The 72,089-nt window shown below is 32.9% G+C and overlaps 2 protein-coding genes across 3 annotated transcripts; both read left to right on the plus strand.

Annotated features, from left to right (window-relative positions):
- Positions 1–845: 845 nt before the first annotated feature.
- Positions 846–19,345, plus strand: LOC137397120 (uncharacterized). The gene is made up of 4 exons (XM_068083406.1): positions 846–1,021; positions 17,037–17,196; positions 18,260–18,452; positions 19,122–19,345. The coding sequence occupies exons 1-4, from the start codon at positions 846–848 to the stop codon at positions 19,343–19,345; spliced, it is 753 nt and encodes a 250-aa protein (XP_067939507.1).
- Positions 19,346–21,630: 2,285 nt separating this feature from the next.
- On the plus strand, positions 21,631–34,115 carry LOC137396937 (uncharacterized). Of its 2 annotated transcripts, XM_068083228.1 has the most exons (3): positions 21,631–21,748; positions 24,192–24,300; positions 33,666–34,115. In XM_068083228.1, the coding sequence occupies exons 1-3, from the start codon at positions 21,653–21,655 to the stop codon at positions 33,797–33,799; spliced, it is 339 nt and encodes a 112-aa protein (XP_067939329.1). In that variant the 5' UTR covers positions 21,631–21,652; the 3' UTR covers positions 33,800–34,115. The 2 variants fall into 2 exon arrangements, 1 of the variants encoding a protein (XP_067939329.1); XR_010978668.1 differs by lacking the exons at positions 21,631–21,748; positions 24,192–24,300 and adding an exon at positions 31,094–31,300.
- Positions 34,116–72,089: the final 37,974 nt, after the last annotated feature.

Genomic DNA, 72,089 nt, shown 5'->3' on the forward strand with positions numbered 1-72,089 from the left:
ATCCACTAATCTTGAGTCATTTTACAAGCGTCATCTCATGAAGATTTTGATGGCTAAGTGAAATATAGTGATAACGTCTATTGGTTCAACAAAATCGACTTTCAAACAGCAAAGTTTTTAAAAGAAATAATTTTGTTAAAGTTTTTTTAAAACCTCACTTACACAAAAAGACTAAAATGATTCTTGGTAGAAACTAAAAACTCCAACAATTCCAAACAAACACAGTTTAGTTATCAAATGAAAATTTTGAGAATATTTTGTCTCAGAATTTGTGCTTATAATCAGCAATTGAAATGGCGAGTATTTGAAAACTTGCAAGATCAGGCTGAATCAGCTTACAAATTACAGGATATTTTTATGTGTTTACTTGGAGCTTTGTGCAAAAAACTTTATTTAAAATATTTGTAGAGTTATTTTTATTAATCTTGGATTCAAAGGAAGCCATTATCTATGATAAGTCAGAAAGGAACACATTGACCGCCACAGTTGATATGACAAGAAAAGTTCAAAGCAACGTTTGAATGACTTACATAACTTTTGGTTTGTGCTTCATGATCTGTTTTAGATACTGTATTCATTCACCAGTTTTTTTTTCAAAATTTATAATTTAAATTCTTCTTCAAATTATTGATGTGTTTACCTTTTTTATCGAAGGATTATTGATGCAGGATTTGATAAACTTGGTTGCCATACAAATATAATCTTTAGACAACTAAGAAGTGCAAAGGGGTGTCACGAAGAACTTTGCAAATATAAATTTATACCATTTGAGATTTTACTAGCTTTGAGACCATGCCAGTTTATATTGTGTTCTGCTATATGAAAGCATATTTATAGTTCTAATAATGGCTAACATGGAAGAGATTGTGCCGCCTGCCATAGAATGTGGTTTCTGTTTGAGACAAGGAGTAGCTCTGCCCAATCCCCGCCAGCTTACCTGCAACCATGTACATTGCCTTGAATGTCTCACTGGCTTCTATGATGAGAATAACATCCTGATATGTCCATGGGAAGACTGCAGGTTAGTTGTTAGTGTTCAACATTTTAATTTTGGTTGAGGTTTGAAGGCTGGCCACATTTGCCTATTCAGTTAGAATTTGCTCTGTGCGCATTTACTTCCTATAAAGGGAGTAAAATATTGTATTTCCTTAAATTATATATATTACTTCAAAAATACACTAAGACAAGCAAGTAGATAAAGTCGGTCTTTCAAAATAAACTGAAAGTTGAATGAGCGCACTAACTGAAAGTTTAAAGCCAGTATCAGCTAAACACAGGCACTTTAGTATAATCACTAAGGATTGTAAGTCGCAATGCCGAAATAAAACTTCAGTCTGGTTGATGCTGTACCACTGTGGCAGGAGCTCCATGCTACACATGAGTTTATCTGTCATAGATTTTGCCACACTACCGTGAAATTTTTTGCAACTTGTGACAGGCTGTCAGTATTGCCGAAGTGGTTCACATTACCTACACTATTGTGAATTAATACCGAAATGTTAGGTAGTGTTGACAGCTGCATTGTTTCCCAGAATATCTACAACGTTGCGTAAATGGCATTGGTCTACGATGACCGTGATCAATGAATAATTTGGGAACAAGGGCTGCTATGACACAGTTTAGCACAGTTAGACACACTTTGAGACAGCGTATACTAGCTTTGAGAGATTGAGTGCAATTATATTGATTTAATGATTTGGTTTCATGCCTGAATGAGAATGCTTTGTGTCGGCTATTGTGAACAATCAAATAGAATGGCGCCACCGTTTTAAATCAACAATAAGCCAAAATTAGAGATATACTCGCTTACTTTTCTAATGAAAAGTAAGCTATTGATCTTTTGTAACAACCGGCGACGAGAAAAATCGTTACTGAATCAGCAGCTATTAGAGATCAATGCATGCGTAGTGATAAGTAATTGATCATTATTGACTAGGTTTAGCCTGAAAGTAAGCAAGGAAATATGTGAGATATGATCATTTATGTACTAAATTCTAAACAATCAAGTATTATCCATGCCATCACTGTTGCTTAGCAGCTAATTATGCCATATGTTTTGCAATGTTATATGTTTTCAGTTAATTGTATGGTTAATTTCTGATTACCATAGAAAACATGTGTTATCTTAACTGAAAATACTCACAAAATAGGTTCTCCTATTGTGCTTGCAACAACGAATCCGTCATTGCACAGTTTTAGATGCATTCTCTCAATATATAAAACCTTTGCAAACATATATCTTTAAGTTTCAAAACAGTGATAATATGTTGCGAAAAAGAAAAATTCCTTTTGAAACTTACAAACTAATTGTAATGTTCTCTACAGTTTCCACTAAATAGCTACTGAAAAAATTTGGTCAGTCATTGTGAATATTAAAGCAATCGAATTGATAAAATTGAAAAAAAAGAAATTTCTGGGATTTGACAATTTATGTATTAAACTATTAAACCATCAAGTACTGTCTATGCCAGTCATGTCAAAAGTCCGGCCTGCAGGTCAAATGCGGCCCAGGGTCGATTTTCATGCGGTCCGCAGCCTCTGTCATAAAATCAATAATGTCTGGCCCGCCTAAAGAATTAACCATTTGAAACCTAATTGCCGATTTACAGCATGCGTAGGGCATGTCAACATGTCTAACGGCTAGAGTTCTGGCATTCACATAGCTTTGGTTACAAAAGCAGTTTTGAAGTAGCAGATTAAACCAATCGGATTAATGCTTGCACAGGAGGTTTGACCAGAAATGTCTTATCCATTTGTAACAGTTTTCAAATATCTTCACTTCACTTGATTTAAAATAAGTTTTAATAGAACGGTATCGCGAAAAAATTGGTACGACTCGTTGGTTGGTAGGTTATAAATGATTGTGATGCAAATAAAGAACTTTATGATACTAAATATAATTTTCTACTGTATTTTTAGTCATGAAATATTGATGATCATGCGCTCAATTGATATGATGCTACTGGTAATGTTTTTACGAGTTTTATTGAAACCGTATGAGGTTTTATATTTTTGGCCCGAATAATGGCGATGCACGTTTTTTCTTTGTTTAATGACATTTGCTGCGAGTTGCTCGACCTTGTTACTAATTTTTTAGCAAGTATCCTTGTATTGTGAGCATGTTTAGTTACATTTAATAGAAGTTTGAAAACATAGGATTGTTGCACAGACTGCTTGGGCTTACTGACACCACTAACCAAAACTACAAGGATTCAAAGGGTTAATAAATTGGGCAGAAGCGCTGTTAACTGTGAGTTAAACATTTAAAAATCCAATCAACATTCATGGTTATGGTCATATTTTAAATAAGCCCTGCAGTTGTTGATATGCATATTGCTTGTTCATTTTTTTGTAATTGTGCTTAAAATTCTATAAATACTAAACTCATTATTTCACATTTAAAATGTGATTTGTACTCAAGAGTACAATAACTTCTGTTCAACTGTTACAAAAGAGTTAGTGTTAAAAAGTGAAGTTAAATGGTTATTAAATTTCAATTATGATGTCAATGCAATTTTGAGGTGCTTGTTTCATAGTCTTTCGGTAAGCAACGCAGAATGTATAGACTCCATAACTTCTCAGTTGCTTACCAACTAATTATGTATACCATATCTGTTGCTACGTAATATGCTCTCACCAGATTGTAATGGTTTTTTTTCTGATTACAATGGTTGACAAATGTTATTTTAACAGCACTTACTTGCCAATTGGGTCGCCTGTATGCGCTTGCAATGAAAAATCTGGAATGCATCTGGAACTGAAAAATCAGTCATTTTTCAGTTCTAGATGCATTTGCTAAGATTTAAAGCTTTTACAGAAATTCAACTTTGGGTTTTAAAACAGTAATAATATATTTGTTTTAAAAATGAAATATTTTTTTCCACCATCACGGGTTAATTTGTAATGATATCAATAACTTTCACTAAAGAACAACTAAAGAATTGGTCAGCTATTGTGATTATTAAAGCAACTAGTTCAGTAAAGAGAAGCGTATAATATGCTGAGGCTGAAACATGCTGTGAGTATAATTGATGCTTCTGTGAATCACAGTGCATACAGGAAGTGTGCATAAAAACTATGCAATTCTTTTAATGTACTTGTAAGTAGGTCCAATTTACCAGTCATATTCAGTTAGCATTAAATCAGTAAACAGATTTCACTTAAATATAACGCTTATTATTATACTGTGTATAATAACTGCTATAGGCCTATATATTGTTTTAGTGAGGCAGGCAAGTCGTTATTCTTAGCTCATAAATTATCTGCTAGGAGTTAGGTGAATACCTGCACACATGCCGGCTTCGTACAAGCACATAACTTATTGAATAAGGACTGCTGGCTATAAAGCAAACATGACGCTAAGAACCTGTGTAATATGATATCAATTCAGTTATTGGAACTGATGGATAGACGAGAATAATTCATATAGTTACTAATTTGATCAATCAATACTTTAATACGACACTTGTGCGCTAACGATATGTGTATAGTTCTATGCAATACTGTAGTAGAAAGACTAGAGTGTGATTTTTGATAAGCGAAAAAGGTTCAGAATATTTACTCATGTCATAGCTAGTAGAAACTAATTTGTCAATATTCACAAGTGGCTGGCGGTTATTATATCCCTCAATGGCAACTAACACGTCTAGACTGAGACTTAGTGGATTGAATAAATCAAGTTATGTTCACGAATTTTAAATATGCATTCAGTACTGCACTTTAGAGTAATTTTGTGTAATCGTTTTACTTTCAACAAAAATATCATTACAATTATTTGCTATTAAAAGGTTCACCATGTTTTACTCTGTTGTGTTGTAAGTGTAAAATATGTGTAAATGTGATTACAAGCTCTTAAGAGCTCAAAAACAAACAATTAATCGCAGCCATTACGAAAACGTTTTAGATTGGAATCTATTTATTTTGATGACGCTGTCAAATATTGGGGTCACTGCTTTGATCACTTTAAGTGGAAGGCCAATAACAAGCTCTTCTAACAATAGCAAAAACTTCTCGTAGCGCTAGATTACGACAATCACTTCGTGTTCTACCAAAAAGCCAGTATCATATAAGGAGGCTCGCTATGTTACAGTTTGGTTTCGGCTTGGTCTAACCATGGAGTCTTAATCTAATAATGTGACCAATACTTTCTGCCATATTGCACGAACGAATTCTGCAACATTTTTTGACTACCACAGGTGACCAGCAGGTTCGTCAGGATTATCAGATATTGATATGCACTCCTTCCAGTTGAGGTTAATTAAAAAAAAAATTACTGTAGGTTTTGAGATATTAGTGCTCAAAGCTACAGCATTACAACGATAATGAAATAGACGTGTAAGGACAATTGTATTGGTTTTATTGAATGCGTGAAGGGTGTTTGTGAAAAAATTTTGACGAATGAAGTTGCATGAATGTGTAAACGGAAGCCATTTTGTTCAAATACACCCCATTTGAGCCTTTTTGTAAAAAGATTCTAATCTACGGCCTTTCCGTTATGGCTGCGATCAACTGTTCATATTTGGGCTTTTGAGAGCTTGTAACCACTTTTCTACATATTTTGCGCCTACAACACAGCGGAGTAATACATGGTGAATCTTTTAATATCAAATAACTGAAATATGAATTTCGTTCCAAGTAAACCTTCAAAGTTATATTTTGTTGTCCAGAGGGCAACTCACTTTTCAACAAACTTCAGCAGGTTTTTCCTATACAATTTTTTGCAAAATTGTCATCAAATCTCATGGCCTATTGCGTTATAGCAGTGGTGTAAAAGCTAAAGCTCAATTTTCAATTAGTTTATCATATATTGCTAACACAAAGTCTGTTCATTTCTTTAGATCCTAGTCTAAAAGTCATTAATTTAGCATAAGTATTATTAACTAAGTAAAAATATTCTTGATGCAAGTAAATAGCTAAAATGGAGTCTGTGTAATATTTACAAAAATCAGGTTAGTTTTGATAAGTGTCAGCTTTTGCACCATATTTCAAGATGTCTGTGTCAATCACTTATTACTTTGAAAATTTTCTGTGATAAAACTTTTTCACTAATCACAAACCCGTTTGTGTTTACCTCATTGATTAGTCCATATAATATTTGTCTTTTTATACAAAGTAATATAAATACTGAAATGCTAGATTTGCAGCAACTGTCCTAGATGTAAATATAAAGCAAAAATCTAGAACAATCAGTCATCATCACTGAAATGGTACACATCGCAGAGGCTGTCATAGAGTCCTGGCAGTCTATCTGCTTATCAGGAAAGTTACATGTATATCGCTGTAACCCTTGCAATGAATGATAGTTGCTTTATGGATGCCATTAGTTTATGATGTGAATAGCCAATGAATAATCATCAAGTAGACAACTCCAACTTATGATAGACTTGTGTGAATGGCTAAAAGGGCAACAGGCTATAAAGTAAACAAAATGCTAAGAGAATCTGTGTAATGATTAAGACTCAGAACTTTCCTAGAAAACTTCACAGCTTTAACTCATTCGCAACCATCGCGAATTGAATAGCAAATTTATACCGTAGCTAGGCTTCCAATGCAAGATATCTCGCCTTGGAAATTTACCCATTAGGTGTACAGCTATTTCTAAGTTATAGAAGAAAGTTTTTGATTAGTTACAAAAATAAAGTGTTTGCCAATCAGAAAAACTTACAGTTATGCCTCAATGATATTTCTGCCAAAAGTTATAACCAAAATACTAAACCCATATCGATGTCTGACTAAACCTGAAATCATCATAAAACTAAAATGTTATTGTTCGCAACCAATTTTTTTCCAACTCCAGAAATCAATATGCAGAGTCAGAAGTGGTAAGACAGTAGAAAACGGCATAACTCAAATTAAAACATTATTTGTAATGTTTCAAAATCTTTATTATTTTAAAATTTTGCCAATTTAAATCGTTATGCTCAAATACAAATGCACTTTCTAAGCAGTAAGTTGTAGTCAGACTACTGAGTCTTACTACTCAAGAACAGAGTTATTGAACATGCTTTTATTATTTGAAACATGTTAATAACAATTTATTTGAGTTATAGTGACATGTAGATTTGCTATGTTTTAGTTTGAAGGATGATACCCGTAAGGAAAAGTTTGAAATTTAAATTTCATTACTTTTACGTTCATGACTAACTGTTATTTATAAAAATATAATTTATAACTGTGTATTCTATATATCCAAACAATAATTTTAGCTAAACTGCTTACATTTTCAACTATTTTATTTCAAAATTCTAAATGATTCAGCAAGTAAAAGTTTTTGAAAATCAAAAATTTTCTAAAACTGCTTATTTGAGACACACGCCTACATGTAAGTAATATGAAGTCTTTATCTGAATTTTAGATTCTTTGAAAGAGGAGACTTGGCTGGTTATTTTAAAAACTGAATGGGTAACCTAACTCAAGTCTGTTTTTTGTGTAGTAGTAAGTTAAATTATAGTCTCACTGATGTGAAAAGTTGCAAGCACTAGTAAATTTATATTTGCAATCACAAGTGAGAAGGATATGCTATACCTTTTCTATTATTTTGTATATAACAGGGACAAGGTAAATACTCTTTAATGTATCAAAACAGAAGTACTAAGCTTTAGTTTGATTTCATGGTTACAATGACAAGTGGAAAGTTATATGCTTATAGTAAAAAATGAATGATGAGAATTTTTTTTTGCATTTGATTCAACAGGTCTAGACAGCGAGCAAAGTGTAAAACTTTAGTAATTTTATTAATTTTTTCCATATAAAAATGCAATACTATACATAGTATTTTTGTTGTAAAAGGGTTCGGAAAGCATACCGGTGATGGGCATAGTTTTTAGCCTGCCTATTAGTAGCACTGCTGATGAAAACAAATATTCTTAGCAAACCTATGATTGTCACTGGCCACCATTTTAGATATTTTTTAAGAAAAGGAAGATGAATTTTTATAAACAATTCAATGCTTGATCGTATATGCTAAAAGTATAGCTTCATACTAATAATACACAATATATGGCACACATATGTAGTGCCAATAATTTAGGCAAGTGAATGAATAGTTAAATTGATTTAAAAATATTATACAAATTCGAGCATTGCATGAATTCATTGCGAGAACAGACAACTCTATATTGTGAAAACATATTTAGAAAAGAAGAAAACTGGTATCAGCTAAATACAACCAAGGCACACAATCACTAAAAGCTGCATGATGTAAAGTAAACACAGTGCTAAGAGTTATAGTGTAAAGATTGAGATTTGTAGCTAAACTCCATGCCTTCCTGCTTGCTATTTGTACAAAGGGTTATATGTACCAATTTGATGCCACTTGCAGAGATCTATTGGATCTATGATATAGTAAGAAAGAAAATAACCAAAACTAAATCAGCAAAAACGTACAAAACAACTCGCAAAACTATTGTGTTATTTTTAACATTTTTCTCAAACTTTTTTTCAATATGCTTAAACTGCTTAGCAATCTTTAAATAAATGAGAACTTGGAACAAAAGCCAAAAATAAAACTGATCATTAAGAAAATGAATACTTACAATCGAATTCTGCAGATGCCATGAAGTCAACATCCTTTGTCACAAAACAAAATTTTTTATCTCTTCATGAATATAATGATTTGTGTGAAAGTTCTTACAAGGCAAACGACTAGCTATTGTCATTCTGTTAAATATTTTGTTGAAATTACAGAAATACTGACAAAATGCTCAAACCATGCACAAAGTAAGTACAAGTACTATCCGTAAGCATTAGGAGCAGCAAGCTATGCAGTAAATGCAGTGCTAAAAGCCCTTGTACAGTGATTAGGATTCCTGGCTTAAAAGAGGGCCCTCATCTCTTTATTGTGATTGAGCAAACATATTGAAATTGTAATGGACAGCAGCCTTTGTTCATATCAAATGTGCTAATAGGAAGGATATTATCACAGGGTTTACTGAATCAGAAAGAACTGAGTCTCAGTTGTTAATTAATACCTTTAACTAGAGTATTTACCCACCCAATAGCTATTCAAAAAGCAGTTTATTTGGATGTGCAAGTGCATGATTATTATTTCCCCTCCATTGTTGAAATTTATAAATTTAGACCACATGCAAGCAGAGCAAATATCAGGAATTTTATCATTTTGTCATGTTATAACTACCTAAGTAATAAAATATTGCATTTTTTTCATTGGAAGTTATGCAGGAACGTTGATAGACGACAGCGTTTTAATATTTGTTAATGTTTGGAAGTTGGCAAAGTTTGCCTTTTAAGATTGTTTGACACAAAGTATGTGTATGAGTGCTCCTCTAAAACATAATCTAAAAATGTTTTCAGATTTGGTTTGGTTTGTTGTTGTTATTTAATTAGCTAGGAGAAAATTACCATCATAAGGTTTGCTAATAACCATTCACAATGCAGTAACTATTTGATAGAAATCTTGTCAATGCTCGCAGAGGTCTTACACCCGGAACCAGTTAATTAAAATAGTTCTACGTATATATTGATGAGAACTGCAATTAAACACACTGCTAAGAGCTATTGTAAGGACCTAATAATTCAATGATTATAGCTCTTAGATAGATGAGCAGGTTTTATGTCTGCCAATGTAAACACACTGTGCTTCTATGACACGCGTGATTTACAAATTTGAGGCACGTAAACAGTTAAAGATAGTTAATTTGGCTTTAGTCACATTAAAAATGGAGATTACTGGTGGCTGTATAAAGTCACGTTTCACTGAAGCAAACGGAACCAAGCCTCATTGTTTAAATAAATCATGCACCAGTGTATTGATGTTCACAATTACAATTAAAAAGTGATGTTTCTGAAATTGACTGTGTTTTTCAGTAACCATAAAACATACATAAACTTTATTTCTAACTTTTGTTGAATGCCAGAACAAAGACTATAAAACTTTGTCAAGTAGTCAATTTATTTCGAAGACAAAGGATAAAGCTGTGATAATCAATATTCACTGTTGAGAAACAATTATTGATGAATAGTTAGTGAACATCGTACAGTTGTTTTTGCTGTTTGAAGAGCAAATCAGTAATTTATAAACCTTCAGTTTTTATTGTGTTTTATTTTTTCAAATTTACCAACCTCTGGCTAACCAAATTAGTCAAAGCAGCAATTGTAAGTACCAAATCATTCAGTTTTCAATTTACTTTACCACAAGTTGTTAACAACTACTCCGAGTTTAAATATTTGTTTAAAACACAGTATACAAATGCCATATTTTCATTATATAGTAGGGGTAACCGGGCACAGTGGACATAGGGGCACAGTGAACACCACTCTTTTTTCAGAGATACAATTAGTTGAGTGTTGTCACACCAGTTATAGTTTATAGGAAATGATGACAGATGTTTGCTTTTATTATTTGGTAATAGATAGCTACAAGAGCAAAATCTCAGGTGAGTAAAATGTAATTTTTCATGGTAAAAGTAATGTATGACTTGCAAGCTAAAAATGAACATATACATTACACTGTGATAGGTATGTATCTCTTAATGTGAATAAAGATAGGCATAAATGTTCTCCTCTTTTTACAATATTCAACATAAACTATGGATGGAAGCTGTGAAAATTTCAGCTCAATTTTTCTCACATGGCAGGGTCGGGGCACAGTGAACAATTTAAAGTGGGGCACAGTGAACATGGTCCACTATACCCCGCTTTATTATCAGTGCTCCTACACCAAAACAAGAGTGATAAAAAGACAATTTTAAGTTAAAATACAAATAGGCTAACTTTGATACGCTTTCCCCTCAAATCTCCAACGCTCCTTGTACCAATAATAATCTTTTCAACCCACTAAGTTTAGTTGCTTCGACTTACTTTTCCTCAAATTTAAGACAGTTTTTAAAAGGCATTTGTTTATACATATTATTTTTAAATAAAAATATCAAGATTGAGACCGCTATTACAAAAGAGAGAGATGGTGTGTACATATAAGAAAATGGCTGATGACCATGAGAAAAATCGAAACCCTGCTGCTGAAATTAGACTGCCGTGAAGATGGTGAGGAAAGCCTAGCAGTGTGCAGGGTCGCTGAGAACCTGAAGATCTTGAGAATTATCATGACTCATTATGTAAATTAGAAAAAAGACAAAGGAACAAAGAATGTTGAGTCCTTTTCCAAAACAACAAATAGAACAGCTTTTACAGTCATCAAGAACTGTTACTGAAATAATACCTTGCTCACTGCTTTAAGGCGTCATCACAGGCTGACAGAGAAACAACTAAGAAAGTTAGCACGGGACTATGCTAAACAAAGCCATTGTAGCTATCCTCTCAGATGGGATGAGAACGAATGTGTTGGGGAAGATTGAATAAGTGGGTACTTGAAAAGACACAGAGAGAGATATTCAGCTGAATACATTGGTTTTTCTTGTCACCCGTTTGCTTGTGCAGTAAATAATAAATATAATTTTATATAACTCACAAGGATAAATAAATTACATTAAAATTACTTTGATTTGAGAACATTATGATGGAATATAAGTGATGTCCAGCGTGCCCCAGGTCATGGACCACTGTACCCCAGCCATGGGGCACAGTGGTCCAAAAATTTCATCTTATGTAACACGCAATATTTTTTACAAGGATTGACATAGAGCCAGAAGGCTTTCAGATATGTTAGCAAACATATTTCTTTTGCTTTCCTATTAATTCAAACTTAATCGATCGAGGATGAACTGAGAAATCTTGAATAAAGTCAAAAACGGCCCACTGTGCCCCCGTTACCCCTACTAGAGGCATGAAAAAACAATTTTAGGAAAAACAGTAGTGATTATCATAATATATTAATTAAATATTGGTTACATTTTAATTAAATATAGGTAACATATTAATTAAGTATTGATAATTTTTCATGAAAGTTGTCAAATTGGTACCAGCTAAATACAAACCTAATGTACATAATTAAGAGCTGCAAGTTATTTAAAAACCCCATGCTAGGAGCCTGCGTGCAATTTTTAGGACTTTTGAATAAACTACAGTAATTGCCTCATGATCATTATTTTAGTCAATCAAATACTGAAGCAGCCTGTTTTACTAGACATTTCAAAAATATTAGAGTAAAGTGACACTCTTTACGGATGTAAATGGAACCAAGTTTCATTTTTATGAAGAATTGCCAAAAATCAAGTATTGAAATAACTGTAATACTAAAATAACTGCTAAACTGAATATTAAAGTAACTAATAATTATTATCTTTTCTTGCTTCTGATAAATTAATTGTAGATGTTGAGGAAGCAGGAAAAAATGTAAGTGTCACGTTACTTTATCACAAATATTTGTATTTAGTCACATGTTTTATTATTGTCTAAATAATAAAGTACTATAACCACTATAATCACTTCTTCATGTCTGAATATGCATATTTTGATTAACCAGATTGTTGCCAGCATATGGATCACAATTTTTTAGCAGACCTGGAGTTTTCACGTGTGAATGTTTCAAATAGATTTTACAGAAAGAAAGAAAGAGGGACTGGCTAATACTTGCCCATATATGTTAGGCGCAAGCAACACATTTTTTTAACAAAACTTTAGGCCTTGTCGCACGATAACATATAGTAATACTTACAATATTTCGCTGGCTCACATTAAACAATCATGACAAAGGTCACATGACAATGGTCACAAGGTCACAAGACAATTTTTATAATCGCGAAATAAATGTGAACTTAAGTCTTGCACGGTCAGGATTCATCTTGATCGCAAAAACAGATAGGAAAATAATGTTGGAATCAATTTTGAAAAGTCTGATTCTGATGACAATTAAATACAACTCCTCACAGGTTCAATAAGAGCTGCAAGCTGCTAAGTCAATAGACTAATAAAAGTTGATGTACCTTGCTTGACAATGTTGGTTTAGAAATGTGCGTAAACTATTCTTTTCATAAAATCTTAGTAGAATTAATATGAAAACTGTTGATATTTTTATCATATGTTCTGAACTATGGAGGCTTGAAGTGATGTGACTGCTAGCAAGTTTCGATATTGAAATCAACACCATTCACTGCTGTTGAAACACTCAGATCAAACAGAAGTGAAATTATGGTGTCTATAGTACCAAAGAGCTTCAACACACTAGCATATATACACTGTAGCAATGATAACAATTAGTGTTGTCATTTTTACACATTATTCTTCTGGTTGCTTTATCCAGGATCATGTTCAGTCAACCAATTTTTGAAAAACCGTGAGTCAGAACACTTAAAACAGAGACAATTACAAATAATAAGGAAGCAACAATTTTACTAATGGAATCTAATAAAATTTTTTGTGAGTTTTCTTTAAAAAACATTCAATATTGTCACTGTAATCAATCTTATACAGAGACTTCGTGAGTGGCTGAAGCACCTATCTAAAGATTAGCTAGTAGTAACTAGTAAAGATACAATCGCCTTTTTGTTTGAACTGGAGCGAACCAAGCGTAGATGTTTTTTTTAATATTGGCAAGGACTAAAGCTTTCACACAAAGGCAGTGTGAAATAAGCATTCTAGGTATAAAAGGCAATCTGCTGATGGTTATTACCCCTCCTTGTTTTACATGTACTTTGACTAATCTAGGCAGCGAGTAGACAGAGCAAGATTTTAAGTTCCCACCAGTTTAGTAAATCTCATATTATTAAACTGTAATAAGAGAAATATTGTGCATATAATCTAACAAAATGCAGAATAGAAAGGATTATAGTTAATTAACCACTTTGGTATGTCACATGCTTGGTTTCAACTAAACGTGTACACACGATGTTGTATATACTAAACATTTTAAAAACAGTGAAGTTTAGTTGTATTTTATCCATTCAGTAAAAAATTCCCCCACATATCGAATACTAGTGGCTTTTCGATTAAAATGTGGATATTCATCACATTTTATCTATGAAATTTGATTTGTAAGTACTGTGACTGTTTTTAACTTTTCTCCCTTGAATAACTGGTACATTTACATATTGATCACTAGTGGCTCAGTAATAATAATACCTTTTGATCTACACAAATATTTTATTTTCCATTTCAACAAAATACTTAATCAGAATAATTCAGGGTGAGGCCAAGCTGCCATCATATGTTTCTTCATGCAAACATAGCCTTTTTAATGTCTTAGGAACTTGGATAGCATTAATGTTCTTTATCATTACACAATTGATAGCTGAAGTATCGTTGATGCACCTAATTCTATGATTTAAATTTTAGATAACGTAAAGAGTTAACATGAAGTTTTTGAATCCTTCTAACTCAGAATTGCATATACCATAAATAAGGCAAGTTGTGAACATTTTCGAATTCGAGATGAATAACGACAATCATGTAGTTAGCTTTCCAAAAAATGCTTTTTCTCGCTCATAATTTGGGAGAGAAAGTACCACATATAATATATTTATAACTGGTACTACGTTTGTCTAGCTCACAATGAGATATTGTTAGGCGTGTTGATAGAGCATAGAGAATAAATAATCAGGTACTCGCTGTATTCAGAATTACTTGAAGTTATTGAATGATATATGTGTTAGAATGTGGATCAAGCTGAATGTCATGAGTTGTAGTCTCGTCTAAAATTATCTTTGAAAATAATCTCTAGCCGTGATGATGCGTAGAAAGACTGAATAGTACCAAAGTAGTAATGGCAAGGTATAATTTTGTTTTGCTAATTTTAAGCAACAGCTTAAGCCAATCCAACTAGTTCTTGAACAAAGCATTAAATTAGAAATTTTCCTACCATTTCAACAGTGTTAAAATATTTTCATCTCTTATCTTTATTACAATAACAAATTTTGTAGGAGCAATATCACATGAAAGAAACGGATACAACTAGTTCACTATAGTATGTCATGAATAATTGTGGAACAAATAGATAAGTTTATGTTACTAACTACAATTTTCCAGTATATTTGTGCTATAAAACAATGATGAAAATGTCATTAATGAATATGATGCTAATGTAAATATTTTACAAGCTTTCAAAAATTAAAAACAAATTTTTGTTTAGTTTGGCGACAAATACTGCCTGAATGTATTACTAGCGTTTTGTCAACTATTATTGTATTATGAGCACATTTTGAAACATTCAACCAAAAAATTTAAAAACTTCGAATTTTTGGACAAGTTGCCTAGGATGACCGACAAGGTATTGACAAGGACGAACAAGATAAATCAAGATACAAACCATTTAAACCAAACAAAGTTGCTGATACTAACCAGCACTAGAATAGTAACTTTGCATTTATTAAAATAAAACATCATGTCTATTTATCCCTTTTGAAGGGCTAAGGAGGTAAGGGCTTGAAAGGATTTCTAGATTAGACAATTTACATGTATATTACTATTCGAAGCCCTTATGGCCTAGGCGTTCCAAAAATGGACTGCTCACTTGGTGGAAGCATCTAGTGCAATTCATTTACTGACATAGCAGCTATATGTATTAGCTGATAAAACTGCAGGAAGTTGATGCGAGTTACAGAGCTACTGCAGTCACCCTATAAACACTTCACAATGCACATTAGAGTTAAAAATGCCAACAAGGTTTTCTCTTTTTGCTGCTTTGACATTCCTTTTTATTTTCGTAAAAGCATTTGCGTAAAAGCATTATCTACCGGCACCATTTGTATTGTCACCAAAGGTAAAACTACAGCCCTAACAGACTAAAAATTGCTGCTGTCTGGCTTCTCTGCTAACCCAGGCCCCTGCCTGGTAGTAAATACAATTTAAATTCAGTACGTGTAGTGTATATATCAAAAATTACTAACAAAATGTTCACATTTGAAAATATAGCTACCTATATAATTGTAGTTTATTTAATGGATATGATCTGCAATGCAATGTAACATTACAAAGTCCTGTGTTCGGTTCATATCGTAGGGAGTTATTACCGTCAATACAGACATATAACATTATTTTTGATTCTAACTTTATTGAATTTAGATTTTTAAACCCACACGTCAAACTAAGTTCTAATACATGTATGTAGATGTTCTTGACTATTTTACTGAGCTTCAATCTTATCATTGCTAAAATTTCATCATCACTAAAATTTGATTACTTATCAGTTACTGGCTCATTTTCACTCTAACTTTTAGCTGACATCATAAAAACATTTTTCAACTTAATTTGGCCAGAAAGCCAAACAATGTTGTTTTTATAATGAAACAATTTTTGTGAGCAGATAAATGTTTAGAACGGGCTGTTCCTGACAAGGAAAGTGTCAGTAACTCTGGGCATTTTTCAAACGAACTGAAGTTTTTCAACTTTTAATTAATATCTCTAAATATATCTAAATGTGCTCATAATACACTTATATTTGGTAAACACTGGTGAACTAGTAGGGCAACTCAGAGCAAATGTCATCAAACAGAATAGAACAGTAGTTCACCATTATTCTGGGTGAAAGCATAAAAGTTCCTCCAATTTTATAAACTTGTAAAAAACTTACAATAGTATTAACCCTTTCACTGCTAACCATGTACGAATTCGGGTATATGCTAAGTGCCAGCAATTTTACCAAAAATTGCTGATGCTGCTTTGTGATATGTAAACAGTATTTTTTCCAATTTCAATCTCTACCTAGAACATTTTTGTTACATATTTTAATTTTCCAACATTTTCACCAACATTGCTATGCACAAATTCAATGGATCTGTAATTTGTGCGATGATAAAGCTATGGGAAGCTAGAAGAAAGTCGCAATAATACGCCTACGGCAGTCGTCCCACGAAAACGAGTTTTTTTTTAAAGCAATCGCAACTCCAACTTTCACACTAAGTTGGAAGGAAAATATTACGGACCACTTTTTACTAGAGGAATGGCAAACTGAAATTTTTTTTATCTATTACAAGCGTTTTGAGAACGTTTTGGATAAATAGAACATTGAAGTCCTCGCAATTTCCATGTACCTAATAAGCACAACAACTGCCTATGTTGAGCTCGGTAAAAATTTTTGTTGAATTGATATGGTGAAATGAAACCTAATAAAAATATGTGTACCAAACTTCTTGTAAGGAATTGTTTTTTCACATGCACATGAATATTTTATGTTTATTATGTTATAGTCAAGTCTGTGAGGTGCCCCTCAACCAGCTGCCAGCCTACGATCTATCCAAGAATAAGCCGAAGTCATGTGATCTCTGCGCAAAGAAAGGACTGGATAACGAGCAAGCATTTTCCTACTGTCCCCTGTGCGATACCATTTATTGTGTAAAGCATCATGAGGTACATATGAATGAGTTGATAGCTTATTTTTTATTCAACATTTCAGCATCAGGCATTGAGGAATAATTAAACTTGTAAGTTATCAAAATTGCCTCACTAATTAACAATTCACTGCTGAATATGGTTATTATGGTTATCTGTAATGGATCTCATTTTGTAGCTGTCTAGCAAATTTTGCTGGTTACATTTCATTTGTTTAGATGTGCTGATCAAGCCAGAGTTTTTATAGTGTGAACTGAAAAAGTATTGCTGCTAATTATCTTTAAAAGTTTAAGTCAGATTTTCTCTGCATCACAAGTGATGAACAACAAGAAAACCATTCACATCATAGTTACCATTTATTTAATATTGTCAAGGTTTGAGCAAACTAGAGCTTTTAAAAATTTTCCTCATTTGTGCTACAAATACTGTTGCTATCTTTGCTACAACTAACCACCAAGACTTACTTCGTTATCATCACAGTCTTAGTAATTTCAGCCATCAGTCTTTTTAAATTGTGGTACTCTTTTAAATTGTAGTTTTGAAGTAATATGTTTTCTGTCAAATTAGGAATATGTGGTTGAAACCAACTGTGGTTGTTTATAGGGTAATGACTTTTTTGTAATTATTTATGATCAACCACAGTCAATAACTGCCTGGTAATTAGATGATATCCATTCTCGATTGATAAGCAACTGTTTTGTTAATCAATTGTTTTCATTCCTCAGTAACTATCAGTAAAAAGAGGTTAGGAAAAGTTATTAAATGGGTTTAGTAAGTCTAAAATATTAACTTGATTAAAAAATCATATTTTTGTAAAAATTAGTTCGTTTTTAGTGCTTTGTATTTGAAAATTACAATTGTGCAATCACATTGAAATACATAGTGAATAGGAATCTGCTAACTCCAGAATTGGGTTGATTACATACACATTTATAGTGTGAACAGTGTTGTTGGTCACCTGAAGTAACTATCAAACTTTTTGAATATCTTTCTCATCGCACCTTCGAATCATTTTTGAACACCCCATTTATCTAGATTTGAGTCACTTTTGACATTTGTTCTGACCCATTTTACATTTTAGTTTCATCAAGAGTACCATGAAGAGATTGGAAAAGCCCATCCAACCATAAACATGGAGCAGTATGAGCTACTGAAGAGTCAGCAAAGCAGAGTCTGCGCTGATCATGGTGACAAGCCAGTCAGTTTGGGATGTGATAAATGTCTGAAGATGATCTGCATTGAATGCGTTCGCAAAGCCAAGTTTTGTGATGATGGTAAACAGTAACGATAATGAAATTATTGTGCGTAGACTATAAGGAGAACTTGGATTATTGTAGCGCAAAGTAAACTCTCTGAATTTGTCTTTAAAATTTTGTAATTATCATTGATTGGAATTAAATAGTTTACCTCATGAACTAACTGTCCCAGTTAGATTATTAACATACATAGAGTAACTTTTATAAGTAATACAATGCAGGGGGCTTTCATTTAAAAATGATTTTATCGAGACACCCTTGCCATGCTACTGGTATTATATACTTTTGATCACTAGATTAGTGACGGGCCATTGATAAAATTGTTTGAACTATTTCACATTCATTTTTATTAGATATAATAATTTTGTTAAAACTTCACCCTCATTTTAATATCTCACACATAAACTATTTTATTAACTGTATTTTATTAACTTTGTAACATAGACATTAAGGATACGGTAATAACTGTAACAATTAATTTTTATACTAGCCACTGCTAGCCATTGACAAGTTTACAACTTAAACTTAAAAACAATTAGTATCACTAAATGTTGTCTTGTTTTTGTCAAGGCTCTATCTCTTTCAAAACCTGCAATTTTAAACCAGAACTATTTGAGTAACAATCAGCTATTTTTTTCTGGTAATTAAAATAGTTGTAAAAGTTTTAATGCGAACTTTTTATTCCAGGAGAGACACATCAGCTGATGTCATTGGAGGACCTTGTTGACCAACTTACTGATGAAATCAACAAGCTAAAGAAAGGTATAATTAAGAAAGAAGAGAGATTGGAACAAATCTTCAAGTTCACCTCTCAAACACTTGCTGAGTATGACAAGGAAACTGCTGAGACAGTGCAAAAGATTCAGCATAAAAGGGATGCGCAGGTTGTAATGACATTGACAAGTCTTTAGCAGAGCATTTTTTAACTCATGCTATCAGTTAACAAGATAATCTTAGTTAAAGCACATAAATTACATAATTTTTTTATTATATATTTCAATACGTCAGAGTCTTGGCTTTCGAATGAGCTTATATTCAATACACAAAAAATAATAGAACTATGAAAAATGATGTGTCAAAAGTACGCCCTGCAAAAAAAAACACTTGGTTCAGGTACTCAAAATGTGGCGTCATAATTTTCATTTAGCCTTAGGTCGTCGATCTCTTTCACTGCCATTGAGGCTGCGTTTTTCTGTGACAATCGGTGCTGTTAAGCCCGGAGAGCGCTAATAATAAACTAAGATTCTAGATAATCAACAATGCCCGTGATCGTGCTAACGCCTCGACCAACACAAACACATGTTCTGGGTTAATTAAATATGCTTAAATAAATGTACTGTCATTAATAAAGGTAATGAAATCACATCGATTAAATAATGACCTGCGGTTGCGTGTCCCTAAAACTAAAGGTCAATCGCACTTTCGCGAGATCACGCAATGCTTGAAATTAATTAGTCTCAGTCGCCACCCTTAACATCGCATTAAAAATAAAGAGCTAGTGCATAATATCATCGGGAAAATATAGTATGGTTCTTGGAGTCTGAGGTACCTATCATAGAAACAATATGTACATAGAGAACTAATGACACTGATTCCTTTGGCATCTTCATTCGTTCTCTGGAGTTGTCCTACCTTCGCCTGCCACTACCGTCATTATCGTCACTTTCGTAGTTGATAAATAAGCGATAAGAACACACAACAACGAATATGGTAATTGTGACGTCACAATTTTCGAGACTGTGCCAGTAAAGTTTTTTTTGCGGTAGAGCTCTGGGGAAATCCTATAAACACCAACCAATGTCTGTCTCACCATGGCGAACAATAGCTCATTCGAAAGCCTGATGTATTGAAATACAATAAAAAAATTGTGTAATTTATGTGCTTTAACCTTTTCACATCCGCAGGCGCATTTATGCATAATCTATGGTCGATATAAAGAAATTTTTGCGATTTCAACCGCTATTGCGTAGTAACCTAATTTCATTATTCATAGAAACATAACCAACGCTCTTTAAGATTTTTATGGTATTGACAATTTTGCCTGAAAAAAAATTTTAGTATGAAATTACGAAGCAATTTAAAATTTTTGTATGGGAGTTTTCAACTTAGAAATAAACATTTTTTTCTGACGTTCTGATTAAGTTTATGATTTTTGTAATTAGACAGATAATTAAAGGAGCAGCGTTGACTCTGATGGTGGTGAAAGTAATAGCTTTGTAAGATTAAGGAACATGGTGGAGGATCATTTTAGCTTCGTACCATTTGTAGCTTTACGTGGCTTTAGCGATGCACAAAGTATGGACACATTGAATTTTCCACATAGCACACTATTTTTTAGCATGTTGGCATAGTAAAATATATAACAAAACTTTTCTAGATAGAGGCGGTTTTGGAAAAAAATTGTATTCATATCATAAAGCAAGCTAAGCAGTTTACGGTAAAATGGCTAGCAGTAGGCCGATAACTAAATTTGTACATAGATGGCACTAAAAGGAGTGAAACGCTAAATTTTTTCAGCGATTCTCAATATTTGGTCACACTAAACTCTATAAAATTCAGTAATAAAACGGTATATAAAAGTTAACACAGATGATTATCAACTTGGATATCAATAGAAGTTCTAAAGGCTCATAAAATTGTTGTAATTTTCTTGTTGTAAATATATTCGATTTTTAAAGTGAAATACATCACAGAAGCTGCATAAAAAGTGATTCTGCATCAGGGCAATATAATTTGACTATTGCTGTTTTATCATTGAAATATTTATTTCTGAGATGTATACAGTCTTTTCACAAGTAGTCTTTCTGTACTAACATTTTCAAAGTTTGTTCATAATTTTTTGCAACATAGAAGTAAGCTGCGCAATAGCTTACCTTGTCAGGTAAGCTATCATAAAAATAATGTTTCCAGGTGTGGCTTAAATGATGTTATAAAATATTAAACTCTCAGTTGTTGAGTTACGCATTTAATACAATGTAATGGACAGGGTAAAACCTTGTAAAAGATTTCCACATTTGCAGATAGTGATGACCAGATATTGTATACTAAAAACACTTTTTCAATGTTGAAAAAAGGTTCTTGCATATAGCAGTTCTAGTGTTTTTAAGACAAACATTGCCATCAGATTGTTTTAATCGTTGAAGATCAAATCTTTGGAGTCTGAGTACAAACAGCTAGAGGATAAATATACAGAGAATAGGCTGATAACCAAAACGCTTATGACTGACTTTCTTGAAGATGAAGTGCTTAAGAAATGGAGCCGAATAAGAAATGCTATGCGCAAAACAGAGTCTAGGATTAGTCACGCTCATCAGGTACAAGGGTGATTTAAAAGTAAAGACATTTCAATCTGGAAGTTTTTATTTGAATCATAACATGGTAGAGTATACAATTTCTCTACACAGGCTGCCTGAATTTAATTCCACTTGTTTTAACGCTTTAATTGCTTTTTCATGCAGCCAGAATATGAAGTGTTTGATCTAGTACGTAGGATGTTTTGCACATGTTTTTTACCCAGCTTTTCTCCTATTTATTTTTAATAATAAAAATGCGATTCTCATGTGAAGCTTTTTTTATGTGACAAAACATATGATAGCCATTAGGAGCTAATTTTGGAGCTACATGTCTGAGAGACTCCCAGTTAATACACATCAATTTTGTTGAGCGATTTTGCCTGTGTGTGGTTGAAGAATGGTTGTTGTAGAATGGTGCCAGTTGACAACATTCCTTTCCATGTGAACTTGAATTAAAGGAAACTGGTGTAACGCATCAATATATGTACTGCTGTTGACAGAACCAGATTAAAACAAGCCAATTTAGAACCCTTCATAAACTTAAATATTTTCAACATAACCTTTTCCCAGAATTGGTCACTTTAAAATTTTTTTGCCATAACAGGCCTCTCAGATCTTTCACTGAAGTTTGACAAAGCTTCAACTAAAGTTTCAAGTTTGCGTTGCAGCGGTTTTTGCATTTCTAGACGTTTTTTTGTTCATACACTTACTTCCATGAAATTTTGACTGTCTGTAATGTATTTCAGCTCTACTCCTTCTATCAGCGTTGAAAATATTATTACAGTCCTCTGTTCTTCCAATTTGCAACTTTATAGAGGGGTCAAATTTGGTCATGTAACTTCAGAAAACAAGGTCGATGTTATGTGTTGTCTTCACTTGCAGTAATAGCTAAGTCATGCAGTTGAATGGTGCCAGAAGCACTATTTTATAGACTAAATAGCAGTTATTAAAATCATTAATGTCTTTGTTTATTGAATCACCTTCACACCATTGTAACTTTGATAAATAATCAACAATTTGACTTGCTTTGTTGATGTGGTATTCTTTACAACTATTGATATTAGAAACCCTTAATAAAAGTGCAATGCTGAACTTTGAAAGCTGTGAATTTAAAATGTGTTCAAGTCACTGTGTTTCCTATATATCTTCATATTGCCTTGTTATGTGTTCATGTTGCTTATGAAATATGAGCTGTCAGTATACTGGTAGTTTTAGCAACACATACCCCCAAAACACACTAACCCTCCTATACACCTATCCAAAACCATACCTTTATGTGACAAAGCAGATGATAGCCTAAACTTGAAGCTGAATGTCTGGGAGACTTCCAATTGATACTTGTGCATATTTTGAGTAACTTTGTCTGTGTGTAGGTTGAATTGTTTTGCTGGAGAATGGTGCCAGTACAGTTGACAACATTCATCTCGTTGTGAACCTGACTTCAAGGAAATTGGTGTAGCGCATCACAGTATGTACTACTCTGAACAGAACCAGAATAAAACAATCAAATTTAGAACCCTTCATAACCCAAAATATTTTTGACATGAACTTTTCCCAAAACATGGTCACCTTTAACTTTTAAGACAAAACAGGCCTGTTAAATTTTTTACTGAAGCTGGACAGGCCTTCGACTAAAGTTTTAAGTTTGCGTCGCAGTGTTTCTTGTATTTTTTAGACATTCATTCTGTTCGTACGTTTACTTTCATGCACTTTTGCCTGTCTGTAATGTATTTCAGCTCTAATCCTACTATCAGCATTAAAAACATTATTGCAGCCTTTTGCACTTCCGATTTGAAACCTTATAGAGGGGGGGGACAAACATTGTCATGTAACTTCAGAAAGCAGACTCGTTGTTAGGTTGTGTCTTTATTTGCAATGATAGCTAAGTCCCACTGTTGAATGGGGCTCAAAGCACTAATCTCTAGTCTAAATAACAGTTTAGTAAAGTCATTAGTGTCTTTGCTTATTGAATCACCCTCGCAGTATTGTAATTTGGGTACGTAATCAAAAATTAGACTTGGAATGATGTAGTAATCTCTACTACTATTGATTTTATAAAGCCCTAATAATAGGGTGATGTTGACTTTCAAGGCAATGAACTTGAATGCGAATAAATCAATGTGTTTCCTGTATAACTGCGTGTTGCTTTGTTATGTGTTCATGTAACTTATAGAATGTGAGCTCTCAGTATATTGGTAGATTTAGCAACACACACACCCACACAAACTTACCCTTTTACACACACATCCACAACTACAACCAATTACACATGCATGCACAACCACACGCACACCGACACCCAAACATGCACACAAATAAAGTGTGTCATTTCAATTGTAGCCTATAAAATGCATAGGGATTATGCAGACAATTTAAACTTTATCTAATTATAATTTCCGTAAGTTTTGTTGCCTTACAATCTATTGTACTTAAAGGCTTCAAATGTTTTATATTATTATTGTAGTGTGATATAGTCTCCAGCTACAGCGACACAAAGAATGAAATACAAAGGTTGATTGATGAAATCATACCATCTGTTGAAGTACCTTCAGTCAGCAAAGTGAGAGGGAAAAGTAAGCCTACTGATAAATATTACAATTGACAGGATGCTCTGTAGATAAATCACATTTAAAATGACAAGGAATTATTTTCTTAGTTTGGATGAGTTTCTTAGTTTCATTCTAACTAGAATGAGTTTACTTTCCACTTGGTGAAATATCATATGCAATAAACTGACCTTCCACATTAGATTCTCGTCACTCTGAGAAAATACTATTAAATAATTTCACCAGCAAAACATTTGTTGAGATCCTTCTAGAATGATATATTTTAACAATTTAATTAACAAGGTGTATTATTCTGTATAATATCAAAATTGTTTGTGAATTATTAAGGTACACTTTTACAACTATTTATTGGTAATTTTAACAGACTGTATGTTTGCGATTTATATGTTATAATTTCAAATTAAGGGTATTCTATGTTCTTGGCAGATATTTTGGTTCCAAAATATTGTGTGCTCTGTCTTTTTCCAGATTCACCATTTGGCAAACATCATCCACCTTGCATCCAAATATTAAGTTTGCTTTAGAAATACATAATTGTAGGCAACCTATTTTATTCCTCTGTAATATTTCATTGAAATCTGGTATGTGAGTAGAAATAATAACAAAAGAAACCTGTCCGCAATCAATAGGTTGTGTGTGAGCTTGGCAAAAACAGTCTTTGTATAATAAAGAATTAATGTCTTTTCTGCAAACTGTAGTACATTTCCGATCCTTCACTTTTTGGTTCTCCATAGCAAACATCACACCTAGACTGTTAAACTTTGCTGTACAATGTGGAAAGTTTGCATTTTTTAGTAAAAAATTAGGTTTTTGAAAAACTATGAAATAAAATTAAGGATATTACATGTTTTGACTGATATTTTAGTTCCAGAAATCATGTGCTTTGTATTTTTTCACATTCACTATTTGGAAGACTTCTTCTGATCTGCATTCAGAAATTGAGTTAGGTTAATAAATACATACACATAGGCAGCCCATAATATACCACTGTGGGATTTTAGCAAAAGTTAGTGTATGGGTAGAAATAATAACAACAGAAATATTTTAGTCGTCAGTAGCCTATGTGTGAGCTTTTCAAAAGAAAATGTATTGTATAGTAAAAAAAACGTTTTTTCTGTAAACTGTAGTGCTCTCCTGTCCTTGATTTTTTGATTCTCTATGATTAAAACTAAGACTATACTGTAAAACCTTGCCTGTAAAAACGTTTTTGCTGAAAAATTTGCATTTGCCAGCAAAAAATTGGAATGACCAGCAGTTGTTTAACTCTTTCGCTAATCTGAGCTGCATATTACAGCTTGGCAAGATATTTGTGTATAGCTAAATGACGTGTACATGCCAAATGTTTTTGCTAAATGAAGCCACATGAATTGGCTTTAGCAAGCCTTGTACAAAGCGTTTCTGATTAGTAAGTAGTTAACATAATATGTTATCTTATCTGTACTCAAACTAAAGCAAAGAATTATCTGCGTGCATTGAGCAAAAAGTATGTTGACATTCCATCAAGAGGGTAGTTTTGTTTTGTAAGAACTTTATTTTTCATCACAATTTCTCCTTAGATATGACCAGCCATGTCAAACATATTACTGCAAAAAGTTTTATTAATTTTGGATCTACAGACTATTTAATTTTTATTAAACAATTATACTACTGAAAGTGGTTATTTGATCTCTATCAGTAATAATAATGACATAAGCTTTATTAATATTGATAATTCGTTCGTCTCAGACATTTTCACAGTCTTTTCAAAAATTGCCAAAAAACTTTTGAGGTCAAGCTGCAACACATAGTATTTTGTAAGACATTATGTGATGTAAAATTTTACACCAAATCTTTGGCACTAAATAGTTTTCATAGACTTTGGAGTTTAAAAGTCATGGCGATCTATAAGCATATTTGTCAAGTATTCTGTTCGAACGAATATGTAATGATGTTCAGGTAAACAAATTGATTTGACATTAAAAGAGCTCATGAATACAAAACAAAATTTTTACTGTGATATTTCAACAAACTAATTTAAAAAAATTAATAGATGTTTCATTTCTTATATTTTAATTTTGTCACATAATTGATTATAACAGCTCTGTAGTAAATGTCTTTCAGACAAATTCTTTAGCGTATGCCGCATTTTTGCTGTTTAACCTTGAACAATTTTGCTTTTGGGAAATGAAAATGAATATTTTTATCGGTTTCGTGGCCAGACATCATTTATGTCATTTTTGATTAATGTTGACACGCCTGTCGTCTAATAATAAAAAAGGTGGTGATAAAGGGTGTCAAGTTTTCAATTTTTTATCAACATATTTATATATGATAAACAATATAAAAAGATTATCTGAGAGAGAGAGCTCTGATGTTGATAATAGTGTATTTATAAATTTTGCTTTTGTGCATACAGTATGAATCCAACTATTTAAAAGCCCAACAAGCAGAGTACCAATGCTTTAAATTTTCTTTAAAAACTGCTAGTTGAACAGTGGCTGGGGAAACTTAACCATCTTAGCCTCTAATGGTTGATGAAACTTGACTGACTCAGATAGTGATAAGCTTCAATCGCTCTACAGTTTTCATCTCACTCAGACCCCTATCTTCATCCACCTGTTGGTACTCCTTTCATGGAATACTTTTTTCCTACTGAACAAAATAAAAGTTATCTGTGAGTATTTAAAATAGCAGTAACTAATGATTGACTACTATAAGTTTACACGTGCAAAGCTGGAAGATATGCAGTAACGATCTAAACCAGATTTATTAAAAAGTGCTGGAGTTGCTCGACTTGGGTCATTTATTGGACTTTGTTGACAAAAAGCTCTGTGAAAACCTCAAAACAATGCAGCTTTCTTTAATCACGAGAATCAAGTCAATAGCTTTCAATATTTCAAAAAACATAGAAATGGTACACATTGAACCTCGTCTTCAGTTTTATACATCTTCTACAGTGTTAGTGAGCCTCCATATTTGAGCAAAGTTACGATTGTCAATACAAGTCTAAGACAGTTATATAACCTTTGACATTTGACCTCTGCCAGCAAGACCATGATTTCTCAAGAGTATATCAGTAGATCAAGAAATCCTGAACGTTGAAAGCTCTACTGTTTAGTCTAATACATTAAAATTAAAAAAGAACATCATCAATATGACTTAAAAAGGCCATCTTGCTGTCCCAAAGGCTGGATCTGCTGGCAAAAAATGTCTATCATATGGCAGACCTCACAGTACATAACGAATAGCCGCCATTTGATGTCTGTACACATTTCTAAAAAGTCATGTTGGTAAAAACACAATCAGTATCGTTTGTAAATGACTGCCTAAGGCGTAAGGATTGTAGCAACTGGCTCTGCTAAAATAATTTTCCACAGCATACCATACTTAAAAATTTTTGTAGGTCCCATGTGAACAATTTATTTAGCTATGTGAGGGGATTATTTTGAACGAAGTTTAAAAATCACACTAATCTAAATTAGATTATCCAGAGGGTTAAAATATCTGAACAATCATGGAGCCAAATAATTTTAAGTAACAATAGGCTAACTTTAACATCGAATAATACACAATTCCGTTGCTCTAAAGCCTAGCTATTTTAGAAGTCACCTTTGGCAATTCCAAAGGTTCATTGGGCAAGAAATATTCATTAAAAACTAAAAAGTCTATATATAATAAAAAGTACACAACTTTTTTTGATCCTCTGGCCTAGTGAGATTTTTCATGGAGCATCAATGTGAATACGATGGCCCCAGTTTCTTTTTGCTGCATTTCGTAAACTATAAAAATAGAAACTACTTGCAAACTCTTCATTATGATTGCTAAACACCTTCAACTGCCAAAATCATCTCAAGTAATAAACTTTAGAAACAGAGGAGAATGTTTAGAAATAAAAATAATTGACTCTATGAGTCATGATTCGTTAGTTTATTTTTCACAAATTTGTAGCTTTGGACTTGGATTGCTCATTGTTTGCATCCTTGCTTGTGCAAGTATGGCTTTATTACATGCGAATTTCTTCATAATATATTGAATTACAGCTGTTTACTTTAAATGATTGTTTGTTTCATAAATCTACAAAATGAGCAGTATATACTGAGATGGTTCTGTGCACCTGTAAAATGAGCAGTAATCCTTAACATGACTACATAAACATGTAAAAGAAGTGATTAACATAAAATACTTACTTTAAACCTTAAAATATACCGTAAATTTTGATATGATCACATTAAAATGAACATTTAAAATAAGTGGTAAGTAGTGATAGAATAATATTAACCTGTAAAATGAGCAGTAGACACTGATATCATTATATGAGCCAGTACATTTAGCAGTAATATCTGGCATAATTACATGAACATGCGAAATAGCAGCATATTCTGACATTTTTGCACAAATCTGTAAAATATGCATTAATCAATGATATGATTATATGAATCCTTAAACAAGCACTAAACCCGAATATGGCTTTATGAATATGCAAAAAACGCAGCAAATACTGATATGTTTGCGTGAACCTGTAAAATAACTATTAAACATCAGTGTGAGTACATGAAATATGCAGTAATGTAAATAAACCTTTTACATTTTCCTTTACCTTTTTGCGTCGGAAACCTTTTACTGCTCCGCATTGAACCAAGCAAATTTACGAGTAGAATTAATTTATATAATTATATGAATAATGCAGTGGCAAGACTTCCCTATCCTCTGCCTTCTCTAGTTTTTCTGCTTCCTTATATATCCCTTCGCAAAACTTGGGGTGTGCTTTTTTCTGTAGTGGCCAGGTGGCTGGCTTAGGCAAGTATGGCGGCATGAAAATCTTTGCGATGTCAACTCAGCTGCCGGCTTGTCCCGTATTTGCGGGCTGGCAGCCGGCGAGTCGTACTTCCGACTGGCTCAATGTCATCATGATCGAGCACAACTTTTTGTGCTCTGGCCTGGTGAGATTGACCCAAGCCACGCTCGGCCTGGCTGTGCTTGCCAGCTGTTTTTTCATCTGCCTGGCCAATTCGCTAGGTCAATCAATTTTGGCTCTTGGCCTGGTCACCTCTAATCACAACATTAACCACATATATTAGTCTATGAGCTTTTGAAACACGTGAAAAGCACTGATATAACTAAACAGAATAATTGAATACATTAATTTTTGGAGAACAGTTTGAATAGCTGATTTAATAAAAAAATTTCCTCGATCACATAAATTATTCTTTTAACATTGAATCTATCATGTGTTTAAACTCTTAAAATTGTAAGCCTACTTTAGAGATTAGACCCCTTGAACTTGTTCAACAGATAATATTTATCTGAGTCATATAATTAGGTCACACACGGGTTACTATTGCTAATAATCTTTGTATGAAATATTATAGTCTTACCTGTGTTATACAGAGTCTTTTACATAAAACTTACATCTGACTAAGGGAAAAATTCTTTCATTTGTACTCATAGTATAACAATCTTATACAAGTATTGAATAAGATAAAATTATTGCTCCCATATACAAAAAATTTAATATCAGTTGGTTAAAACAATCGTGACATTACAACCAGATCTTTTCTGATGAGCGTTAATTATATCATTACCATGTTGTATAGTGCGGGTTATTACTGCTAATAATCTTTAAATAGGATAACATTGTCTTGTATGAGTTACACATTGTCTTTCACATAAAACCTACAGCTGACTGAATGAGATGAAAATTACATTTTACAATTTGAAATTTCCAAAAATATTTTTTATATCAGCTGATTGAAACAATTGTAGCATTGCTACCAAATATCTCCTGGTAAGTGTTAATTGTTTTATTAGCATATTGTGCATTGTCAGGTTTATATGCATGACTCTGTTGATGACAACGTGAGTAGCCTTAAAAAAGAAAAAGAGTGAAAAGTCTAAAGAACAGGTTTTAATTAAATCATCTTGAAGCACTCAAAAACTGTCAACCAATTTTCAGTTTCCCTAAACTGCGCATAAATAACTAGCCAAAAACTAAAATTATTTTTTGTTTTTAGGCAAAAAAATAAATACAATTTGTATTGGTTTATTGTTTGCAAGCATATTTGAGTCAATATATTTTCATTTGCATGTTTGTGCAATTCTTAGATTATTCCTATTTGTTCCTCTTAGAAATCTTTTAATAAACTTTTCTATAAATCTTTAGTGACTGTGCAATGACACTGTTCACTCAACTATCCTATTCAAGTCTGATGTTCCTATCTTTCTGGAGCATTATTGTCGTGCATTCCTGTACAGTAACTTATTGAAATAACTTATATGTCTATATACTGTTTATACTTATTTTCAGGTGGGAGAAGTGAAATAATGCTAGAAGTTGTCTCCACAGATGGTTTTCTAATTGATGAGCAGCTGATGCTTCGACAGTCTAAACCTATTCCAAAGTCCCTCAAACTCCTTCACAAAGTATCTTTACCATCATATCCTTTATCAGTAAGAGTCTGGAACTCTCAAATATTAACTGGAATGGGTGATTGTGCAGTAGCTACTATTGACAACAACTACAAAGTAAAGGGCTCATTCATCACATTCAACAACTGCCCTGCAGCAATGGAGGTTTACAATGACAGACTGTATACAGCAGCGCCTGGCGATCCTTGGACCATCTATGTACATGACCTACAGGGAAAGCAAGTCACTTTCTGGACTCACAATGACTATGGTGACATCTGTACTACCGGACTAGCCATAACTTGTGATAAAGTAGTTGCTCCAGACAGAAAAAACAAGCTTCTCATCGTCTACTCACTATCAGGGAATAAACTCAAAGAAATTTCTTGTCCTCAGCTTAGCCATGATGGTTGTGTCTCACTATGTGTTTCAGGATCAGACCGGGTCGTTGTTTCTCACCATGACTCATCTCAAGTCTGCTTGATAGACATCTCTCAGGGTCAGATGCTCTGGACTTGTAAAGATGTGCCTCATCCACTAGGAGTAGCAAGCTATGAAGCGAACTATGTCCTGGTGGCAGCATCATACAGCAACAGTGTGAGAATCCTGCATGGTTCAACAGGTTGGTTTACTTATAAATGATAGACAGAATATGTGTGATCAGTTGAGCTGACAAATGTGATGTACAATCTAGTAATTGATATATATATATATATATTTGAAAAATTATTGCGAAAAAAGTAAACTTTTAGTATTTGCGTTACAAATTTGTTTCGTGCGGAGCACTCATCAGACACGATTGTACTAAAATGAAAAGCTTTACCGAATCTTTTCGGTAAAGCTTTTCGGTAAAGCTTTTCATTTTAGTACAATCGTGTCTGATGAGTGCTCCGCACGAAACAAATTTGTAACGCAAATACTAAAATTTTACTTTTTTCGCAATAATTTTTCAAATATTTCATACTTCACTAATAATCTTTTAGGTTTTTAGTGTAGAGTTCTCTTTTTATATGCTTTTTCACTTGCTTTTAGTTAATATATATATATAAAATCAATAATGCAGACTATAACTTCAGATAAAACACTTTATTGCTGTTAGTTTCAAGCTTGGTAAAAGCAATCTTCAGATAAAATGTTGGCACCAGTTTTGATTACTTATATACATCTAGAACTACTAAAATTACTAAAACTTCATAGCTGGAAGATTATGGATTCATAGAAGCATTAGGTTTTAAACCTGAACAGTAAAAACTTGCTAGCGTGTCTGCAGGCTAACGAGTTTCTACTAATAACTAGTAATAAAGTGTTTTATCTAAAATTATAGTCTGTTTTATTGATTTAAACTTATTCTGATTTTATCATTGAGCACTCTGCTCAGATCTTACGCTTTTACTTGTGTATATATATATATATATATATATATATATATATACATATATATATACATATATATATATATATATATCTATATATACTCGTAGATATATATTGTTGATGTAAACCCATGTAATGCTACCATGACTACTTCTCATAGTGAAATTAAACACTATACTTATTAATAGAGAGTTTTGATAGTCTACTGGCTATAGACTTAGTATTAGCTTATGATTCAGAGTATTTGTATAATTTTGCATATTTCTCATTCATTAGCCATATATTTTCGATTTGTCTGCACACTCCGTAAACTATCACTAGTCAACAGAATATTATATATCTATTAGAATAACATCCTGTGTTATTATCAGGCTCTATAATTGAACACAAAACCGTGGACACTGCTACTCTTAGTTAAGAAATTATAGGTACATACACTGTAACTGTATTTTAAATGTTGAAACAGAAACTTTAATAATAACTATATATATAATAATGATGGATAGCAGAGGAAAAAACAAAATATTTACAATTTAAAAAGTTTTTCTCAAAATGAACCACTGCAGGCTTCAATATTTTTCATGATGCTGTGGTAAAAATAAAAGCAGTGGTCTTCAAATTATTCTATGAAGAAACAATTAAATAAAATATGAATGATTTTGTTAAAGAAGCATTTGATGACCACTGCTTTCACGTTTTCCATATTGTCATGAAATTTTTTTCATGATTTAAATGAAATTTAAATGATTTGCATTCATTTGCTTTGTCTACGCTTAGTAAGATTTAAACTGATTTTTCAGACTAGTTCACTTCTTCTGTCAGCTTGTTGAGATAGAAATAATTGGGGTTCTATTTATAATATAAAATATTTTTTATAAACCAATTTACATTACTCATTAAATGGACCTCATATTATTGCTTATTAGTCCTTGACAGTCAGACTTGAACTGCAGATCACACTGATAATTTATATCTGGAAGTTATCTTCACTCTGCTATTGACTCTTTAGAGCTGGTATTTGGTATCTTGCCTACATTCCTATAACTGTAAGAGATACCATAGTATTATGTACATGTAATAAGGGTCAGTATCATGCTCATGACCCAGTCAGCTGGTAGTTAGTCTATTTTTATTATGTATGACGGGGCCCTTGAAAGGCAGCGTGTCTAGCAAGGAGAGGCTTGATGTAGTAGTAATTAGACCAGTGCTGTACTTTCAGTTTAGTGTGAACATCACTCAATAAGGTGGAGCATAGCATACTGGGAGTGATAATGTTGAAGTATAAAGCTTGCCATGAATAAAAAAATCGTTCTATTTTCTCAAAAAAGCTGTACAATAATGATTGAAAACTTTTTTAAGGTTTTCAGAGTAAGGAGTAATATTGTAACCTTAAAAATTTAATTGTAAATTTACGACAACAGTTCCATGCAGCCTTCTATGACTCGGTGTTAAATGAATCTAGTTGGGTGGCTTGATAAATTCACAATCAGATTTTTCCTTAGTGGCCTGAAGATTCCAGTGTACATTTTTAAACTAAATGAATTAAATTATTTACTAAAATTAATGAAATCAAGAATCTGCTGTGACTGTTAAGGATACTTATTATATTGTAGGTGAGGTAGTCTCAAAGCTGACAGACGGCGCTATTGAGTGTAGTTGGGTGTATGGCATCGATATTTCTGGAGACAGATTAATTGTAGCTAACTGCAATACCGCGAACATAGCAGTCTTACAGCTACAACCATAGCAGTTGCTCCATCAGTCTGAATTGCTGCCTTTTCTTTCTTATTATAAACTATAAACTTGAAATAAGCTGATATGCTATTGATATGAATTCTGATGTTACTACGCAATGTCATAAAATATGTTGCATGTCAAAGTGACCTTGTGCCACTTTTATTACAATTAACTTGTTTTGATTATTCCTTTATATATCTTTTGTTTTCTAACACTTCCTGTTTCTTACCTTTTAACACATTTAAGACTCAATTATATCATCATCTTATACATTGAAAATAATTTTATGTTACTTTTTCAATACCTGAAACTATTAATACAGCCAATAAAAAGGGATGTTGAGAACAGATCTTCACATTCCAAATCTACGAATTAACTACACCAGTCAGTAGCTGCTCATCCGTATATATTATTTAGACTTTCATGTACTGCTGGTTTTCCCGGAAAGAGTGAGCTGTGTGGTTGGAATAGAAAGAGTTTTGCTTGATTAAACTAAATAAGATATTTATGTAGTTGCACCAGTATTATTCATATCGAATAGTGTCATTACAGACCATAGTTCTTGACATTTTATTTTGAAGGTTTGTTTCTAGCTGTTTGCCAGGTATACTAGAAGACTGCAAGAAGCTCAGCTCATATTAATTTTAGTTTGCTCATTAGTACTAAAACTATATTTAGGTTTAAAACTATTGGTACAGTTTTTACAAAACATGGTTTATGAGAGCTTTTTAATTGTAGTTTTTAGTCAGTAAGCCAGATCTGGAAAAATCTGACCGGCGGCCAGTTGACTGGAACTGCTCTAGTAGCAAATCTCATTCAAGTTTATATTCTCCAAACATTGCCGCTTTGGCTTGGCAGTGTTTCAGCAGCACCAGAAGAAATAAGATCCAGTTTCTAGCTTGATTCTAAAGAGTTGATCATCGTGGCAAACAGTTTTCCTTCTGTTAAATTTCCTTCGGCAACTGCGAATGTTATATTAAAAATGATGGTTCCTGAAATATTTGCTATTATTACTTACTCCCGAACAAATAGGTTACTGATTATCTAAAAGGTAACATGTATGTGCTTGTTTGTTTAACAGTCAGAATTTCATCAATTAAGTTCACAACACAGTATATTTTCTCTTCGATAGTAGAAAATCTAAAGGTGGGTTACAAAAGAAAATATGTGCATTGTATGATTTGACTCATAGAAAGTAATACTTGGTCTCATGTTCATAAGCATGAGAAATCATAAAAATTGAGATTCGATGATTACGGAAAATCAATATTTAATAAAATTTACAAAGTTACCAGAAAAGAGGAAAATAGTTAACAATCAAGAAATTATACAGAATTAATATTTTACTAGGTTGCCAAATGTACTAAAGATGTTATCATGTGTATACTAATTTGCATTCAGTGTTCTATACAGATCAATATTGACCTAAAGTAAATATGCTTCATTCATGTGGAAATTGTCACAAGTTGAAAATAATGGTTACACAAAATGTATTGTGCTTCGTATAGTTTAATCTGAAATACAATACAAATGCTGGAAATTTATAGAAATTGAATATAATATTGATATAATGTTATTTATATTTTATGCATGTCTACATTATTATTATATATTTATTAAACATTTTATGTTTATTATAGTTCTTACTTTATTTTGTAACTGGAAAATGTACAACAACTGCTTTCTATGTGTTCAAAGTTTCTTTGTATGGGACAAATATGGATTTTTCTAAAAGTGGTGTCACACTTTGAAAAACTACATATAATTGTGATAAGATGCACAAATACAATAAAGCTGTGGATTTGAAACTAGAATTTAGAACATAAATGCAAACTTTCTCAGTTACATTATCCTAAGTATTCATCTACATTTACAAGTACTATATAATGTAATTTTTTGAGCCAGGGAAAGTAATACAAATGGTAAATAATTATACCTGATTTTTTAATTTATATTATGAAACAGATTTTTAAAAGTTTGATGAAAAGACAGTCAGAACTTGTACCTAACCAAATAAAAAAACTATTGACCAATTACGATATCATATGATTAAATTATTTGTCAGACAACATATTCTTATTTGTTTTGCAATATGTGACCCGGCCGTCAGAATGTACAATCGTGCGGTAAATGGTTATAAAAACATATTATGTTTGCATAGCTGACAATGCTGGTCAAGCATGTTTAACAAGCTGTTTTAGCCAATGGTTTTTGAGCAGATCATAGTTAAATAAAAACGGTGTGTTTTGCCACAAATATAATAAAAACTCAGCAAAAACTTTTACGTTTTACTGTCAACAGTTGAACTCAACTGTCTTCACTTTATACTTTGCTTTGACAAATCTAATCCTTTAAACCCTGGCTGTTCTTGTCAATGTGTGTCAGTAACCCTGGGCAACTTTTCCAACGATTCAAAGTTTATAAAGTTTTATTAAATATACATGTGTCTAAATATGCTCATAGTACAGTGGTATTTGGCAAAAATTAACCTAGTAAAAAAGGTTGGGCAACCCACAGCAAATGTTATCATACAGGACAAAACAGTACTTCCCAGTTATTCAGGTCAAAACTATACAAGTTCGTACGATTTTGCAAACTTGTAAAAATATTTACAGTGGCATCATATCTATCAAGCACATGCCCATCATCATTTCATGACCAAAAATACAGTGGAAAATTATAGTTAGTATCTTCAAACTCTTTATTTGCATCACAATCATTTATGACCTAGCAACAAAGGAGGCGTATAGATTTTTTTATGATATCGCCCTAATAAAATTTGTTACTATAACATAGGATTTAGATAAAGATATTTGAAAACTGTTACAAAGTGAATTTTCTGGTCTAACATCCTGTGCAAAAATTAATGTAATTGGTTTATGCTGTTGCTTGGAAACATCTTTCTAAACAGAGCCATGTGAATACCGAAAATTCCACCGTTAGGCATTCTGAAATACCCTACCCGATGCCGTAATATCAGCCTGTTGCGGTTAAAGGGTTCAGGAGTTATGACCAGGTAGTCCAATGTATCTTTTCTACCGTGTACACTCTTTTAATAAGTGCCTATTTACCAATAAAAATGCAAACGGAAAAACACTAGAATCTGCTTACAAATTATAGGTCCATATCAGTAAGTTTTGTATACAGTCTTAATTTATTCAGAATATTTAGATACTCAACTATGAACTGTTTATTACTGATATACAAGTCAGCAGTAAGTAAGCTGGCATATACTATCCTCTTTGATCAATGCAGCTGCATTTACCCGGAATACCAATGTTGACGTAAAAAAAATTCTCCTCTTAGGAAATTATGCAATGTTTTATGATAATGTTAAAATTTATATGTTGTAATTTTCTGATGAGTCTATGGGTAGCTAAGTACAGTCAAATTGAGGCTAGTTGGTTAGTAACAAATAATATTGATCAGTTTTAAGAGTAACTATTTTGATGGCTCTCACTAAACTTCCAATACTTTTACTAATTTAATTCAACCATATAATTTTGTGTGAATATGTAGATCTTATGTATGTATCAGGATTTCTGAAAATGAACGCTTGTCACTTAATAAATTAATTGTGATATTGTTTATATAACATATATAGAATAGAAAAAACTATCAGTTAAAAATTAGTTCTCCATAAATAGATTTCATTGTGATTGTTTGAGCAACTTGCCATCAAATATTGAGCATTATGGTTTTAATATTATAAGCATTTTCTTTTGAATTACAAAAATTACTTTTTTTCTACAATTTTCTTTACAGAAACTGCTACCTTAGCTTATCAGAAAATTGAGTTAGTTTCAGGCGTTATATCATTGATTCTGAATAGTCAAGCAAAAGATTTTACCTCTTTCAAATTATGTGGTAATTATGCGGCAAGTTTTAATTGAATTGACATATGTTTGCTGCACCAATAGTGTTTTATAGCAGTTTTACTTAATAGCTATTATGGTATTTTGTACCTAAACCGATCTGAATAAATAATGTTTGTTCAGATGATTCACAGAAATTAGCATTATATCCATTATTGAATCAAAAGGGGTTTATTTCAAATAAAATTTAATCAATACACAATGTAGTTCAACATCTATTTGTTTTTACTAAATGAAGGTTATAAATTATTTTTTACTGATTCTGTTAAATAAAAATTGGCACCTCTTCATGTGATTAGAAGAGTCTTCACACTTCTTTGGATTATTGCAAAATAATATTTGTAACTATTTTAGAGAATGTGAACCATGATTATTCACAAGCAGCAAGTTTAATCTGTGCCGAGAATGTGATATTTCATGTAGTATTGTACTGATTATATTAAGTAAAAAGGTAAGCATTAAATATCATTATATCCTATTTATAACTAATATATTACCTATTAGTTTGATAATAAATTTTAACGATAAATTAAAATTAAATTAAATATAACTATGATTTTATATAATTATTACATAATAAAGAAGAACATGAAATACTGGTTAGATCTTCCATTTAAATTACTATTTTTTAAATAAAATGTCTTACATATTTTACCCTATCTCATTAATCCAACTTAATTATGCCTGCATAACTTTAAAGCTTCTTTCTAAAAATCCACTTATACAGCACATTAAGTAATGTAAATAATTTCTTTTTGAAATAGTTAAAACTTTGAATCATTCCAGGACCTCTCCACTAAAAGCTTAAATCATGCCCAAAACTTTTAAAGCTATAAAGGATGTGAAGGAACTTTTAAAGCTATAAAGGATGTTAAGGAACTTTGAAATTTTGTTAGTATCTCTAACGCAAAAACAAATCATATATGAAGCTCCCTTTCATATCAATTTTAAAAAGGTTATTGGGCTTGACCCGGATTAGAGCGTTAATCAAAAATCCTAACCCTTAGTGATAAAGCCAAAAATAGTGTACCCAAAGTTGGACATGTTGCTACGCTCTCTATTACAACAACAAAAATTTTATAGTCTTTATGCCAGTACTGATTATTTACATCTATGCAACTGAATCTTCAAAAAACATTATTTTGGTGATCAATAAAATGATAAAACAAAAAAATCAGTGCTTTTCTAATAAATGACTATAAAAATATTTGCAAAACTAAATAAAAACAAAGAAATAATGTAAAAAATGGAAATGATATTGAAACAACATGAGTTTACAAAAATATTTCAAGGTTATATATATATTATATTGTGAAATGGAGTAAATTGAGGTGTAATCTCTAATGTAAGTTGAGCTTTTAGGTAAATATTACTTACAGTATTGCTATCAAGTTATTATGGAGGTTTTAGCTGCAAAACTTATTAAATCATGCAATGTGTTCTTATAAAATATTTGCTGCAATGTCAAACTATTACAACAAATTAGGCTACTTTCTGAACAACTTACTTTTACAACTAGTGCACAGTGTTGGGCAAGTTCATTTTTACCGCTCTGTTAAATAAAAAACTGTTGGTATTTTGACTATTTTTCTCAAATATATTAACAATTTAGAATAGCTCCAGATAAACCTACATATGATTAAAACTAAAAAAATTAACAGAAGAGACAACACAATGAAATTCCACTTTAACAAGGATACAAAACTTTTTCATGAATTTGCAACCTTTATGTTTATATTAGGCATGCCTCTTATAAAATTAAAAGTATATAGAAAATATTGGTACAACTGTATTGGTAGACAAGCTTTGCAGGTGCTTTGTTACATGCATTGAAAAAAATGTCCGTGCAGTCATAAATAATAAATTTAAAATACTAATATTCGAATTCAGCAAAAGCAGTAACCATGTTATAATAAGAGGAGAAACTGTAGTTATTTGCGAAACTTACTAAAGTAAAACTACATACGGAACTTATTTAAGTTCCAAAATATGATGAAGTATGATAATAAGTAGATGAGAGTGTTTTCAAATGTAATTCAATACTTCAGTAGTCATGGATAAGTTTACGTAAGGAAGATAATAGGTCTGCCACTTTCACTGGAATTTTTTAGTTTTTTTCACATATTTAAAAAAATGCATAAGATATCGAAGCATATAACATAATTGTTGCATTAACTTAATTTTTTAAAAACTGTAGACTGATTATGTACTTTGATAATCAGCTAAAACTCAACTAAGACTGAATTTATGAAAAACAAAATTAGTTAGCAACTTTAACTCACTTCTTTTTTCTAGAATAGATTTTAGCAGTAAAGAAGACAACTTCAAATACCATTTTAATGGATGTAGCAAAGTACACCATGACATTTTTAAGGTGGCTGTTGAAATTCGTGGTAGGCTTGTACAACTGTTTCTTGAGTAGTATGGATATGTATGACAAAGTAGGAGAGGAGCCAATGACCTTGTTAATTATCTTTTATTTTAGTTGTTACCTTTTTGACAAAAACTAATTTGAATTTATATACATATATATAAAACTCGGTGTATGTTGTCTGTTTTGCGTTGCTCCGTGTAAAGCAATTAAAATCCAGCAATGAAAAGTCTGCTTTGCACCGAATTTAAACAAGTGCGCCAAACATTACACTACACATCCAATTGACTATGATATGACATGAATATGCCTAACAACCAACAATGTGAGGTTGACTTCACATCCGTGTATACGCAGTGTGTACAGGTTTAGGTTGTGTGAAATGAAATTTTTTTCCCGAAGCTGGCAGCTAGCTCTAAAATGATTGCATCCCACATTCTTTGAAGACAAAAAAACTTTGCATATTGACTTAGTTTACAGTTTGTAAGTACAGTTTGTATTTCTTTATTTTTTAGTTAAAAATACTTTTTGTTAAAACTTTTTTCAGTAAATCTCATTTAAAACACTGTCCTTTGTGTGAAAACTACAGTGGCATTGTATCTATTAAGCACATGTTCATTATTGTTTAATGGCTCTTAACAAGCTGGAACATTATAGTTAGTATTAAATTATATTTTATTTGCATCACAAGAATCCGTGAACTAAGAACAAATGAGTCATATTGATTTTTCCCTGAGGTTGTTCCAATTAAAATTGTTATTATATTAAAATGAGTAGATGAAAACACCATTGGTCTGACAGTCTGATTGCCATTAGTTTGACTGTTAGGGTGTCTTACACACTCTATGCAATGCCGGGAAACCGGCTGTTAGGTTTCAAAGGGTAAAATTCAAACATCGCTAAGTTTCAACAATTGGTGAATAAGCAATTGCTAATTAACTGTTGCTAATGAGCACCTGTTAATTAACAATTGTTAATAAGCAATTGCTAATTGCTAACTATAAAAATAAAATATAAAATTTAAACTCTGTTGAAATAATCAAACTTAGAAATAAACAAATTCTTCTATTTAAAAACAAAACCGGTAAATGTTGCATAGTTATGTTAAACAAAAATTAATTTTCTGTTCAAAAACTATTTCACCACTTGTGCAGCGCCAGGAGTTCAAGAAGTTAGATTATAAGTTTAAGCCATACCAGTCATAAAACTGCTCATGAAACTAGCTAGCCAGTAATGAAAATTTCGCAATGGCAAAGATTATGCAATCCTAATGTCTAACACTGAGATAGCCTGGTAGCATCATTTGCAGCCAAACTAGGTGGGTTTAGTCACCCAGCCCTTTAACCAGAAGACTACCATAAATGGTAGCAAAGTAGATGTGGTTAGCAAGCATTACCCAATGTTACAGAAGTCAGAAACACAATCGGTTAGAGGAGGTGAAATTTTTGTTGCTTTGGTAAAATTTTCTTACTTTTAACAAATACTCAAATTATGCATCAGCTACACAGACAATAAATACAATCTGCCACAATGACATATTCTCAAGTGACTGCAGAGTAATAATGTATTCATGAGCCGACTCTTAATAGTTAATAAGTTAACTAAAAGGCTATAAATAATAAAAACAAAAAATGAAAAACTCCGAATTTTAGATTTTTTAGATTATTTATACTGATGAGACTGAAAACTTTTAATAATGGCTGTCTAGGACCAAAAATATCAGCTAATATATACAAGAGTTGAGAATAATCCTGTGAATGAAGAACTCACTCTGCAGGCCATCATAGGTTCCTATCATGATAAGTTCAGCATTCAATTGAGAATCTGATCATAATAGGGAAACAGGAAAGAAGCTTCAATCTAATTGCTTTACTAAATGGTGCTTAACAGTTGACCAATATTTTTGCTGTCACTACTTACTTCCGAACCTTTTTGTTAGTAATTTTTTAAAAAGTAACATAAAATTGCTAGTTTTTTGAGATTAAGACTTTTGGGGATATTTCCTGATTAACCTCATAATAACGCATTTCTTCTTTTAGATAGCAAACAACTTTAGATAAGTTTATTGTTGTCAAGTTTGACAGAAAGTCCATCTATAGATGAATCAGGGGAAACAATATAAACATTGTATTAATTCACTTGTAAATATTAATACATGATTTCATCTTCACAAGCATGATGTAAAAATTCATTAAAATTAAACACTTAATGATTGTGGAAAATTAATTACTGAGAGTTATACAAAGCTACTTGACCAAGTATCTCTCGTAAAGTAATCCAAAGTGAAAATCAAACCTTCTTAATATTTTAATCATTTGAACTCTAATGACCTGTATTCTGGTATCGCCTAGGGTGTGTCAGAAACCCTAACAGCAAGAATAACAGAATTGACATGGCTCTGGTTACAAAAGCTGTTTCTAATTAACAGTATAAACCAATCAAATTAATTCTTGTACAGGATATTAGACCATATAGTTCACCGTCATTTCTAACAATTTTCAAATATTTTATCTACTCCCTTCATTTAAAAAACAAATTTTATTAGAACGATATTGTGAAAAAATCTATAGAACTCATTTGTCGGTGCGTCAGATGATTGTGAGGCAAATGAAGGACTTTATGAAACTAGCTATAGTTTTCTAGTGTATTTTCAGTCATGATAAGAGGATGAACATGTGGTCAATGAATATGATATTACTGGAAATGTTTTTACGAGATTTTAAAACAACCAATTTTCATAGTTTTAGCCCAAATAAATATAAAATACTGTTTTTTCCTGATTGAGAACACTTGCTGTGAGTTGTCAAACGTTTTTGCTAGTGTTTCATCAAATATCATTGTATTATTAGCCCGTTTAGATATATTTAATAAAAGTTTATAACACCTAGCATTTTGGTTAGGTTCAAAGGGTTAACCTTTTAAACCTAGCCAAAATGCAAAGCAGTTTATGAAGATAAAAAATGTTCATAAAATGATAAGTACATAAGATGCATTATTCAATCCAACTTTAGACAAATTCTGAACTCTAAAAATACATAGTTAAAATCCAAGAAATGTTGGTTTTGTTAAAAATAATTTTTTTGGTTAGTTTGGCATCTGAACTTATTCAAGCATTATTGCTATTATTCTAGCATTTAATAGCAGTAGTACAACAAATTTGAGAAAAAAAATCAATTTATTGCATATTGACAAGCTTTAACGGTTAAATCCTCCAAGGTATTCACATACATTTATTAATACATAAAATTCTTTGAGTCTTGAAAAGTATCAAAACTAATCAATACTTCCACCTGGTTTGTCATTGCATATACATGTACTAAATAGATTTTTGAATTTTGAAAATAGTTTGATGAAAAGAGTACAAGAACTTGTATCTAACCAGATAAAGAACTATTGACCAGCTCCGTTATCGTATGATTAAATCATTTGTCAGACTGCATATATCTATGCCTTCTGCAATATGTTATCATAATTGACATTGCTGGTCAAGTAAAGTTTAACAATACGTTTTTAGCTACTTATTATAGAACAGATCATAGTACAACATAAAAATAGTTTTTGGCCACAGACATAATAATAATTCATCAAAAATCTTTACGTTTTACTCCCAGCAGTCGAGCTCAACATTCTTCACCTTATATTTTAATTTAGTGGACTTAACAAGCTATGCCAAGTCATTGGTTTCTTTTCTCCTTCTTACACTATTATATTGAGCTTGCACTTACCAGGAAAAATGCAAAAAGAGGAACACTAGAGCCTACTTACAAAATATAGGTCTATATCAGTAAGTTTGAAATACAAATCGTACTTTGCTCAAAATCTTTAGATACTCTGACAGCAGTAATTAAACTGGGATATAATGCTTATGAATCATTCTCTACGTTCTAATTATTAGTGTAGAAATAAGTGAAAAGGTTTATATAATGTGGCATTATAATACCCTCTTTGATCGATACAACTGCTAATGCCTGAAAGGTCGTTGTTGATCTTAGCAAATTTACTCTGCTAGGAAGTTATGTACTATTTTAAGAAAATGATGATATTTATCTATTGTATATATATAATGAGTTTAATTGTAGTTAGGTAGAGTATAGACATGAAGCTAGTTGATTGGGGATAAAAGAGGCTGATCAATTACAGGAGTATGTTTTATGGATTTCATTGAAATTTCAATACTTTCACCCGTTTTATTTAACCTTTAAATTACATGTCTCATTAGTATTATAATTTATCTAATTAAAAGCAAAAATTGGAGATGTTCATCATTTTTTGCTTTTCAAATTTTCAATCATCGATAGGTGCTAGCTGATAATTTAGGTGCATTATGAATTTGCAGTCTCTTGAAAACCAGTCACCTCAACAAAATATGGTATGAGTTTCTTGGATATGTATGTCAAAGTAGAAAATGAGCTAATGATCTTATTAATTATTTTTTATTTCAGTAATCACATATTTTATAGAAGTTATTTCTGTATGTATATGTATGAATGTCTGTGTCTGTTTTATTTCATATTATTGTCCAGCTATAGCTGTTCAAATCTATAAATGAAAAACCCTTCGCACTGAATTTGAACCCGTGTGTTGACCATTACACTACAAGTAAACTGACTATAATATGGTATAAATAAGCCTAACATTCAAGGTGTGTTTGACTTCACATGTGTGCCTACACATATACAATTTCAATTTCTTGGGGTGAAATATTTTGTCCAACACTTGCAGATAACTTCGAGCAGCTTGTGTACCACATTCTTTGAATAAAAAAACACCTATTAACTGTTTTTATAGTTTGCACGTTAGTTCTTTATTTTTTAATTAAAACTAATTTTCTTTATCACTATATTAAATTAATTTTATTTATTACATTGTTGTTTGTATACACATTGCCCGTTTCAAACTTGATATGGATATAGTACGCTAACATGCAATGTTTTATTCTTTAGCAGAAGCTTAGCTAAGCTTAGAAGCTTAGAAGCAAACCTAGCAAAGCTAATTTTTACTAAGTTTGATCTTTATTAGTAATTACCCCGTCTTTAGCATACTTCAGTAACTTATCATAGCATTGCTGACTCAGTTGATTGGGTGGATTTATTTGGCTAGTGCTTTAAAAGTGGCAGCAACAACTCACAGTGCTGATTATCATGCTCATAAATAAAAAAAGTCGATTGAAACTCAATTTTTCAATATAATTAAATGCTAGAACTCTACACATTGTATTCACTCTTAAACGACCTTGCGCTTTGAACCGATCGAATGGCCAAAATTTGTTTGGCAGGAGAGGGCAAACACAATGAAGAAACAGGAGGGTAGTTCATTGCTTCCTTTAGAAAGCAGTGGAATTTCATAACTTGCTTTGGCAGCTAGGTTTTAGGTCAATTTAGATATGAAGATCAAGGTAGCAGTGCGAACACATGTAGACACCTGTCTGTAACAATAAGTTTCAGCAGATGTGAAGAATTATTGAATGAAACAGTAGATAACGTACAGCATGAGCACATCGAAAAGATAGAATAAAAAATTTACAGATTGCCCGACTGAATTTTCAGTGTGACACCAGCTCTCTTTTTAAAATAGTGGCAAATGCTTTTTTGAAACAATTGCAAACCGGTGAGTTGTCTGTAAATCTACTAGCCTATGTTCACATTCACAGAGTGAATGAAAAGTGTGAAAATCTCTAAAACAGGTGGTGAAAACTTTCAATGAATTAATATTTTTGAACTATACAGTCGAAGAACCTTCGCCAAGGTTTTATGCCATTTGCTTTCTATATCAATATTGTGGGTAAAAGGATGAAGCCATTCGGTCGAATAGTCAAGATACTAATACTCTGCTACATGTATATTCAATTGCTAGTGTTACTTCTGCCCTCCAATGAAAATAGTAGCAATGGTTTACCTTAACAAGATTGTAAACTAGAAAATTGTATGTAGCCTGTATTCTCATTCACAGAGTGAGAAACAAGTAGGATCATCTCTAGCACAAGAAAAGTCAACTTCTAATATAATGATATTTGGTTGCTATATAGTCAAGCAATTTATAAACATTTTACTTGCATTTGTGCCTTTTAGCTCAATATGGGAGCAAATTTTATTTCTTATCATCTATATAAGTGCCCTAGCCTTCATACCTATATTAATCACAACTAAAAACAGCAATTTTATGATAGTCATTTTTTCTTATGGATTTTAAAAGAAGGAACAGTTCCAAAGCAAAATAGACATCAGATTATGTGAGTAGGTAGCAGCGAGAGATAACCACAACATCTAGTTTCATTTTTCCGGTCCATTGTACGGCAAGTTGATTAGTAATTCTTAATGTGAACTTCAAAGAATTTAAAAAGCAAAAGTTTTAAAATATGTGATTAATAACTCGTTATTGATCTTATACCTGTCATAAATGATTAGCAGCTCACTGTGAGAAAGTTTATTAGTTAATAAACGATATTATAAATTCAACTTTAGAACAAAGCCAAGGCATTAAAAAGTGAGTCTGACAAAAAAAGCTAAGTTACACATGACTTGCCCTGCATTCATATCGGCATACTTGCAAACCAATTTTTTGTGGTTGATCTCTGAACAATTTTATTGGAGTTATTGGCCCTATTTTGTTCGTTCACACCAGCATGAGTTCAGACCGGTCGTATGCAATTTAATCAGTTTGTTTACAGAGCCAGATAACTTTAGCTGATATATTTGTATCGAGTCATTTTTTGAAGTTTCTTCCGAAGTTTCTTGTTAGTATAAGAAAAACAGTATTTAGCGAACAGCCAATGCGTCTATTATTATAGCAAAGGCATATTAACTGAAGCAGATGCTTTAATTATCATGACGTTGCTATTATGATTAAACACAAACAATAATTTTGTTAATAGTACTGTTCAGAGTGCTACTCACCATTCAGGGTGCTACTTGCATTTAAAGCGCATGACAAAAAGTTTGCTCAAATGGAAAAACAAGTGTGGTATTCATTTTAAATCACATTGTAATATTCATTTAAAAAATGTTTTATTGGCTACTCAACCTGAAAATTGGCTTAGTACTGTCTCTCAATCTAGCACAGCCAGGTAAAACTTTCTGTCTGGGTAAATTCGATCTTGAGCTTGCCTGTTTTTTTCAAATGATGGATTAGTGGTAAGACCACTACAACTTGTCGAGGTAATCGGCTTAAAATTGGCTGGTGTGAGCTCAGTTTTATGCATAGTATTTTTGAGAAGTCGCTGTTAGGAGATTAGGTTGCACCTAGAAGTATTCTATATCAAGACAACTCATGACAACTTTATTAGAGTAATATTTTGGAGCTAAGCATTCGAATAATCTTGACTATTTTTTTGTAAATATGCTATTTTAGGTCCATAAACAAGCAACCTTTGTTGCTTATCAAATATATAGGTGCCCTATTACTCTAAAATCTCTAATAGCTAAAGAGATATTGTATTTACTTGTTTTAAAGGCTAAACTTGCTATTTTTCTGATGTGGTTTTGTGGGGGAACTGAGCTGCCCTTAAAATAATTCAATACCACAACACACTGAAACAGAGCCAAATAATTATTTTGCTCTGAGCAATTCCAATTCAATATAGATTAAAAACATGTGAATACTCAGATTTATTTGTACAAAACAGGTAACTAAACTAAGATAATTATCTTGAAATGATCAGTGGATTGTCATATTGAAAGAATCAAGTTTTAATAAAACTTGAGATGGACGAGCAGGAAATGACAAACTATTTTTGGTGATAGCTCAGCTATGGAACACTGTGTAAATGATCCGCATTAAAACAAACACTTTGTTACTGTTTCTCTGCTAGATTTATGCAAACAATTCAGTATTATGACATATTAAAAATATATTTTATTTTTCGTTAATATTCATCACTAGTTATTGACTTTCAATGCAAATTAATATTGAATTACTTTTTAGCTGCTTTAGATTCATGCGTACTCCACAGGTGTTAAGTTTTAACATGTTGAAAAATGCTAATTGTGGAACAATTGTGGAACTGTGTGCAAAGTAAGCATGTCTTTAGGTCTATTCATATTCGTAAACTACGAGTTATTTCTTACATGATAATTTAACTCAATTGCTACTGAAAGGAAACGACTCTGAATTGACTGAATACGGAGCTATTTGGTAGCGCATTTTGGACCAAACTTGCAGAATAAATATAATTATTTTAATAACAAATCAATCAAACAATTTTTTTCTCTTACTTAGCCTATAATACTCAAAAGTTTTGCTTAGCCTAATGTAAATATTCACAGAGTGCCACAACCTTGCTATAGTTAAACATTCAAATAATTTAATTCAGACCATTTTACACTGATTTTACACTGAAAAAAGAACAAGGCCCTCTGAGAAAACTCGCCTTTCTCCTATGACTCTTGTGTAAATAAATTGTCAACACGCTATCTTTAGACGTGTTTATCTTTTATAATCAAACTTTAATCGATCAATTATCTGAATATTGCAGACAAATTTCAGCAGGTTGGCAGTGTTTGCTTAGCAGAAAAAACTTATTGAAACCAGACAGAACTGGAATTGGAATCCGAAACTTCTTGCACCAAAGCATGACTAAGACTCTGAGACCATCAAGCCAGGAATCATTTAGAAATATAATGTAAGTTTAGTTTGTGTATATGTTACTTACAGTGCTGCTAAAAATATTACTAGTGTTTAAAATGTAAAACTAATTAAGTCAACTAACATGTGTTTTTAAGGGATCATTTGCTCCAACCTCCAACTATTTTAAAAAAGTATGTCAACTTTTGAAAAACTTGCCCTTATAAATATATATTAGGTGATCTTAATGGTACATATTCTATGATCCGTTACTATTTAAAATAAACTAGAAAATAATTATCAGTTGGGTAAGGCTTGTAATAATTATCAGTTGGGTAAGGCTTGTAATAATTATCAGTTGGGTAAGGCTTGTAATAATTATCAGTTGGGTAAGGCTTGTAATAATTATCAGTTGGGTAAGGCTTGTAGTAATTATCAGTTGGGTAAGGCTTGTAATAATTATCAGTTGGGTAAGGCTTGTAGTAATTATCAGTTGGGTAAGGCTTGTAATAATTATCAGTTGGGTAAGGCTTGTAATAATTATCAGTTGGGTAAGGCTTGTAATAATTATCAGTTGCAAAGGCTTGTAGAGAGTCAACTGTGTGCTAGATTTTCACAGAAACCAAAGACATGCGAGCAATTCATGAATGATTCAAACGTGTTCCACACCTTATCAGATAAGCGCAACAACATTTTAGCCAAATCGGAAAGGAGAAGAATATCTGAAATTATCATTATTCCAAACTCTCAGAATAAAAATGTAATTTTGTTAGGATTATATATTCTAATATATACAGCAATCAGTGTGAATTATTAGCCACCTGATTCAAGCACAAACTACAACAAATGGGAAAAGTCCTTTTTAAATCTCACCTTTGCCCCAAGAGTTAATCTTGAATTGATAATATTCAAAATCCCCAGTTTTGTTACAGCTACTAACAATAGTATACATTGTCTTCAAATCAACAGAAAACTTTAGTTAATCACATATAGTTTACATCAGCTAGTCCCACTCTTTCCAGCTTATAGGAAACTGACATAATTCATATCAGGCTTGTAACTAAACATTTTGAATAGATTTGAAGGTCAGCCTTTTACTTCCAGCACTACATCTCATACAGGCCTGCCGACTGCGATGTCCTGATCGGTTGGAAACATGTTATTACTGCTATTCATAGTAATAGTTAAAGAGCTGGTTAGAAATTGAATAATATTATGATTCAACTACAGCCTGCAGAATTGTTGACACACTAGCTTGTTGATCTATATGAAAATAGCCTCTAGACTACCCACTAATATTGCACAGACTAAATTAATACTTTTCCTTAATATTACAAAACATAAAAGGTTCTTGTTAATTATGACTAGTGAAAACTGTCACAATTATCTAACCATGTACTCGTGTGAGCAGAGTTAATGGCTATTACATATTTAACTTACCGTAATTTGGCTATAAGTAATCACGTTATTATGAAATTTACCAAGCTGGTGGTCTGGTTAGTTTCAAATTTTTTCAAATATGCTCCTAATTTTCAAATATTTGTTCTACTATTATAATGATACAGTTTATATTGATCTTTACTAGTGTGATGTCAGTCTATGCCTGTGTTTTACTGATTTTCTAATGCACCAGCCTATTACCAGTCGGATTTATGCAAATAACTGTTGTTCATAATTCATGAAGACCTCACTGGCAGTAGGTAGGTGACTTTACTCCCTACACATTGTTTACAACTGCTGCCTAAGATCTTTGTTAATAATTGATGTTTGCAGGCTGCTATAATCACTTAGTTATCATCCCACAAGATTACACTCCAATTATGTACCTTCTTGCATCTACAGCTCATAAGCATTATTAGATGATTTCATACCTTAATTGCTCGACTGAGCTCATGATTCGAATTTGTCTTGCCATGTCACTAGCCTTGAACCATAAAAATAGTTGTGATTTGTTACAGTAGTGAAATGCCACAAGGGATGAATTGCGCTTTTTCCTGTCAATATTGGTCATAGTTGATCATAATTTCACTAAATTTAAAATAATGTAATTTTTCAACTAGAAATTTTCGTTCGTTTTGACTATATTACCTTGTCCAAAGTTTTTTTCCAATGTACACTTGGGATATTTGGTATAAAAGTAAAGTTTTTCCCATGCATCATTAACCTAAATTTTTTTGAAATCATAAAAAATTATGTACAATAATCAATATTTTTTTGTAATCTAAAATCGAGTTAAATAATTTTTGGTTTGATGATACCGGCTGCAATTGAAGAAACCATATTTTAGATGATATAAGATATAAGATTATATTTAGATAGCCATTGATAACCAACTGATGGAACTTGATGAATTAATCTGAGTAATTTTAAATTTATAATTTAATTTGGTTTCACGGTGTTATTGGAGCAATAAAGTAATTATCAAGGGCTACCATATAACATCAGTCATCAGTCTTTCATTTAGTTTTCTTAACTCTGAATTTGACAGTTTGTCTAAAACATGTTAATTGCTGCCAAATCTTATGCTTATTTTGAAATATTTGGAACAATTTCAAAAGTTCCTATGAAAGTAGCAGAACCATCAACTATCTTATGTAAACTTGTCCATGTATACCAGGTCTAGTATTGAATTTTCCTTTTTAACACTCTATTTGTTATCATACTTGGTCATCTTTTGAAAGTTGATTAAATTGTGTATGTAGTTTCACCTTCAGAGAGTCTTACAAATAAACATGGTTTCGCATTTTATTATTACAGCATGCCAACTGCATTATTGATTTACACATATTAGTATTATAAAAGTGACTGCATATACATCTTCTATATTGATGTAACAAAACACCTGCAAAACTTGTCTACCAATTATACTGTTGCACTCATATTTTCTATATATTTGTTATTTCATGAAAGGCATGCTATTCAAATATATTAATATAAGGGTCAGAAATTGATATTCATGTTTGAAGCTTTGTTAACTTAAAGTTCAATTGTGTTGTTTTTTCTGTTAGGTTTGTAGATTTTTTTCATATTGAAATTATATTTGAAGCCATCCTAAGTTGTGCATATCCTTTAGAAAAATGATCACGAGACCAACAGTTTTCCTTCAGCAAAGCGTTAGTAATAAAGGTGTCTATCACTGTAGGCTAGTCTACATGCTCAATAACTTATATATAACAGTCATAATGACATAAAAGTATAGCTCCAAAATATCAGTTCATTGGAAGTTGGGCCTGTTCATTAAAATTAATTGAAAAATTCACAAACAGTTCAAACATCGTTAAATATTTTAATAGGTTTGCTTTTAAAACAATTTACTTTTTAACTAAATTAATGAACTCTCTTTTACGCATTTCCTAGAAGAGCTTGACCACAAATCTATTATATTACATGTATGTAACACAAGAATAAAAAAAAATTCTTAATACAGCTAAATTGTGTTTCGACGTATCCGCAAATAGCTAGCCTTTCACGACAAGCCAATAGCCGCAAACTTATAGCTTAATCATGAAAACTTTAACTGGTAGTGTATAAGCAGAATTCTTACACCTACTGACACCAATTTGAATGAATAAACCTTTTTGGATATGAAACCAAGTCATAGAAGATACTTGACTATTAGTATGTATTTTTAGACTTTTACCTTTTAAAATTAATTAGATTTATTCTACTCAAAATTATGAGACTGGCAAAAATGTTTTGAAAACTTTTTTTTTAAATATCTAAATATTATCATTGTAAAATATTTACTTTAACAAGAGCCGTGTCTGTTCTTCTGTCTAGTCAAAGCCAAGTTTAGAGCTTTAGGGAAACGATGCTTTGCACGAAGCTAGCTCAAATATCTAGCCTTGCGGACAAGCTCACTACCAACTGTGCCCTGAACCATATTGTAGCATTATGGAATAATTGTACACATACAGCTAATTACATATAAGGATCTCTTAAATGGCACAGGATTATCAGCGAATCAGTTCACAATAAAAAGTAAATGTAAGATAGTGGTAGATATGCCAGGTCAGTTTAAATTTCACCCAGTCTATGTTATAGTAAGTTATCACACTTGCTTTTCTATCAATACTTTTACATCTTAACCTTCACTTATGTTTCAATACAAATAAAAACTTTTTCTACTGAGTCTGGGTCTATTAATATAATTTTGCAAGCATCATTTAGTTTCTAAATTACTAAGTCTGATTTTGAGTCGCAGTCATAGGAATAATGTAATGCCTACTCGGTTTCATTGCTTGATAATGTATTGTTTATTTTTCCTCAGCCGTTTGAGGAATATTATGAAGACTAGTTTTGTACAACATATGAAATCAAATTTCAAAATTCAATTGAATTTGCATATGAGTTTGCAATGCCTATTCAGGAGCGTAAAGCTGAGAACTTGTGTTGCCATTTATGAGTCAACACTAAATATGTACACCTTTTGCAAGTGACTTACTTCTACATTTACTCCCAAATATAGTCCAAAACCAATATATTTAAATTTGTTGGTAATCGAAATGATGGCATGGTATGCTATGATCCAAATTGTAGTAGATTTAGGAACATATGAATTTCCATCAGACAAGCAAGTATATGTTTTATTTTAAATAATTATAACTTTTGAAGTAAAATGTAACAACAAAATGGTCTCGATTTATTTACTTTTTACAGAAATACTTGTGTGTGATTATGAGTCACTCTTGCAACTTCATTCTCCAGAACAATATACTAAAGCAAACAAGTTGAAGCTGTAATTTTAAACTAACAGGTGGACAGCATTAGGTGGTGTAAAGGACTTATGAATGATATCATGAATGGAATCTTTGAGGAATATCAAATATGAAACAAGGATAACCTCTATAAAAACAGGCTCAGTAAATTATGTAATGTCTTTGAGTGATATTGGCACATTGCCAAGCGCAAGGCTGAAATGTTGTGAGGTAAATCTTATGAATAATTTTACCACTCTTGAGAAAACTGATGCAAATGTGAGTCAAGCTTCATCCATTTTCTTTTAGTAGACTTGGCATGTAGCCAGAAGCAAAGCAGCCTCTAAACTTCAAGAGCTAAATTCTATAATGGGATTATTTGACATTATTCCTACTGGTGCAGCTGCAGACAATTTAAACATATTTCAAGGTTGTAAGACTTTTGATGTAAACCAGCAGTACATATGAGTTAAGATAATATACACAGATGAGTACTACTGACTGCTGTGTTAAACATGTATAAATGGAAAGTTAAGAGTTTTTCTTATTTGCCTATCTATGTACTTTAATACAGTGGAGCCTCTCTATACGATTTTAATTTATTCCTGTGTTGGCATTCTAAGGCAAAAATGGTCTATAGACGAGTATAATACCCCATGCTGATTATCTAATACAAACATCCCCTGCTAGTAAACATCAAAACTTTAAATATGACCATAAATATTAAACATGATGTATATTTATTGTATTTAGTAGTAATACAATAAACAAACAATGTGTTGGATTAACCAGTATTTCAATAAACTAAAATTAGTATTTTAATTGTAATTTTAATATTTATAGAACTGCATATTACATGTATGTATAGCATTAACACAATGCCATATTCAACTGTTAAACAATAAAAAACGTCAAATTTTGACAAAACAGACGAATATGAATGAATAATAAAAACTTGCTGCTAGCGACAAAGATACAAAAATGTCTTTTGAAAAAAGACATATTTTATAACCTTGTGTACCAATATCAATAGTACATCAGCTTATTTCAACGCATCCAAACATAATTCATATTTATTTCATCAACAGGAAGTATTATTTTGTGAAGTTTCTACCGTTAATAATATTTTATCATTGTTCTTAGAGCAAACAAGATTGTCAAAACTATTAAATTTTATCAATTCACAAAAGCAATATCCTGTAAAATGCAAAACTACTTCATGAATCAACCAATCAGAATCACAAGCAGCAAGATTACAGGGAGAGACAGAGGTATTCATGGCAAGCACTTCAATCCTTTTTAGGCAGCAAATTACAGAGCTTCCTTCAACAAGTAGCCAACAACATGTACATTGAAACCATCCTTCAAATATTGGTTCATCTCTTTAATTTTTGACAAAAATGCTATAACAGTTCATCACAACAAAGAGAAGGCAGCAACTCAGACTGATGAAGCAGCAGCTATGGTTGTAGCTGGAAGACTGCTATGTTCTTACTATTACAGTTAGCTACAATTAGTCTGTCTCCAGAGATGTCCATGTCAAACACACGATCACTCTCAATAGCACTGTCTGTCAGCTCTGAGACTACCTCACCTAGAACATAATAAGAATTATTCATGATTTCAACTATCTTTAAAAAAATATAATCCATTTCAAATCAATTTGTATATTTTTGATTCAATTTGTCTAAAAGTTTGTATTGCATTCTTAAGTCACTCAGACAAATAGCTAATCTTAGATTTATCCTCCCCTTACATAGATTCATCCATCACTGAACTGGCATAGAACTACACACACAGCAGCTAATTAGTTGGATGTGTCTTGGAGGTCTGTATGAATTGTTTGTCTTGAAAATACAATTAAAGTTCAAAGGCTACAACATTATTCTACACTGTAGGAAAAACTTTGACAAGTGTTGTTCAATATTGCATTGATTATTGCAATTGTTTCCATTCATTATTGTATTGTTTTTTGTGAGAAAATAAGATTAAGTATTTATGCATGGCAAGCTTCATACTTCAACCTTATCTCTCTCCCAGCTAAGCTCCACTTTATTGTGTGATGTTTATACCAAGCTGAGAGTACAACACTAACCAAATTACTATTAGAGCAAGCCTCTCCTTGCTTGACAGGCTGCCCTTCAAAGGCCCGTCATTCATAATAAAAATAGACTAAGTACCAGCTGACTGGGTTATGAACATGATGCAGACCACTAGTACCTAATACAGTCAAACATGGATAACTCGTCCACGGATAGCTCGAACACATGGTTAATTCGAACATTTCCTTTGGTCCGTTCCCACGTAATGATAAATTGCTATAGATAACACGAACTCAACACTGTTAATTCGAACTGTTTTTTTGCCCAACGGCTACTGAAACGTTTGTTATCGCTTTAGAAAATCACTTTATTCAAAGCCATAGAGGTAAACTTCATCTTTTCGTAATTCATAAGCGTCGTTATTACCACCATCGGCAAAATATTTTTGTCAACGACTTTTCTAAAAGTTTGGTGAAATTTGATTTATACTGCGATACGATGAATAGCACGGGCTAGCCGGGTCACGCGCGCAAGGATTTTCGCCACGCACATACAAAACAAAAATCGCATGTTGTTTTGTATGTGCGTGGCGAAAATCCTTGAGTGCGTGACCCGGCTAGCCCGTGACGAATAGTTTTCCGACGTTGATTCCGTGTTGAATCAACGTCAATATGTTGAATGTTTAAAACGTCTTAAAAATGTTGTAATTAAACGTATACGTTGTCTGAGCTACAAAAAACTATTCATTGTTTGACCTAAACACAGAATACGTATGTACATTCAATAAGTATCTATTAAAAAAGCGTGAGTGATATAGAATGTACCGTAAAACCTCGTAAAACTTCTAATTGAACTGCCTCGGAGTGTTGCTCTTAACAAATCCCAGGTAAAGTAAGGTAATCTGCATAAACTTCAAGAAAAAACGGCAAAATTGATCATGGGTAAAACCCCAAAAGAAAAAAATGTCTTTTCTTTTGAGCATTTCGACAACGATCAAGTTTTGCCAATGTCAATCTGAAAAAACGTCCTGGCAATAACATCACCTCAAACAATGAACCAATCTCAAGTGATAGAAAAATCTCTATACTTTTTGATAAAAACGTTTTAAGGTTTACATTAGAAGCATTTAATTTGAAACAAGCCATTTGTGCTTTTGATTTATATTATAGTTTGTATATGTACATGTATCTACTAATAAATAAGTAAATATATGGACTTGTGACAGTGCTCTGATAACTTGAATGCTCTGATAATTCGAACACTTTTGCTCGGTCCCTTGAAGTTCGAGTTATCCATGTTTGACTGTAATTGCCTCTAAGCCTTTGAATGTGTGCCTTGAACTGCAGGCCACACAGATAATTTCTATCTGGGTGCTATCTTTAATCTGCTACTGACACTTTCTCATAGCTTGTATTTGGCATCTTGCCAACATTTCTATGACTGTAAGAGACAACATAATATTTGTAATTAGGGGTCTGCAACATGTTCATAACCCAATCAGCTGGTAGTTAGTCTATTTGTATTAATCCTGACTGGCTCTGGAAAGGCAGCCTGTCAAGCAAGGAAGATAAGCTTGCTCTAGCAGTAATTAGGCTAGTACTGTAATCTTAGCCTAGTGTAAACATCGCTAAATTAGGTGGAGCAGAACTGGAACATTGATAAGTTTGAAGCTTGAAGCTTGCTATGAATAAAAACTGAATATTGTTCTTTCACAAAAAGCAATACAGTAACGAACAAAAAATGTCAAAGTTTTTCTGCAGTATGGAAGAATGGTGTAGTCTTAAAACTTTCATTGTGTTTTTATGACATAAATTTCACAGCTTTCCAAGTCACATCCAACTAATTAGCTGTTGCGTAGTGCTATGTCAGTTCAGTGATGAATGAACTTTTGCTAGGGAAGGATAAATCCAACATTACCTATTTTTCTGAGAAGCTGAAGATTACAGTGTAAACTTTTAAAAAAATCAGATTAAATTATTTTAAAAAGAGTTAGAGTCATGAACAGGCTGTGACTGTTCATAATACTTATTATATTGTAGGTGAGGTAGTCTCAGAGCTGACAGACAGCGCTATTGAGAGGGGTGGTGTGTCTGACATGGACATCTCTGGAGACAGACTAATTATAGCTAACTGCAATAGCAGCAACATAGCAGTCTTTCAGCTACAACCATAGCTGCTGCTTCATCAGTCTGAGTTGCTGCCTTCTCTTTCTTATTATAAACTATAAACTTTTCTATAAAAATTAAGATAGATGAATCAATGTTGGAAGAGTGATTTCAATGTACATGTAGATGCAGTTGGCTACTTTTTGCTCTGTAATTCGCTACACAATAATGATTAAAAAGCTTGTCTTGAAAAGCTGTCTCTCCACTAACTTTGCTGCTTGTGATTCTGAATGGTTTGTTCATGGAGAAAATTAGCGTTTTATATGATTTTCGCTTTTGTGAATTGAAAAGGTAAATAGTTTGGACATTCTAATCAAAACTCGTGTATTTTTCTTCTATAAGAACAATGATGAAATATTATTAACAGTATATAACTTACAAGATAATATTTCCTGTTGAAGAACTGATTGGGAATAAGGGTTGGGGGCTTTAAGAAAAGCTGATATACTATCGATATTAGTAGGACTACAGAAGGTTATAAAATATGTTGTATTCTGATTGATATTTCTGTACCTTTGTCATCAGTAGCAGGTTTTCATTCTTCATTTATATTTGTTAGTCTTTCAAAATTCATCATTTTTTATACTTAATAAATTGAAGATGTAATTACCTTTTTGCTTTATATAATAAATCCATTTCCATATTACTGGTTCCAACAATGAACTTAATACAGCGCGCACTTGGGTAGTCTATAATGTTCTTGCTATACAATTGTTCTGCCTTATGATATAGAACACAATGTTTTTTAGTTTCATTTGTACTAAATACACTAAATACATACATTTTAGTATGTGCATACATAATTAAAAATTTTTGAAGTTTTTTATCAGGTTATGTTTTTATTAAATAATAGTTACGGATTTCCCTCTATACGACATTTTCACCTGAGGATACTAAAAATATAGAAAATTGAAATAATAGAGAAGGCCCACTTTATTAGAGTAAATAAGAAGGAATATGAAAAAGCTCTTAAATTTCCATTTATACATGCTTAACACATCAGTCAGTAGCTACTCATCTGTGTATATTATCGTGACTTACATGTACTGCTGGTTTTCATCAAAAGCTTTACATCCTTCAAATATATTTAAATGGTCTACAGCTGCACCAAAAGAATTAATATCAAATGATCCCATCGTAGAGTAGCGCTTGACATTTCAGCCGAAGCAATGCTTCTGGCTGCGTGCCAAGTTTACTAGAAGAAAGTGGATGAAGTTCGACTCCCTTTTACTTAAGTTTTCTCAGGTTTTCTCAGATTTACTTATAAGATTAAACTAGAAATTCCCCTGTCATACAGCCCATGACTAAAGTGATATCGAAAAAGAATGGGTACTGATGGTTGAGAAATGCAATATTAGCAGCCAAATGGCACTGCGGTGCAATAGGATAACTGCAATGGTAGCTGCAATGTACTGGGTGTTATTATGTACAACAAATAGCAATAATCAAAGGAAAAGATCATATGTTTATATCTCTCTCCTGCAACAGGAGAAATGCAATATTAGAAGTAAAATGCACTGATATTATTAGATTAACCGATATTATTAATATAGTAACATAGTAATAATAGAAAACCAATGCACAATTTTGTTTACATTTCAAAACATCATAGCTAACAGTATCAGGAAGTTGTGATATTTATATAGATTTTTAGAAAATCTATTTAACAAAACTATTTAGGAAAAATAATAACAGTAACATACTGTCCATCATGGGCAACTATATGTGCCATGATCACAGAAACCATGGTTAAGTCGGGATGATAAGATTTAGAGTTATCTACACTAGCAGAAGGAAAAATTTTCTCACAGCTATTTTGCAAAAGAATTTTGATTCCAACTTAATTACAGCAGATTCTATGGTCAAAAAACTGAATGCACGTTTACCATTAGTGCAAAAACTTAGTTCCGAAAAAACTGGTCTTAAAGTTTGAGAAACAAAAACCAATGCACAATTTTGTTTACATTTCAAAACGTCATAGCAACAAATATCAAGAAATTGTGATATTTATCTAGATTTCTGTATTTATATTCGAAAACGTATGCTGAATTTAAAAATCAAAACAGATTTTAGCTGGTTGTCATAGAAATAGTTTTATATTTATGAAAAAAAACGTATTATTTATTTTGCAGATATTACAAACGGCTTGGCATTGGCTCGATGTTGGGCACAGCCAAATCATCAACAAAATCTTTAGAAAACAACATCAGTAACATATTGCACGCCATTGGTCACTATATACTTCAATCTTGTAAACTCGAATAATTGTTCTTAAAATCAAATCTGAAAACAATATTATAAAATCGAATAATTATTCTTACAATTAAATATTGTAATATAAGCTTGTAAGAATTTTTAGGAATATATCATCGTAATTCCTTTTACTTTCGCTGCTTTTGACATCAGTTGGAATACCAAAGTACTCATTATGAGTGTCCAAAATGTCAAAGTTATCTTTAAAATCGGCAAAAAAAAACGATTATATTTATCGGACGCCATTTTTCAGTACTTCCTGTTTAGCATAGCAACGGTTTTAAGAAGGTTTTTCCAAGGATTATAAACTTATATTGGCTAAACTGACCTCAGATTCAGAAAGATCACTGTTTGATTGGTGCCGATGCATGTGTTACAAAAATCGTTGCCAATATTATAACTTCAGTTAGTGCAACTTCAAAGTCGGATACCTCAACTTCGTGATTTGCGACTTAACCATGGTTTCTGTGACCGCCACCCATATACTTCGATCTTGTAAATTTGAATGCTTATTATAATAATTAAATCTTATAAAATCAAATTATTTTTTTATAATTAAATATTGTAATAATCTCATAAGAATAAAAACAATTTCATAAAAAATATAATCATCATTTCCTTTACTCTCACTGCTTTAGACATCAGTTGGAATACCAAAGTACTCACAATTGTCCAAAATCTCAGCTACTTTGAAATCGGCAATAAAGAAACGATGACTTTTCAGTACTTCTACGTCAATTACAGAAACCTTCGGCAATTGGACAATACTATAGACTAGTGAGAAATGCTCGCTTTTTTCGTGAAATGCGCACGACTTAATGGTTCTATTCTCTGTCGCTCGGCGTTTGGTTTGCCAGTCTAAATTTTTATAACAATAAGGCTTGTGAAGTTTTAATAACGATTTCAGGCCGAATTAATCTGCCCATTTATGTATAGTACGATCAGATGAGTAAGGTTTAAGAAATTTTTTACAAATAATAAAGACTTAGTAACATATTTAAATAGGTTTATATGTGTTTTGTATCAGTATTACACATAAACGTCTCTATTGAAAAACGGTTAAATTTGTTGATGAGATTTCGGGATAAAGGTTTGCGATGGCCATTGATGAATATTTTTTGTCAGTTGTGTGCACATATGCATATATCATAAATCTCTCAAACAATCGCTCCGCTTGTGTTTGGATGTTGGAACAATTATGTACCATACTATAAAACCTCATGTAGGTAAGAGCTTGTTAATAAATGTGCTCTCTCAATAATCAGATCTGGAAAACATTGTTACTGAAGCACATAGACTGATTATAACCAATAATAACACTTTTCAGTCTAGACTATAGCCTTGCAACCATTGAACTTAAAACCCCTGGAATGGCAAGAGGTCATTCGCGAGTACGGAAATCCGGTCGACGCCATTATCAGTTAATGTTCAAGTTAATTTCATTGTGTTCAATGTGAGAAAGAAATCTAATTTCAGATTTAACAGCTATGGAAGGTCACGAATACACCGCTCAATCAAAGGAACAGACTACTGAGATTGCTACTAATAATTTATGTACGAGAGATAAGGGTGTAGGTGCACAGTGCTATTGCTATTCAATGAACTGCAAAAACCGCAAGAATGGACTTTTAAAGGAAAAGGCATGACATTTCACAAGCGAGTCACTTCTACTACTAGTTCTGTTACTATTGCTCAAGTCTACGACTACTAATAGTTGTGCTACTACTAGTTAGTACTGCCACTAGTTAGTTCTACTACACTAGTCACTGGGTGAGTGAGAGTTGATCAGTGTCACTACTGAGTGTACGAGTTTGACTGTATTTTGTCGGTGATTAGATAAACTTATAAGCTAGTGAGTGAAATGTTCTTCCTTCAGAACGAAGGTTTTTTATTATTTAAATTTTGAATTTTTTTTAAAATAATATTTTGGAACTACAACCCATTAAGTTATTTCTAAATATTTATATTTGAAGGAAGTGTTTGTCGTGCTTATAATATTATTTATTGTTGTACCTGGATCTAGCTAGCAGTAAGGAGATAAGAGTAATAATACTATTGTTATTACTACTGTTGCTAACTAACTACTACAGTTTCATTTTAATTTTTAGATTTCCAAACAAAGCAACTGAGAACTCTTGTTATTTACAATGGTATCGCAACCGCAGAAGAGTGAATAAGCCTGATCCTTGAGCATTTATCTGCAACGAACATTTCAATGATCCTTGTTTTAACAGCAGGTTAGAACGTTCGACTGAAGCCATTTAAAGGTAATATTTTTCAATGTTGAATGATACTTTTCAATGATTAAATTTAAAACCATATTGTCAAGCACAGTGCTGCAAGGTTGCTCAACTTAAAGTAGCTATTATCTAAACAAATTTAGAAACCTCAAACAGCACCCAAAACAGTGACAGCTGCCACAGCAAGTGCCTATGAATATGTTTGCAGCTTAGCAGTTGTGTGATCTGTTCTCTGTGATTCTTCATCTTCGTTTCTGGGATTTAATGTCCAACGCATAAATTATGCTGTCCTTTTTATCAAATGTTAACTGTGTAAATGTTTTTTTCATTTTCTAGTTGTTGTAATAAAACTACATAATACTCCTGCAAATCATAAATTCCAAATTGATAGCAATAACTTGCAATTTAGAACACAAAACATCTTTTTGGAACAAAAAAAATCGATTTAAATAAAAAAAATCAAATATTACAATAGAAATCAATTTTTTGATTTAAAAAAAATCATCAATTTTTAACAACCCTGCCTACAACACAACAGGATAAGACGTGGTGAATCTTTTCATATCAAATAACGGTAATGTGAATTTTGTTGCAAGTCAACCATTAAGCTTTATGCCTAAGATGGGTGTGAATGACTTCCAGTGAAAATTGCTACATTTTCATTTTATATAGCGATATGGTAGCATTTTGAGCTGTTTTATTTTCATTTATTTTATTACTTGTATGGTTGTTTATTAAGGGTACTATGTTTATGTGAATAAGACATTCATTTTTGTTGATTTTATGTAATTGTTATAATTGATGCTTTTGTTTAGGGGGTTGGAATAATAATCCTACTGTTACTCAGTTTAAGGCTACCTTCGCAGACTTATCATCAAATGTGGTGCAGAATCAGGCCAGTAACAATATAATCACTGTAATATTCATCTGCAGCTGTTGTTGTGCTGTTATTCCTAATCTAATTTAGTTCTAAGAAACTGATGCACCTTGGCTCAATATTTATATCGAGCCAAGGTGAGCATATTCATATTCATATTCAATATGTGCTGTTTTTATCGAAATACTTCATGTGCTAAGTTTTTCCATATGCATTTATGCATATGTAATATAAATTTTAATATAATGGAACAGTTGTTATTTGCCTGAATATATCATTTGCTGGGTTTATGCATTTGTAATACAACAGTTTGTATGAGTAACATGGTCCACGAAAATCTATTATACATCTACTTATCATTTGATATATCCCACTCCATATGTTATAAATAGGTTTTCTTCTATCAGGGCACTCTAAACGTTGTGTAGGAGTAGCTTTCATTAACACCCAGCTAGAAAATAACTATTCAACATGTACATTTCTGTCATTTTTCACCGTTTGTTTACAAACGGAACTAGCATTCGATTAGCTCTCCAATATGGCGCATACGTTTACGTATTATTATCAACGTAAAAGTCACGTGATTGCCATTCCAGGGGATTTAAGTTCAATGCTTGCAACATAACAGCCTTGTGCTTGGCAGTGTGCCAATATCACTAGAATAAATCACATCTATCACTGAGCCTGTTCTTATAGAGGTTACTAGCTGCATTACCCGTGTTCGGGAACAGATTTACGTAAAGCAATAGTTTTATTGAGAGTTGTCTTTCATACCGTAAAACAACTCCAAATATGCAATCTACTGAAATTTTTGTGCTGATCTGACTGCATACACATATGCAGTTGTACATGTCAATAATGTTGGAGAGCCCATTGGAGGTATGCAATGTGTTTTACAGCTAGTCTACAATGCATCAGTCTCGAACTACTCAAATCGGCATTGTCCTAATTTTGTACACAGAACTGATAATGAAATTGACATTGCTAGGCAAACTGACGCTCTTCAAACTGGCAGTAAGGAAAGTTTTACATATTTTAAGAAATTCTAGAAAATATTTTGCTGTTGCACTGCTTAGCTATCGCCAGCTTTTATTGAATTGAGACTTCTGCATGCTTGAAACACTAATCATGACTCACCAGTTCTTCGTCTATAGCCTGTGTTTTGACATGGTATATACAAACTGTGCAGCAGTAATGCGGTTGTTGATAAAAATTTTTATCAATAAAATCTACTATATAAACTACATATATGGCCTCTCGCCTTTTCAACATAAGGCGTTACATCTGGAGCATTTTTGGACACTCATCCCATAAAAAAATTCAACCCTATACTGTGTTGCATGACTGTAGTCAAGCGCAAAGTTTTCTGTCCATACACGGCGTCTGGTAGCAGCTGCTGTAGTTAGTGCATCTCGCTGTTGTCGCCGTTTCGTCCGCTCTGAAAATTCAGCTCGGTGAGCAGCTGTTGTAGCTAGTGCATCATGTTCTTGTCGCCGCTGCATCCGCTCGGAGGTTTTTGCACGTCTGGCCGATTTAGCGGCTGTTCTGAGCCGTTTGAGTTACTGCTGGGGTCGGTTTAGTAGTCTCTGCACTTCTAGCGGCTGCAGCATCTATTCTGGCCCGCTCTCGTTGTACCCGTGTTTGTTCGACGGTTTCTTCTCTTCTAGCAGCTGCAGCAGCAGTTCCGTTTCGTTGTGGACGTAGCTGCGTTTGCTCTGCAGTTTCTGCTCGTCTTGCTGCTGCTTCGCAAATTCGATCTCTCTCTACGGGAATCAATCTGTTTTTGCGTTTGGGCAGTAGGCTTTTTGGAAGGCATTGTACTGCTTCAAGCATTTCTAACATTGAATGAGATGGTGCACTTTTTGTAATATACGCTGCTCGCTTTCTTCTCACCGCTGCCTATCGCCAGGCTCGGAGTGCTCGTGCAAGTTCTGTAGTTTCTGTAGTTCTCGTAGCTGGAAAAAAAGTAAAAGTAACTCAGCTGCGGAAGGAAATGAACATGTTTATTATCACAAACAGTGGCAAATCCAACGTTTTCAACCCTTTCACTGAAGTAGACTCCCTCAAGCGTTTTCTATGGTCGACCGCCATAGACACATTTTTGCGACTTTCCCAGCAATTGCTAGTAACTGAATTTTATTATTCGTTGATAACATAACCAACGATTTTTAAAACTTGTATGAAGTGACAATGTTGTCCAAAGATTTCTCTATAAAATTAGCCTAAAATTTAATTTTAAATCTTTGTTTGAGAATTTCCAACTTAACCACTGCGGGTGCATGCACCGCTATAGCGGCTTCGAGTATATTCTTCTCAAGTTCATTAACCAGTTTTTAGGCTTTGCGTAGGTTCATTACTCATCCATCTATATTTAGAGCCTGCTTACAGTTACACTCTATCTACAAAGCTAAGCATGACCTTCAGACATGTTTGCAGACATCGGACTGGTCAAACAGCAATGGTCAAATGAAAGAATTTCGAGTAATTTGGGTTCAAAGTTCAACATCTAGATCAGTTAGTAGTTGATACTATAGGCTTCAATTGAGCGATAGAAATGGCAGACTTCTAGTAGAGTGGTGACGAAGATAAGTTAACAGCTATGGAAGAGACTGTAGATTGCATTGCATACACAGTATGTTTTACTTGTTTGTTATTATATATAGTTTTATACATTTTCATGCTACCCTTATTAGTAAAAAATGTTCGTAGAACACGAATTTTAATAAAACCGCTATTTCATGCTACTTTCAATATTTATTATCTTTAATTTTTGAAATAAAGATAATACGATCAGATACAGAATTTTCTTTGCTTTCCAAAAGTATAGGTGTTCTATGTAAAAATGTGAGTGCTTCTAGGTTAAAATGACTTTTGTTGACCCATGTCATAATCTGTAGAGCATCATGATTTAATTGTACCTGAACGCGAAATTGGATTATGCAATTGTAGCCGAAGTGGTTAAAAACAACCATTTTTGTGTAAGTTTTGAAAATGCCATCGAGTTAGAAAACAATTACTTATGTTGATGACATAGCTGATTCAGATTTTTGTGATTACACATATAATTAAAATAGCAATAGCAATAACATAGTAAATAGCAATAACATACAACAATACTAACCTTTTCGATGTAGAAATTTAGTAGGTAAACCGCAGTAGCAGTACCCGTGCAAGTTCTGTAGTAGCTGTAGTACTCGTAGCTGGAAAAGAATAAAAGTAACTCAGAACGAAGTGAACATGTTTACTATCACAAACAATGGCAAATCCAACGTTTCCAATCCTTTCACTGAAGTAGACTCATTTATGCGTTTTCTATGGTCGACCGCCGTAGACACATTTTGCAATTTTACCAGCAATTGCTAGTAACTGAATTTTATTATTCGTTGATAACATAACCAACGGTCTTTAAGACTTTTATAGTAGTGACAATGTTGTCCAAAGATTTCTCTATAAAATTAGCCTAAAATTTAATTTTAAATCTTCGTTCGAGAATTTCTAACTTAAAAACGAAGATTTTTTGTGCGAGTTCATTAAATGCGTCCGAGTTAAAAAACAAATAACCTCTTATGTTGATGACACATGATAGATAATTAAAATGCACAAAATATAGATACAACGATTTTTTGTATAGCAGTGCTTGTTAACATGTTGGCAAAATGAAATATATAACCAAAACAAACAGTATAGATGGAGTTTGAAATTGAAAAAATATCGTATACATATTAAGCAATATCGGCAAAATGGCTGGCAGTAGGCCGATAGCTAAATTTGTACACGGCCGCAAGTGAAAGGTTTATGTAGTGGAAGTGTGGCAATTCATAGACAATACAACATTGATTAAGAAATACCTACCTTTTTTATGTAGAAATGTAGTGGGTGAGAACTACGTTTTCCCGTGACCGCGAGAAATCAACGTTCGCGTGACCTTCTCGGTACACGTTGGCAGTAAATATTAATTGCATGTAAATTACTATTCATTAATTTATTTTATTTAATGATTAGTACATTTGTATAGCTGTATAGGCCGCCGAACTCAGGACGGCGCTTTCTAACACGACAGCAATTTTGCTGTGTCAAACGCACCAATGTCGTTGGGCGCCGTAAAGGGGCGCGCTAACCAGATATGACGTGTTCCGTGTAAAAACGATGATGATTAGGTTATGTATAACAGAGGCGTGTAGTAACCGGAGATTCCCGTTAACGCGCCCAAGATACCTAGTAGCGGGTAATAGTCCGAAAAGTACGGTACTCTATAACGCGGATACTATACAAAATAAAAGATTACTAACTAACTAACGATCGAATCGAAAAAAAGACCGCCATATAATTTATTTATACTGCTCATATTTGGGAGTTATCGGTGGCTCAATATATCGAGAAGGCAACTCTTACTATTAGCATATCAGTATTTATCGTCCATCCCTACGATGAATAGCAGGTTACGTATTATAATAGAGGCGTGTACTAACCGGAGATTCCCGTTAATGCGCCGTAGCGGTGAAAAAAACCACAGAATAGACACGCCCTTATATAAAAGTAGCGGCTAATAGACCGAAAAGTACGGTACTCTATAAAGCGGACAGACAGATACACAGATAGATAGATAGACAGACAGACAACGATTGCCGTTTATGTAGTAGATAGGCTATGGGCCGAGGCAGCGTATCTTGCATTTCCGTTGGCACCCCTTTTCAGTGACAATTTCTGCAGTGATTTAGACTAATTTTGGCATGGAGAATTCAGAACTGAAGAGTTGCCGCAGCTGCCATTCCCACTTCTATGAGAAATTTGATAAAAATGATAGTTTAGAATATATTTCTCCTCTCAATAAGATTCCTTGCATAGAAGCATCGGATTTACAATTTTTTCATAATTATTTGGTAGTGATTTGGAGTGTCAGTGGTAAAGTCAAAATTTGTCTTCTATCTATTTTCGAACATTCTATGTCCTATGATTGGTATAGGCACATGTAAACTATATTCATGTATATATATATATATATATATATATATATATATATATATATATAAATATATATATATATATATATAAATAAATATATATATATATATAAAAAATTGTTTCCTCACCCCGGATACCCTGTATGGGTGGTAAATTCTGCTCTAACTCGGGTCTCCTACCAGAGACCTGGGAGTTTGAGCACTCGCCTCAAGATCTTAGCTGTTCCCAATAGCGCACTTTTCTGCAACTCACCTGAGTTGATTGTTGTTGGTATTTGGGCGAGCCACATTTTATGCGCCGGTGTTATTGCGCCCAGTGCCCCAAGGACTACTGCGATTACAGTTGTTCTTACATTCCAGCATTTTTCAATTTCTTCTCCAAGAGGGAGATATTTCTCTACCTTTTCTTTTTCTTTGCTGGCTATATTTTAGTCATTGGGTACTGCTATATATATTATAGTAGCCCTTTTGTTCTCCTTGTCTACCACCACTATATCTGGTTGGTTTGCTAGGAAATGCTTGTCAGTTTGGATGTAGAAGTCCCAGAGGATCTTAGCGCGGTCATTTTCACCTTACCAGGAGCTTCCCACCAGTGTTGTGGTTTATTAAGGCCATACTCATCACATAGACTTCTATACACAATACCTGCGACATGATTATGCCGCTCAGTGTATGCGTTCCCTGCTAGCTGCCTGCATCCACTGATGATGTGTTGGATGGTCTCAGGTGCATCTTTGCAGTCTGCATCTAGGATCGTCTCTAGTGTGATAGATTTTCGTTTGGAGTTGCCTTGTTGGGAGCACTATATATAGTGCTCCCTGTATGTATATATATAGCAGTTATATATATATATATATATATATATATATATATATATATATATATATATATATATATGTTATGTTCCTGTATGAATAATAACACAAGATGTGGTTTATTCACTCTCATAGTATGTATTGCACTGTTGCCTTCCAGACCTAGTTTATATAAGCCTCAACTATGGCTATCTAATAAATAGCTAAACAAAAGCATTACTTGTATTAGAATATTTAGCTATATTAGAATAGATAGCGCAAGTTTAGCTTGACTTAAGCTTTATGATGGCAATCTAACACCTCCTCACTAGTCTGGAGATGATATGAACAGACGAAACGTTACGGATAAAATTGTGTTTGCTGTCTCCTTCTAGATGACCTACGTGGATTATGTGGTCCATAATCACTGTGTAGAGGATGTCTAGGATTTGGTCTCTTTGGTTGACGCACTGGTTCTTTGGGAGGTACCGGAATAGGTAGCCTGTCACTATTTTTATCTGATGTTTGAAATATATCTCCAGGGTGTAGGTCTTCTTCTGTGCTAAATCTAGGTTGTAGTTGTTCTACATGTCTCCTCCATGTGGGTCCGCGTGGCCATACTCTAACATTAACACTTCGCTGGCCATAGACTTTAGTCACTAATGCTGGAACCCATCGAGGCTGATTAGATCTTTTAGGGCCACAGTATAACGCATAGCATGGATCTCCAACTTGATAGCTGTGAATCTTGTTTACCGTGTCATTCACAAGCTGTGTATTTTTAGATTGTTTTCCTTGAGCCGAATGGGCTGGTGATGGAATAATTGTGTCAATTTTGCATCGGATTTGCCTTCCATGTAGCAGTTGGCTTGGTGAATATCCAGTCTCTAAAGGTGTTCTTCTATAATGCATCAAGAATTCTAATAATGCCGCATTAGGTGGTAGAGTAGACTTTTTCAAAGCTTGTTTAAATGATTGCACCATTCTCTCAGCAGCTCCATTTGTTGCAGGATGATAAGGAGCTCCTGATAAATGTGTAATTCCTCTTTCTTTGCACCACTGTTGAAACTCTTCTGATTTAAAGGTAGTAGCATTGTCTGTAACTAATGTGTGTGGATAGCCAAAGTGTGAAAAATCTTGTTCTAAAAGATCAGTAGTTGATTTTGTCGATGTAGAACTGGTCCTGTGAATGCAAGGATATTTAGTGTAAGCATCTGTGAGAACTAGCCAGTTACTTCCCATAAAGTTGACAGCATGATCTAAGTGTAAACGACTCCATGGTTTCTCTGGTAGCATCCACGGATGTACAGGATACTTTGAAGGTAGCCTCTGATTTTCAGCACACGATATACACAACTTGCTTGTCTCTGCAATGTCAGCATCCATTCTAGGCCAGTATACCGCTGTGCGTGCTAGCTGCTTCATCCTTTGTATCCCAAAATGTCCGAGATGCAATATCTTCAGTACTTCTTTTTGTAAGCTGGTAGGAATTACTACTCTGTTTCCATAGAGTAGACAACCATTACACACCGATAGTGAGTTTTCTAACAGTTACTTTCTAAATTCTTTGATTTCAGAAGTAGCTGGAGTTGCTTCCTCTCGATGTGGCCATCCTTCTGTTGTATATCTCATGACTGTAGAGATAACAATGTCTTTAGAAGATTCCTTGACTATTACTCCTGGATCTGTAGGGTTAAGTTGAGCTCCAATAGTTTTAATAGTGCAAATGATGTCTACGTCAGCATCGTCTTCCTCTCTGTCAAACTCAACATCTGGTCCAACAGGTAGCCGACTAAGAGCATCTGCATTCCCATGTTTGTTAGTTTTTCTATATTCAATTTCATATTCATATTGACTGAGTAAGAGAGCCCATCTTGCTAATCGGTTAGCAGCAAGTGCAGGAGTTCCTTTGTTAGGTGCAAACATAGATGTCAATGCTCGATGGTCCGTAATGATGGTGAATTTTCTGCCATAGAGAAATTGGTGAAACTTCTTCAACGCAAATATGATAGCTAGTGCCTCTTTTTGAATCTGACCATATTTTCTTTGGGTCGCCGTCAATGTTTTAGAAGCATGCATAATAGGTCTTTCACTATTATCCTCATATCTGTGAAATAAGACAGCTCCAATTCCTTTTTCGGAAGCATCACATGCTATTCCTATAGGCAGCTTTGAGTTGAAATGTGTAAGAACTGTGTCAGCAGTCAGCAGTTGCTTTAGCTGAAGAAAACTGGTTTCCTGTTCTGCACTCCACTTCCACTGCACATTTTTTCTAGTTAGCTGGTGTAATGGTTCTGTAATCGTTGATAGGTTAGGTAGGAATTTGCTGTAGAACTGTACTGATCCAAGGAATGAACGTAAACTGTTTATGTTAGTTGGGGCAGGCATCTGTTTAACAGCATCTGCTTTTAGTCCTTTAGAAATTCCTTTTGCTGAAAGGTTATGACCAAGATATTCTACCGAGGGTTGAGCAAAATGGCATTTTTCTTTACGACATCGTAAACCTTTCTCATTCAGTCTTGCAAGTAGTTGTCGTAAATTCTGTAAATGACTTGTAGCATCAGTACCACTAACCAGTATATCATCTAAATATACAGCTACCCCTGGTAGATCAGCTGTCAATTGTTCCATTATCTCCTGAAAATATCCAGGTGCTGAACTGATTCCAAACGGAAGTCTCATCTGTAGTAGTACTCCTTTTTGAGTGCTAAGAGCAAGCTTTTTCTGACTGTTTGGTCCAGGGGGATTTGGTTGTATGCATCCGCTAGATCAATTTTAGTATATCCGTATCCTCCTCCTAACTTGTTCATCAGGTCTTCGGGTAGAGGTATAGGCTGTCGGTGAGTCTCTAATTGTGGATTGACTGTTTGTGAGTAGTCTCCACATACTCTGATCGATCTTTGATGACTGTTGGAAAGTTGCGCTTTCCTGACCGGAACTACAGGCGTACCATATTGATTAAACTGTACTGGTTTCCAGATTCCTCTTTGAATTCCAGTTTCGTAGGCTAGATTTAATTCATCTTGAATAGCAAATGGAACAGGTCGAGGTTTGTGAAACACTGGTTTTGCATCTGCCTTGAATTTTATTTCTAGCTCGTAATCCTTTAAACAGCCTAGATCGTTGTTAAATAGATCAAGAAATTCATTGCAGAGTTGCTCGCAAGATTGTTGTAGACTTTTGTCAGCCGTTTCCTGGTCTACTAATTTACAAGTCGTAGTAGTTTGTTGGCTGAGCAGGTTGTCTATTGATATCCCCAATAGTTTGATTGCTCCTCGTCCTATCAGGTTGAGATTTGGAACCCGGCTAACTACAAAGTTCAAAGCAATAGGATTTCCCTTTACGGTTTTAGTATTCAGCTGGCACTGTCCAATTACTTCAATAGGATGTTTTGAAGCAGATTCGTAGTTTGTCGTTGTTGTAGAGAGTACAGGTTTTCCAAGTTTACACCAGACTTCCTCAGTAA

The sequence above is a fragment of the Watersipora subatra genome, chromosome 5 (assembly GCF_963576615.1).
Source record: "Watersipora subatra chromosome 5, tzWatSuba1.1, whole genome shotgun sequence".
Classification (NCBI taxonomy): domain Eukaryota; kingdom Metazoa; phylum Bryozoa; class Gymnolaemata; order Cheilostomatida; family Watersiporidae; genus Watersipora; species Watersipora subatra.

What these genes read in the sequence shown, in the direction of transcription:
- LOC137397120 (XM_068083406.1), top strand. Translation starts at nt 846, where the DNA reads ATGGCTAACATGGAAGAGATTGTGCCGCCTGCCATAGAATGTGGTTTC. An exon ending in TGTCCATGGGAAGACTGCAG is followed by an intron (nt 1,022 to 17,036) that starts GTTAGTTGTTAG and finishes ATTATGTTATAG; the next exon opens with TCAAGTCTGTGAGGTGCCCC. An exon ending in ATTGTGTAAAGCATCATGAG is followed by an intron (nt 17,197 to 18,259) that starts GTACATATGAAT and finishes TTTACATTTTAG; the next exon opens with TTTCATCAAGAGTACCATGA.
- LOC137396937 (XM_068083228.1), top strand. Translation starts at nt 21,653, where the DNA reads ATGACTGACTTTCTTGAAGATGAAGTGCTTAAGAAATGGAGCCGAATA. An exon ending in GGATTAGTCACGCTCATCAG is followed by an intron (nt 21,749 to 24,191) that starts GTACAAGGGTGA and finishes TTATTATTGTAG; the next exon opens with TGTGATATAGTCTCCAGCTA. An exon ending in CAGCAAAGTGAGAGGGAAAA is followed by an intron (nt 24,301 to 33,665) that starts GTAAGCCTACTG and finishes ATTATATTGTAG; the next exon opens with GTGAGGTAGTCTCAAAGCTG.